This window comes from Suillus fuscotomentosus (genome assembly GCF_016647785.1).
Source record: "Suillus fuscotomentosus strain FC203 chromosome Unknown F5891scaffold_214, whole genome shotgun sequence".
In the NCBI taxonomy this organism is placed as follows: domain Eukaryota; kingdom Fungi; phylum Basidiomycota; class Agaricomycetes; order Boletales; family Suillaceae; genus Suillus; species Suillus fuscotomentosus.
This window is the reverse complement of record NW_024539726.1, coordinates 1-65,044: the sequence shown is the minus strand read 5'-3', so window position 1 is coordinate 65,044 and position 65,044 is coordinate 1. Positions and strand designations below refer to the sequence as shown.

Sequence of the window (65,044 nt, the reverse complement as noted above, 5' to 3'; positions counted from 1 at the left end):
GTTGACATATTGTCTGTGGGAATATGGTTGTGAATATTTTGATATTTTGGATTACACACAAAACACCACCAAAATTTGAAGTCGTGCACCCATCTTTATGTTAGTTTAAATATTAAATTGTCTTCACATTTTGTACAAACTAAACCTCTTTTAAATATCGTTCACCCGATGTGTCAGTCCATTAGCTAAACTATCGTTGAGTCGCAGTTACACTAACTGGTCTCGCTAGAGTTCTACACCTGTAGAAGGTTATTGACTCGGAGCGGATGCTTATCCATCTGCAAGTCGATCTGTTGTAAAAACATCGTCATATCCAGGTTCCGTCTGCTCCGTCACTCTGAGATTCACTCTAGGATTGATCGTAGGAAGTATGAATGGATGCGCTGTCAACTAGAATCTACCAGAGCTCCTTGAATTCTCGGCTCCATTATCATTCAAGTGAATACAAATCATCTGCTGTGACAGCACTCGAAATGTTCGTGCAGGATGCTCCACACAGGCATGATATATCTGGACTTGACTAAAAACGCGTTTCGAATGATGCTCGTCCATGTCACTGCTGTTATTCGCTAGACCAGAGGTGCGGAGTTCCTGTTGATTTGACTGGTTTATGTTGGGCAGGACATTCTATCATTCTATGTCATCCTACGTTGTTCCTTATCAACCCTACGGAACTTCCCGCGAACCTGCTGCACACTTTGACTTATCCTGCGACGCTCACCACTCGTCAGTAGGTGGGCATTTAATTAGATCGGAATTGCGGAAAGTTCGTCACGTCTGACAGGCGGCCTTGCGTTCAATTCGTCACTTGGACCCTTATCTTGCCAGCAGGAAGGTCGTCATCAAGTCTGAATTTGGGAGTGCCACTTCTCGTCTCTGAATTGGTCGCGACTGTGTATGTCCTCCACGTTCTAGAGTCTGATCGCACGCCCTCACGCAACAGCGTCAGGTACTTACTTGAATATCATAATGATGCAAACAAGTCGCATTGTGGATGCCGTCCATGATCTTTGACGGTGGAGGTGCAGTAGTCTGGAGGCCACCTGGATGTGATTACTGTTTTTATGTGACCCTAACCATAGGTATGCTAACGCTTGTTCTCTTGACAAAGGAAGTATGCAGGCGGTAATATCTTGCTGCATGCTCCTGCTCCCAGTTCCTTGGTGATACATTAAAGGTGAAAAACGGGTTTGTTTATCCGGACAATTGTACCTTTATACTACGCTGATTTGCATATGCGGGATTTCAGCGAACAAATATCGTAAGCCATGGTTCCTATTAGGCATGTCAAATAAGGTTTCTGCTGTGCATGGTAGCACTTCGTAAGTGCCGGAAGCACCCCACGACTTCAGTTATACACGGCACAACACCCAATGCAGATGTCGGCCAAGAGGTACATGGTCTGAGGCATCAAGGTACGACTTCGCTGCCAAGATCGCATACCGCATAACGCTGCTACATGGCAAGTGTCTGGATAGACCGGTCGCTAAGTATTGGTCAAACCATTATTTGAAGGTAAGGTCATGATTTGGACAGTTAATGTTCGAAAGTTCTGTCTCTGATATTGTTCTTGGCATGTACGCTGGCGATCCGATCGGATAAATCGATAGTCCTGATAACTCGGTCTGTTTCATTCTGCGTGTTCTTTACGTGTTCCAACGAATGTATCGTGAACTGCCAGCACCAGCCTGAGAACCATCACATTGCAGATAGCAAAGTGTTACTCGCTTTGTGCGCGTGGAATATATACAGTTGCTGTCGGAGTTGATTCAGCCAGCGATATTCATGAATGTCCTCCTCACGCATGTCCCACCGCAACCGATCCGTCCTGACCTCAGGGGCATTTACGCAGCATTTTTTATTGGGTCTATCCTCACAGCATCGTTAGTAAAAATTGTTTGCTTGCTCACTACGCAGATAAGGCTGAACACTTCCCGTTGTCGTACCATACCTCACGGATCAGGCTGTTTGGTCTGACTAGCATTCAAGCTTTTGTCTACTTTCGGACGCATGCTGGTAGATGGACAAAATTTTATAGGCTCATCGTACGTCTGGGTGTGTCTTCTGTTCTGTTCTGTTCTGTCATTGACGCTATATCAGGTCTTGTTTCTTTGGTAGGTGTCCCTTTGAGTTGTATTGGCAAGTACGTCAAGATGGTTTAGGATACTCGATGCTACGCAAACGACGTTGGTCGTCCATTGCGTCTACTTTTATTTGGTCACCAAACTCGCAAATCCCTATACGCTCAAAGAAGTTGTATGGAGTTTTAGAGTGAGTCCTTACTTGGGGCTTTAGTGCAACTCCTGCTATCATAGTGTTGATTGCATTTGTGCAGCTTCAGATTGTGTTCAGCGTAAATCATTTCATAAGCTCTATGATCCGTCTCAGACATGCACCCGCAGATTCTCATCGTCTGTGTGATACATATGTGAATTTGATGCGCACTGTGCATGTAACATTCTACTAAGTCATTCTTGATTTATAGACTGTATGGTCACCGCATATGGATAGGTATTTCTTCGCTACAATGCGTTTGACACGACTGATGCGGCGAATCTAGTTGGCAGAGATCGTGCAAGAGTTTTCCGCATAATACCAGTGCGTTTGCCATCGGAAGTCGCATTCTAGTCTTGTCATCTCAATTTGTCGTTTAGGGCATAGTCATCGTTCTAGGTTCAGGTAAGCTCGATCTGTCAAAGGGAATGCCCTCTTTTAAATTTGAAAAATACTTCAGGTGTTGCCAGCTGTGAGTGTTCCACGGTACTTATTCTTGGCGTTGGCTTATTTAACCCGATCAGTTCTGATTTGGGTAACGTGAGTAGACATAGTTATTCTTAACACAGTGAAGTGAAGTGTTAATGGTGGACAGATATGATCACGATATTTCGAATGGAATGTTTTGACCAGGTGGACCGTTTTCACGGCTTTCGGCGTAGCTACTTTCCTCGATGTGCTCATTACATCATCGCTATGGTATCTCCTCGCTAGCTCCCGCACTGGGTTTTCTAAGTAAGGAGTACTCTGTTTATTCTAAGGATCTGATATTCTACCAGATTATTTTAGCACGGATTGCTTGATCACAAAGCTGATTTTTTATACCATCAATAGTGGTTGTCTGACGAGGTAACGATTCTTCCAGCTCATCCCATACCTTGACTTATCTTTTATCCAGTATATGTGCGTTGACATCTATAATCATAGTAAGGTTCCAATCGTTGTACCCTCCATCTCGGCTCTCAGGTCACCTACAGTGCGCAGTGATACCATACAGCTCCATCTTTTTCAGCCTTCAATTTTTAGTAGCTAAACGTACGAAACAATGCATTCTCCGAGGATCGTGCTGACCAATAGATTCGTCTCAAGTCTACGTCAACTCGTACATCGCACTTCTGAATATGGGATACTACACGCAATCATCCAACGCAAGTCGCATCAATTCTTTCGCACTTCGTGAGCCCCAGAGAGACTCCAATTATTCCAATCCCGGGCTGGACGATCTGTCGCAGGAGAAATTTCCAACATTTCGGAGGAGCATGCTCGCTCATCCCGAAGTTGAAGTGGCGCCTCCCACTCGGCCCTTGAGAACTGCCATGGTCAGTAGTTATGTTACTATAGTGCCATATGAGGAACTAATGACACGCTCCAGTCACACCGGTCTATTTTGGTGACGGTGCAGAAGGAGTCTTTCATAGACATGTAAATGAATTATTTGTCCATCTAGTCATGAGACAGAATCCCAAAATCCTCGCTCCTTTGGGCAGGACGACGTTGGGATCGAGCTGGGAACTTCGGAATCATCGTATAGGCATACATGCGGAAGGGAGATGTCGTATTCTGTTCATATTCCACTTATCATGGTCATTCTTGTCGATGCCCTTTTTGTGAGGCAATCATCCATCATTAGCCTGAAGAAGTCTTCATAAGGATTGCAAAGGGGAGATGCGAAAGGGCACCGGGGGTCCTGTAGATTAGAATGTATTGTCCGACCAGGAGTGTTTGGTCGAGAAATGCTTCAAGCCTCCAGGACTCCTGCGAGAACATGAAATATCAGACCGGACTTGAAATAGAATAATGCCATCATTGCTATCATGATTGACCTGAATTTGGAGGCAGACATCGTCGGTACCAGCCTGGATTGTTTCAAACATTGATATTAAGAGTTGAACGTTTGAACGCCCAGCAGTGTTTGAGCAACCTCGTCGTGTGTTTCCGTTTTCGTGGGAGTGAATGATACTATCGTTTCAGAAAAGTTATCTGAAACAAAACAAAAAATCACTGCATACCGGTTCACATGCTGACTGGCTCCTTGTAGTAGTTTTCTGATCGTGCTAGCTTTTACTCAGTGCCTCGTATGTACAGACTGCCAGCTTGAGCTTCGTGCACCACAACGACTTGGACACGCGACGAGGGCCACCCTAATATTAATGTGGATACTCGATCTCCCTTCGTCCACAAGGTTAATAGTGGACATGTCTATTGTCCCTGTCACAATTGAGTAAGGGGCTTTCCAAACCGGGTAATCTCCAAAAGGCTGTAACAACCCACAGCGCCACAGGCGTGGGCCTGAGGCAGTACGTATTAATATGAAGCGACGGACAAGCTTTAAGGCTGAACTCGACCAATCCACTCGCTTAAATACATACTGTCTGCATTCCCTTCGTTATCTGTGTAGCGAGTAACATCTCGAGCTACATTTCTTCCCTAATAATGTCCGAAGCTGAGGGCCAGTCTCGCCGTTTGCCCACGCTGGTTACCTATTGTCAACGTGGTAAGTTGTCTATCGATCATGTGCGGCCGTATGCTGAAGTGATCGTCTTGTACAGTTCTCTCTACATACACCGATTGTGCGTGCCGAAGATGTCAACCAATATCGTCCGAGACTAATGCAGGTCATTCGTGCAGCCATAAGCAGTTTGGGAGACGAAGCTATACGGTATGATGTGATTAAGCCGGTGTTGGAATGTTGCTCTGCAGATACCCTTCTTCGTCTGGAACAATCATCACCCGTTCGTCCCATCTCCTGCTTATCCTGCGTTCATTCCTGATCCACCTCCTGCAGTATCTTGAGAATGATACCTCTGGTACGTTCAATGGATTCAACGATCTCTCCACTGCTCTCTAACACCACCAAAGAAATATGGCAACGATTATGTTGGAAAACCTTTCCCCTCTTAGCCGAACAGTATTTTCAAGAAGGCTCTGAGGCTCCCGAATCCTGGCGCGAGCAATTTTTCGTAAGCCTCTTCTTCAATTTCTGGATACTTTCTTCACAAAGATTGGAATAGTTATTACGAGAGGCAGAGGCCGAACGGCTTGAACTAGCGGGTTCTCGGCTCCGCAGTCAACGCATGGAAGCAGAAGAACGAAAGAAGGAACGTGAGGTCAAGATTACCGATCGCCTACCTCCTCCAAAACGTGCTCGAGGGTGTATGTTTCCTTTTTTTGAACTCCTCCCAGTGGTTAATTGCTTTGTATCAAGGGGGAGCGCCGAGTCAACCCAAGACACTCTTCCAGAAGACCAAGAATGACGCCACTAAATTCCGCAGCTCCATGTACTCTGCCCGTGTCATTCCTCCTAAGCGACAGCGCACACTGCACAGCTCACCCAGTATAAAGCCCGCAGCACCCAGACCTTCCGAGCCAACCAAGAATATGGTCACCGTCAAGACAGTCACCTACAAACGACCGTCTATCCCACCCGCACTGCTTCAGTCATCTAGCCGACCTACTACGCCGTTGGTCTTAACCCCTGCTACTCCTCCAAATTTGGCTGCTTCTCTTTCTTCTGCTCGCTCATCGAAACCTTCACCGATAGTACAGCCACCATCTACGGGGGAACAGCGGCCGATTAAGCCTTCAATAAACAAGAAGGATCCCATGGCTTCTCTATTCATGCCGAAGCACCGCACCCTTTCCCAACTTCCAGGACAGGCCGGTAATGCACGTATCGTGCCGACCCGATAACCTTCAAATTGAACTATTCGTTCCACTGCACACGTTCTACTCATAGATTCCATTTCGCACTTGCATTTTATTTCTTAGGGTCATCATCTATTATACATCGATTGTACGACTGTCTCAGTAGTGTATGCCTAGTGCAATTGCTTTCCTCTCTATTCCTATTGACCATAATACTGTTGACATTACCATCTGTTAGACGTACATCCCTTCAACCCCGCTCCCTACGCAGAAATGCTCTCCTCGAGTTCTCTCTAGGCGACCGAACCTATCTATCTATCTATGAGACAGGGAATATCAAGAAACTATTGTAGTCTACTCGATGTTTACGGAAGAAAAGCAACTAGGTGACTGTCAACTGATATTCCAGGTGTTGTGTAATCCAACTGTGTCGTCCGCGCCGTTGACTGGAGCACCAGATGCCACTATGTTCACCCGATTGTGAAGTCCATTGGCCCTACTGCCCTCACTTTGGCCTTCCCGTGAGTTCACGGCCACCTTGTTCTTAACGTTATCCGCACGAAGCGACTCCAATCGGTGCAAATACTCTTCACTGACACCACCGGTGACATACTCTCCTGTGAATACGGAGCAATCGAACGTCGAAATAGATGGGTTGAATTGTCGCACAGATGCGATGAGGTCGGGAAGAGTCTGGAACACAACAAGATCTGCCCCAATAGCCGAGGCTATCTCTTCAGTGTTGCGTCCATATGCAACAAGCTCTGTCCTTGAAGGCATATCGATACCATAGACATTCGAGTGCCTGAATTTTTGTCAGCCATCTGGTAAAGGTTTATTGGCATTGGTGGGAGTTACCGTATAGGAGGGGCACAGCTTGCGACGATGACCTTTTTTGCGCCGACATCCTTTGCCATCTGAATGATCTCTTCTGAGGTGGTGCCGCGAACGATGGAATCTAGAACATGTGTTACGAGATGTTAGGGTCCAGCTGTTCTAAATCTTACCATCAACAAGGAGAACATTCTTCCCAGAAAACTCCAGGGCCATTGCGTTTAATTTTCTCCTGACATTCTTCCGTCTGTAAAAAGTCTCGGCATCACTCATCCGTGTTTATGGTAACCCATGCGTATTACCTCATTTGTTGACCTGGCATAATGAATGTCCTGCCGACATAGCGATTCTTAATGAAGCCCTCTCGATAAGGCAACTTGAGCTTCTGAGCGAGATTCAAAGCTGCAACACGAGATGTATCAGGAACCTGCAAAACATCTTAGACCAAACAATCGTAGACAGCGGAGACGACTGACTGGGATGACGACATCCACTGTGATGCCACGTTCCTTCAAAACCTTGTCAACTTCAACAGCAAGTGCGTCGCCCATAGCCATTCGACTGCGGTAAACGCTGATGCCGTCAAGCACAGAATCAGGGCGAGCGAAGTAGACAAATTCAAAAATATCTGGTGCAAAGGTCGCATGAGCTCCAACTTGTTTCCTGGAAACCCCTGACCGAGTGATGATCACTGCTTCGCCTAGTACCGCCAATATAACCCATCAATAGCTGCAGCTGACGATGGGAACAAGGACTTACCGGGCTTCACATCCTCCCATCCACTAAAGCCCAAAGCATCAGCGACGATGCTCTCGCTTGCAAAGAGGTAGTCTCTTCCAGTATCAGTTTTCCTGGAAGCCATCCCGACTGGTCTTATGCCGTTTGGATCTCTGAATGCAATAACCCCGAAGCCAGCGAGCATTGCAACACACGCATATGCTCCCGTGCACTGCCTCATAAGACCTCCTATAGCAGTGAAAATATCATCCTCGTTGATACGAAATTTGCCTGTCTTCTGAAGATTGTCGGCGAAAAGGTTGAGCAAAAGTTCGGAATCAGATGAAGTGTTTATATGTCTATGTGCGGTGGCGTCCATATATTGCAAGAGTGATGGGCTGTCTATGAGGTTTCCGTTCTAAGCATCACCTTCAGTCGACTCTAAGGAAGAACCCTAAAAGACAGACTCACGTGGGCGAATACAATACCATATGGTGAATTGACGTAGAACGGTTGTGCTTCGGCGTGGTCCGAGCTACCAGCAGTCGGATAACGAACTACAGTGTGTTATGATAATCGTTGACAGGATCGCATAACTGGGAAGGCTTACCATGGCCAACACCCATACCTCCGATCAATTTTGCGATAGCTTTCTCATCTAAGACATCCCGGACCATGCCGTTGGCTTTGCACTGGAAGAATCGGCCCTTAGGTCCACATGTTACGATGCCACAGGCATCCTGTCCTCTGTGCTGCAGCAAGGAGAGACCTTCAGAAATCTCTGGGGCTGCATCAACCGATGGATCGTGGAGCAGTAACCCTAGAATACCACACACTAAATCGGAGACCTGTCAGAGGGTCTAGCATCGAAATTCAGCACGATCAAGAAACGAAACTCACTCGCGGACGCGGTCCGGGTGGAGGAAGAGAGAGTAGGAAGACAACGAGCTTGGAGATTGCTACAAGAAGAAAAAAGATTGTTCGCGACGACCCGGTGCACCGTGCACGTGCAACTTGGTCATTGCATTTCAAAGTTTGTATTGACTCCATGTCCTCAGTCTGACAACGGCCTTGGAGCCACAGTTACAAGGCTCAGGTGTTCATGTTGCCCATGTGATATGTCCTGCCTCTATCATACCAGCGTAGTATCGATCACACGTGGTGGTCTAGCCCACAGCTCATCTTCAAGGTCTCTCGGCATTTTCTAAATTTTCTACACAACCAACGGCATCCTTGGATATGTCCAAGACTCCGATCCATGATGAAGGAAACTGTGTTCCTTCAGCCTTAACGGCGGAATCAGCCTGCCTCGAGGGGATAAGTTGAAATTGCGGTTACATGAAATATGCCTACCTGCATCATTTCCCACTCAAGCATCGGGCCATCGGTCCCATCCTGTAGAGGACTGAAAGTTCTGGCCCATCTGCATCAGTACTGATCTTTGTGCGACACATCTCACCTTGTCTCATTGGCACACCAAAAGGTACACTTCGAGATAAGTACTTTTGTTTCATCTATATCTTTTTCTCATCGAGAAGAAAGACAGCGATTCTCTCAAGTTCTATTTTTACTTGATCACACTAGCAGGTACCCCGAATCATTGGGGCGGCGATAGACTCCACACTGCATGGAACAAATCAACCTTGGAAGACACAGGACCTCACAGGACCAGCGCGAGAGCGATTCGCCACCTTCTTAATTTAAAGATTAACCGATATCAGGGGTCACGCTGGGTCATGATACTACCAACAACTTATCATGATAGATAACCGGAGGGTTCGAGCAGTGTGAGACTCGGAGTTCGAGGGATCTGGCTGACATGATGCCAGATGGCGGTGCGAGTTGGACGCCTTGGCATGGATGGATGGATGGATGGATGACAATTAGAGTTGTAGTAGGTCTGGCAACAATCTTCACTGGGTAGATATCATGATATGGCCAATCAAAATAATATTCAATGCCGTACACGATCTGAGGCCGTGTAATGATGGCATCGGTACGCTCGAGGTACAAGGCTTCTATGTACAAAGGCACAGTACTCAAGTGACAGGGTTATGCGACACACCAGGTTGCAACAGGTACGGATGCCTTCATAGCGTTGACATTGTGTCTTAGCGAAACCGCAAGGGTTAGTCGGGACATTCCTGCAGCGTCGTTCCTACCTAACTATACTACATGCATACTAGGATGGTGAGTATCATGGTGTGGGTAAGTGGTAGTAAGTGTTACAAAACAAGAATACAGTACTTGATATAGGGTCAAGATTAGTTAAACAGGTCCACATTGATCGATATATCATATTACCGCCCTATTCGTGTCTGTCATACCAGGGAAGTGTATAACCGAAAATATTACGCTATCGTTGTTGCTTCTGTCCAGCCACCAAGCACAGGAAGTTCGGCCACCCCAAAAACAACGTTTGGGACGCCTTCCTCATCGTTGATCCTCCCTGTGGTTACGCCCAGGTTCGGATCTTTACCGTCACTTAGTTGCGACGTGGCCGACTCTTCCGATGAGTGCTTAAAGCGCATTGGGGAGAAAGGGTCAGGCATGGAGATCAGGACACAGACGGAGGCGGAGTCATCTGAGGAAGCAGAGTGTCGAGGAATTGTGGCTGGATGTGGGTCAGGAGATGTGGAGCGTCGCTTGAAGCGCGCGAGGAATGAGGGTCGCTGTTGCTGTATGGATTCATGAGGTAATTGTGGTTCCGCAGTAGGTTCGACCCTGTGTGTTAGACGAACCGCCACAGGCTGTTGAGGGAAAGTATCAGCCAAGTCCTGCCAAATGACTACATGGCTTCAAACAGACCATGATGGCTTGCCACTGGGATTTATCCCGTGAGACATCCTGTTCAACCCACGCTTCATGCACGCTGGGTTTCTCTCCGATGTACCGTGAAGTAAGACCGAGTGCTGTGGGTTGTAGGTCAATATATATTCCTTGTGCCAAAGCGTCTTCAACACGCCGACGAAAGCGACGGCGCACGAGGAAGGAACGGAATATAATAGAGGCGGAGATGAGCAGGAGGACGAAAAGGGTGGCGAGGAACGTGAAGCTGGTTGTAGAGTTCATCGATATTGTTACAAGGACCCGCACGTAACGTATCGGAGAAATATATGAAAATAAGGAGATCAAAACGAAGAAGGGGAGAGGAACGTTTTGCGAATGCGGGATGAAACGTTCGGAAAGCAGTGCATGGGATGATGGAGCCTGTGTTAGCCTATGACGCTTATGTGGGATCTGGCAACACATACAGATATAGCGTGGTTGATGTAGATGGCGGTTGGTTACCTCCCGTGCTGGAGGTTTGACTAGTCGACTGATCAATTGAGCTAGTAAGGGTAGGCGTCGAGGATGACAGCGACGGTGAAGAAGACATTAAGATTATGCGAGCTCGTCGGATGGAACGGTAAGGTTCGTTACCGTCACTTACGGCCACTTTATAAATTACCGTGGGAGGACCCTGTGCACCGAAATCTTGGGATCAAGATTCTGCTTATATAATGAGTAACTGATGGAACTGCCTCCCTATGCGAATAAAATCGCTGCTATTGAGCCATGTAGATCTAGCGCTCATTGCCTTTCCTTCTTCCCATCTACCATGTCGACGAACACGACAACCCCGACCCTCCCTCCTTCATTGGATCTTCCGCCTCATCTGTCGGCTCAAAAGTATTTCTTCGTCTGCACGCTCACTGTCTTGGCCTGGGATGCCCTCGTTCTCACTCCCAGGTCCTACAGGCTGGGACGTCTGCCAAAATGGCCAGCTCTGAAGTTCATGTATTACTTCATGCAATTTTGGGTCCTAGCGGATTTCGTTGTAACAGGTGCATTTCCCTCTCTAAGCCCGTCTTATCGTGAGACCTCGGGCGTTAACCTGAAACGCGGTTACAGGTGTAATGTTCTTTAGTACGACAGTCATACAAGACACGGACTGCGTCGCCTTCTGGCCTTACGAGCCAATTTGTACGGCAGTTCTCATGGCTGTTGCATCCGCTGTACATGTCATGCGCATATCGGCTATCTATGACCACGTCCCAAATGTTCGCGCAACTATGTGGGGATTATATGCTGTGCAGATTGTCGTCACTGCCCTTTGCTGCGGTTTCTACCGCTCTGTCCATCTTGAAGATGGCCAGGGATGCATCGCTGGGCCCTTGAATAACGCAAGCTGGGTTGGAATTTACTGGCTAGCTCCAACCCTGCTCTACGCTACCAGCTTCGTCCTCGCTTCTCTACGCAGTATTAGAACGCTCGAAACCAGGCGTGTATCTTACTGGCGTCTCATGCTTCGTGATGGCTTGAACCTGTACGGTGCCATTCTCCTGTAAACCTCATCAACGTCTTCTTCTACTTCATCATGACACCCACGGGTCCAACCGACCCCATCAAGACGATTGTCACTAGCATGGCGGCTGTGCTGACAACAACAATGTCTATGCGTATCATCCTATCTGTTAGAGGGGACCTTACCAACGGAGGCACCTTCTCTATTTCTTCCCACGCTGCTTCCTCATCGGGAGCCAATACCCACTCGCTATCTGGCTCAGGGAATAGACCAAGAGGGGTTAACCACACTTTCACACTCGGTGATATGCGTGATGCCACCGTGGCCGTGGCCGCTCGTAAAGAGGGAGGAGAATGGGATGCTGACAAAAGCAGTGTCACCCCTCGCGAGGAAACCAAGGCTGTACTTCCAATCATTGGAGAGGATGTTGATAGTGGTATTCCCCGTGCGCGCACTGGGTTGGGCGTACAAATCACAGTCGATCAGCAAGTCGAATATGATGATGGATTCCCCACGCGGAAGTAGTTTTGGGAATCTGAAGGAGCAGGCGCGCTTGCTGTCAATACACGTTTGTTTGGCCCTTGTCTATGATTGTTGACATGCTATATCCTGCGCTCGTATTTTTTTGGTGTTCTGCTCGTATTTATACCGCCTGTTTACTCACAGTATTCCCTACGTACCTCAGCGTTCTGCACGATGCCGCTATTATTGCCCAGGATTTCATGGATACATTGTATACCAGATGTACTGCTTGAATATAAATAAAATTTAGCGCCTAGTTATTTCTCTAGTTGCCACAATCACAGTCTATCTGATGATCATCAACTGTACGCACTGGTCCATAGACAACATGGCTTCGATGCAACGGAGAGATATTCAGAACGTTCATCATTGATACGATGGAACGATGGAAAGGTACGTAAATCCGGTCATCGGACACCGAAATTTAATGAAGCCATCTTTCCGTGGACAATTGATAGCTGGCCGGTGCTTGGGACCTCTTTTTGTCTCCATCTTTCCAAAAAAAATCGGATCAGGAAGGCTATATACGGGCGGTGTACGCTAGCAGTACTAGTGCTCGAGATAAGACGCATCTTGTATGCTTGTATTCATGAGATGCGGTCAAATGTCGGACTTCCTGGCTATGTCTCTGATCGTCGCATGTATGAATATCCGGGTTCCTGGTGCGTTCGTTCGTACCGACCTCAGTATGTGTTCGAGGTCCGACCTCATCAATTCGCAATTATTTATAAGGTTGGAGCGCCCGCGCCGCGCTGTGGAGATATCATTTTACAAATTTGATAGACTAGTCTGCTTAAGTTGATCACGCCAACGTTGATTGTGGGCGCACTAAGAAATAGTCGCGGCAAGAATGGGAGTGGACATTACCAAGAAGTTCGAGTCATTAGCCGGCCCCACTCATCTCGCAAGATATGGAAACAACGGTCCACGCAATCGATCCGAATCATGCTGAAGAGAGAGAATTCATCTCAATCGGCCGCCACGGCTAAAGCAAATTATCAGTCCTATTCTGTCAACAGTGGTGCAAGCACTGACCATGACAGTCTGAACAGGTCGAGTGATATGCAACACTTCATCTGGATGATTGAACATGCTCTTCTGGGATGCCTGTTCCTCGTCCTGCAACGTTCCGACGCGCAATCTCGGGCGGTAGATGTCACGAGGCATATGGCATTGGGAGGAATGCATTGCATCTACGTTGGGCTGTGCGTAGTATCCCACGTTCATAAGTATGATGAACGAGTTAACATATACTATGATACCATGAGTCAGTATGATCCTCGTCGAGGAATTCTTTGACCATACGTTTAAACATTAAAACCTCGACAGTTTCAAATACGAAGTTCTCCGGCATCACTGCACACTATAGACAATCAGAGAGAAGATAGGTAGAACAGGAGGTGAGCTCACCGTAATGATAGCTGCCATTGAACACATACTGAATGAAATATGAGTCAAAGTATGGGGTAGGCTGGAATGAGGAATACCTCGTCAGACAGCCTGTATTGATGATATAGACCATGAGCTTTGATAAAAATGAGTCCGTTCTAAGTACTACATGTCAGTATTTCAGACCTGATATGTATGGACTGTAACTCGCCTTGGGAACCCAGTACGGGACGTAGCGAGGAGATAATACAATGATGATGCGATGAGGATATCGACAACGGCAACAGGGCCCAGATAAACGTATATTGCCCATTCTATTTTGACCAACTCGGCGGTTGCGTGGACTTCCAGATACCTACTCACTATCAGCACTTAGGAACGGTTGGGGAGTCCGATGTCTCACTCACATGAACCAAATAATGACTTCCTCATGTTAAAATGATGAAGCAACAACAGTACCAAATAACTCTCACCGATGGCAGGACCTTAAAAAATACTCAGAGATTGAGCGAAGAGCATTACCAGGTAACAGGACTCACCTAAAGTTAGGACGACGGCGATGCCCTAGTGGCGGACCAACAGAACGAAACATAAGTCTTGATTATGGACATCAATAGCAAACCTACCACTATGATCGCCAGAGCTTTCGATCGACCCTTGCTGACTAGATCCACTGCATAAGTCATAACAAATCTGTTGATAGAGAGGAAATACCTGTCCATATGCGATGAACATATAGACTATGGATCCATAAAGCATTGAGCGAATACTGCATATCATAAACACTGTACAGCGAACTCACAGACGCACCGCAAAGATGCTGAAAGCCTGTGGAGTGCATGTGTGAGGCGAAGCATAGGACTTAGGACGTATGACTTACAACGACTACCACCTGGAGCTGCAGAAGCATATCAACATGATACATAGTAGAGGCTCAGGGAGGAAGTAGTAACTCACTTTGGCACTCCATACGATTTCTGTGAGCGCACTGATGTTCGCGTAGTTGATCACTAAATAAAAATATATGCAATGGACGATCAGGGCCAGATGCAGAGCATCGGATATCCTAAAAGTTTGGGGTGTGGTGTTATCTCGACGTGCTGGACAATCGCAACTCGAAAAGATGCTTACCAGAGGCATATGACCTAAAATAGCATCAAGTATCAATAACAGAAACCGACAGGGAGGCAGCATAGACGTACGACTAGCTTGTAAAATGTTATCCCTGTACCACCGTGGCTATGCGTCTGAAAGTAGATGAAAGCTTGGACATTGGTGACACCAAAGAGACTGTTTCGTGAGAGGAAACATTCGACTTTGACTGAATAGTGAATGAATAATTTACTTACATTGCTGCGAGGATAATCCCGATAAACAGCACCCCGAACGTGCTCGCGAGTTGATGTGGGATGAGGTCTTGCGAAGCCATTGGTATTTTCGACTAGGCCAAGTCAACCAGCAACACAGTCGTTCCACCATGTTATATATTCCGCAGCACGGGAATTGTAGTTAGTATTTTTTTTGTGATGAATGCCGGGTTTTGGTGCTGATGAACCATGGTGGAGGTACATCTTCTACGATGAGGATGAAACAGTGTATCATGACGGACGCTCTCAAGTTCATCAAAAAGGATTACCCACTTTGAGTTGGTATCACGCTGCTGCCATTGCATTGAACATTGATTGAACATAGAATATGTTTCATTGATTGATCCGGTTGCTCGAATTCAATTTCCGCAGAAATATTTACGATTGTCCTCATGCACATTGCACACGGAACAGGTCGAAAAGTGCCGTTGAACGGTTTCCTCCAAGGACCCCGAAACGCGGCGAGAAAATCGACGGGCTCTGATCCATTCGTGCTTTATCTTCACGGATATAGTATCGGCCTGTTTCTTGTCGATTTCCACTGGGACTGATGCTTCATGCTAACAATGATCAATATTATGAGCTGTGCTGCTATAGGTTTTTGGTGGTGACGTTGTGTCGTGAGTCCTCCCGTCGCAATTTTTGTTTGGTCGCGGCGTCGGGCGACTAAGCATATAACTGCCTACACAATACTTGTGCCCGGTCTTAATTGTTTTGCCGCTCTTGACATCCCACACTCTTGCCCTCCCATCGTAGGATCAGCTCCCAACTCGATTACCATCCACACTCCAGCACGCTGACAACATACGTTCAGCGTGTCTTCTCCATTTTGCAACGACCTTGCCTGTCCCAACATCCCACAACTTCATTTTCCCATCGTAACTTCCACTGGTAACTGTCTTGCTGTTGGGAGGCAATACCATTTTGCACCCTCCTGCTTCCTTATCCCCCCTCATTTCGTCAGTTGCACCGTCTTCCAAGTCTTGTATCCGGAGTGAGCCATCCACCGAATTTGTGAGGATGTGTCGTCCGTCAGGCAGGTGCACAACACCTTGTACCTGTGCGGTATGACCTTGCACCGTCCTGCTGGGCATGGTATCTTGCATCTTACTGGTCTGGGAAGACAAGTCGGCCCTGGGCGTCTCAAGTATACAGATCGCACAATATGTATACGAGAGAACTTCCGAAATGTATAAGTTGCGCGCATGATTCGAACATATGCAAGAGATCCTTGGGGGTATATAATGTCGCTGGTGAGCATGTGAATATGTTGCAGAAAATCCAGTATCACCCACGACAAACCTAACGCTCAAATCACTAGCAATCAGCTGGCGTTAGGATCGGAGTCGAGGAAGTTAGCTATCTATCCGTTCGGTTCATCCCATATGACATCTTCGTGTTCCCTTTATGCTGAGTGCTGTATAGATGAAGCACTCGGGTTTGCGATTGGCGCCATGTGCATCTTGCTATACCATAGACTATCTCGATGGTGGCACTCGACGGGGAGCAGCACCTGCTTTCAACTTCAGACGTTTCTCTTGGTCTATGTTCGATCTCGATGTCGTCAAATCTTCAAAGCGGGGGGGCCCTTGACTCTGTACCACCACCATGGTCAGAACTCCCACGCTGAAAAACGCGGGCAAGGACGAGCCGTCGCAGCTCACAGAAAAAACTGGCCTTTTAAAAAACCCATAACATCAACAAAATAATATGTATATGTACGAACACCCTCCTCCTCATCACCCAAATAAAACAACCCAACAACAACAGAACAACTGACACACCCGAAACACACCCCACACGCAACACCTATCGACGAACTTTCAACCGAATCATCTTAGGATAACTGACTACCAACACCCGCCAAGAATACAAAGATAACGCCAACCACAACCAGACGTAAAGATACACCCCCGCACCATGCCCAGTGCTAACACACAACACCGCCTAAATTGCCCCCCTTGAGAAATCACAGCGACAATAAGTCTTATTAGACCACTGCCTCAATTGAAATTGAACTCATCCCGGCCACGATGCCCTCGCCGAACTAGTCAACCTCCTCAATCTCAGCCAGCTGCGCTAGAAACAGAAGTATAAAAACCTGCAGACCCCACTCACAATCCTCGTCCCAGCAGACATGAAAGACAAGGAACCCTCTTCTATTAAGGCAGTATCTCAAGCCTCCCGCCCCTACCCCACCACTCCTCGTCCTAATCCACAACCCCCTCGCTCGGGACCAAAATACTTTCCTCCTGAAGCTCTACAGGAAGACGTCGACTTAGAACAAGCTATGGACATGATACCGTATAAACCTGACCCACCCTCACCACCCTCCCCCCCAAGCCCACACTCCCCCCCTGACACACCCACCCCCACACCTCAGGGGAACCATGTGCACCCACTCCAACCCGACCTCCTCGTATACCAGGATTTTAAAGTAACAACGTCCCATGTCGACGATGACAAACCGCCGAGCAGTGACCTCGCTAACTCAATTCATGCGCCGAACAACTCCAAAGGTGATCACCAAATGAGCGCCCCGCCAAGCCCCAAAGCCAGACATGAACCCACCGCTGAGGAACAAGCCATCCTAGATCATCTAGCTCTGGCTGACGCGAACAGGTCTGTTCTCAGCCAGAACGGCCTGAATACTCGCACTACCCTACCCCAATTCACGCCGACTCCAAATGGGGGATTCCCAGTAGTACATATGTCCCACTCAGCTCAGATATTTGACCACCTCGATAACAGAGTCCTCCTCGCCTGGTTCCAAGTTGAACACCCGAAATTCCTAGTAAGGGTGTTCGACCACACAGGAAAAGACGTCGCAGAACGCGCTGCCATCCTCGCAGAGCGCATCCGCGCTAGCATTGCCACCATCGCAGAGTTCGTCCAACAAGACCCCCCGCAGGTACGCGTCTCCCCCCCACAACCCCAGGGCGGTAGAGAAGTGAAACTCCTCCCAACGGGCTTCCTGGTCCACAAAGTAACAGAAGAGACCAAAAACCTGATCCTAAGCCAACGCATCTGGTCCAACACGGACCTCACGTTCGAAGCTCTCCCATTCAACTGCAACCACCCCCCAGAACTCTTGTTCTGTCTATCCGGCTACACGACCTTAGACACCCAGACCATCCTTCAGACCGTCCGCGACACTTGGTCTTGTGAAGAAAACCACACCCGCATCGAAGGGTTCTTCTCCCATTGCGGCCTCCCAGCGGGAGTGCCCACCTACATGGTTACTCACGACTTCATCGAGTCCGCTCGTGTCGAACTCCTCGACTTCAAGATAACGGGGGGACTGTCCGTACCGCGCTTTAACGTCCTCGCCACCAGTCCAACAAATGACGCCAAGACCTGGACTAACCTGCGCAGCTTCCTAAGCGCCCTTAACTACCCAACCAGCCTCGATGGCTGTGGGACATCGACAGCCCTCTCCGCATGCCAAATATGCCACTCGCTAGCCCATCCAAGAGGATTATGTCCATTCCCACTCGTCACACTCTGGAACGGCCCCCGAGTGGGCAATAGGAACACGGGGAACGGACAACGTCAACCTGGGAAAACCAGAGGCGGAAATGGGAGATTCAATCGCACTGTCTGATACCTCGTACAATCACACTCTATGCCGAATTCCATTCCTTCCTACCTACAGCTAGATGTACTAAAACCTAACCCCCTCTCAGCCCATACGTGTCCCCATCTCACATACATAGCCTAGAAACACACCTCACCCTACGTACATCAATTTCAGTCCTTTCTAAACCGTACAAACCCCCCCCCCCCCCCCATCATATAATAAGCGCCACAACGGTTCTGTCTTAGGCCCGGCTCCGAAAGATCAAAAGAACCGCTGCGAACGTAAGACAGGTTTGAATGAGACACAAACCATCGAATTAAAGACACCTTGCCCAAATATACTGGTCGCGGAAGCGGGACAGGAAAGCAGGAGTCGTCTCAAAACAGCATGGTGCACACCAGACCACGGAAACCTATTTAGGTTCGGACAAGCCGTGCCGAGAGGCTTAAGTTTTCACTAGTAGATGATTCCAATGTCCTGGGCACTGATAATCATTGAAAACGCTAACATAGTCCACTGCTAATGGGCCAGACATGTCGATTCTAAGGCTACATAATGATCGTAACGTAGTCTTAGTAGTACGATCACCCCAAACACTCACATAAACTCCCCAAATCACGGTCGTTTTGTCGGTAACGGTGCAGGCATCCCAAGTAGCGGAGGAGGACCTCCTCGAACCACTGGGAGACCCTCCGATGACCGCTCTCGGGATTTCGGAAGTGGACATGCCAATCAAAGGCACACCCAACCCCAACATCAACCCCAGCCTCAAATGAGGGACCCACCAACACAAAGTATGGCCACACACGCCCTCCGAAACCAGACACAGGAACCTATCAGACACCCCAACCAACACCAACCAACGCGCCAAGTCATCACAACCTCCAACGAACACAAAAAAACCAGAGCGAACATCAAAATAGCCACTCTCAATATGAAAGGACGGACCTCGACAAATCTCGCGCAAAACCAAACATCTAAATGGACAAATGTAAATCAAACTGTGAGAGACGAAAAGATTGGCATATTGTGCCTTCAAGAGACGCACCTGACTACAGACCACAAAAATCAAATTGACAATCTATTCTCCCGGCGCCTGCGAGTCCTAAGCACGAGCGACCCAACCAGACCAGGAAACTCTGCAGGAATTGCATTCGTTCTAAATAAAGAAATATTAAATACCGCAGACGCCAAAATGAAAATCCTGGTACCAGGACGAGCAGCAGTCTTATCTGTGAAATGGCACAAAAATGAGACAATCAACATTCTAAACATATACGCACCGAATAACATGAACGAACACCGAAGCTTCTGGGAGAAAATAAGTTCAGAATGGACAGCGGCACACGCGGGCGACATTGACTTCATGATGGGTGATTTTAATATCACCGAAGAACCGATTGACCGCGCCCCCGCAAGGCACGATCACGAATCAGCCACCGAAGCTCTAAGAGACCTAAGATCAACGCTCAACCTACAAGACACCTGGCGCCTCGAAAACCCAAACACACGCACCTTCACATTCAGTAGTAACCGCAATACATTATCGCGCCTAGACAGAATCTACACCTCAACACGCCACTTAAACAGCATGACAGATTGGAACTCACAAATCAGCCACATCCCGACGGATCACCACATGGTGTTGACAAGGTTCGCACCACCCGGACTACCACACATAGGGAGAGGAAGATGGTCATGGCCAATAGGAATAATGAAAGATGAAAGCCTAATTAAACAAATTATAAAACTAGGGATTAATAAGCAACAACAAATGGAAGAGATAAACGTACGAGACGGCACCACCAACCCGCAAAAGTTATGGATTACTTTTAAAAAAGAAATAACCGACTTAGCAAAAGAAATGTTGAAAATACACCTAGGAAGAGTCAACCAACGAATACGAGCATTAACGAAAGACCTACGCAAGACAACGAACCTAAAAGACATAGACTTCTCTGAAAACACTAGAATAAATCGCATTATCATCGAAAAAGAAATAGAACACTTACAAAAGAAGAAAAACAAAAAAGCCCAACTAAAAGCACAATCACAATGGGCGTCACAAGGCGAAAAGATAAGCAAATACTGGTCAAAAATAAACAGTCAGAAAAAGCCAAGAGACATTATATATCGACTACACATACCAGAAACCAACAACTTCACCACAAAGTCAGAAGAAATGGCAGAAATAGCAAAAACATACCATGAAAAACTACAAACAGCCGACAATCACCAACACCACGACCAAGCTCGACAAAATGCGAGAAAAGTATCACTAGAAGAGATACCAGCAAATCAGAAAATCGAAGCACAAACAAGCCAACTGAACGAACTCTTACAAGAAGAGCACATTCTAAACGCGCTGATGTCATCGAAATCGGGAAGCGCCACCGGGATAGACGGTATCCCATACGAACTATGGAAACATATCCACGAAACATACACAGAAGCAAGTAAGAAAGAGCAACCAGGTCTGAATATAATCAAGATGCTTACCATCGTCATGAACGATATCCAACTCTACGGAGTCAACCAGGATTCGGACTTCACCCTAGGATGGATGTGCCCGTTATATAAAAAAAAGGACCGCACAAAAATAGAGAATTACCGACCCATAACACTCCTAAACACAGACTATAAAATACTCACCAAAGCTCTCGCTATACAACTAACGAAAAACATACACCAACTAATCCACCCGAATCAGAGCGGATTCGTGAAAGGACGGTCCATTTTTGACCCGATTCGTTTAGCCCAAACAATGACCGCATATGCGGACCTAATGGAAGAAAATGGTGCGATCATAGCCCTAGATCAAGAAAAAGCATACGACAAAATTCAACACCCTTACCTGTTCGAAACATTAGAAGCCTTTAACCTCCCACCGATGTTTATAAATACTGTTAAAACACTATATCAGTCAGCATATACACGAGTAGCAATAAATGGCTTTTTGAGCTCACCATTCCAAGTAACACGCGGTGTGAGACAAGGCGACCCATTATCCTGCCTTCTATTCGACCTGGCAATAGAACCACTGGCCTGCGCACTGCGCAACTCCCCAAGAGTGAAAGGATACCAAATCCCTGGAATACCGGAACGAATAAAAGTCAACATGTACGCAGACGATACTACGATATACTTATCAAAAGAAGATAAATACTCAGATTTAGAAACCATACTACAAACCTGGTGCATGGCATCAGGCGCGAAATTTAACATGGAAAAAACCGAAATATTGCCTATCGGAACGAAAGAACATCGCGCATCAGTAATACGAAACAGGAAAGTAAATGACCTGGACGCACCTTGGCAAGAACAAGTCAGAGTAGCCGAAGACGGCAGCCCTATAAGATCACTCGGAGCCTGGATAGGCAACGAGACAGAACAAACAGCATCCTGGGAATCGACTCTAACAAAAATCGAAGACAACCTCAACAGATGGAACATGGGACACCCCTCCCTCGATGGAAAGAAACTGATTGTACAAATGGTAGTTGGAGGAATGACGCAATTCCTCGCAAAGGCACAAGGGATGCCTAGAAACATCGAGAACGCCGTCACAAAGTTAATCAGGAACTTCATATGGGACGGGAAAACAACCCCACCAATAAGCACAGGGCGACTGGAAAGACCCATCGCCGAAGGAGGCCTTGGTCTCCTAAACATCAAAGTAAGGAATGAAGCAATAGACATAACATGGCTAAGAACCTACATGGACATAACAAATCACAGACCAACATGGGCGTTTGTTGCTGACGCCATAATCAACACACTGAAACCAGAAGGAATCACTAATGACACTGACCTGCGCATGTTCCTGACATCCTGGAACCCCCCCACAAAGGGCAAACAAGCAAGCAAACTGCCATATATAATCACAAACATGTTGAAAACAGCCAAAAAACACCATGTGAGCTTCGCACCTTTAAAGATCTCCGACAGCCTCAAAAACCAACTCCCAGCCTGGTTACATCTAGGCGCCCCACCAAGAACATACCATAGGACCAAAAATAATTGCCTAAAGCAAACACACCGAGTAATATCAGTGAAACATCTAAAAGACACTGCCAAACGAATAAAAGACCAAAGATCTCACCAATCGAAAGCCACATGTACATGCTCCAAATGCATCAACGACAGACTAGCAGGATGTAAGAACCCCCACCAATGCGCAAAGACCGCACAACACATACTAGATAGCCTCCTCCCAAAATATAACCCTAACACGACACCTAGAAAAGATCACTTAACGCTAACACATAGACGCCTCGAGAAAAACGTACGAGCTCGTACACAACCGCGGGGAGAAATCCTATTCAACCCTTCTATCACAATACGGAATAGTCTGACGGACTGCTTCCGCATCTTTGTAGACCCATCAAGACCGGTTGAAATACCTGCATACAGACTACGTGTCCCTCTCAACGGAAGACAGACAATCGACGACACTCTCACCATATTCACGGATGGCTCCTGCATCAACAACGGCAAATACAACGCAAAGTGCGGAGGAGGAATCTGGATTGAAGAACATCACCCAATGAACCGAGAAATCAGCATGCCTGGAACGCACCACTCAAATCAAATAGGTGAACTTGTGGCAGTACTAGTAGCCCTGCAAAACGCAAACCCAATAACACCTGTCAAAATAATAACAGACTCTAAATATGTAATAAACGGACTAAACACCCACCTTGACGAGTGGGAGAACGCCGGGTGGATCAACGTGGCAAACGCCCAAATATTCAAAGCTATAGCATATCAACTACGCCGACGATCGGCGCCAACTAGCTTCCAATGGGTCAAGGGACATAGTCAAGTGACAGGAAACGAGAAAGCAGATCACCTTGCTCAAAACGGCGCATCAAAAATAACCACCGACATCATAGATACATACGTCCCTCGGAACTTCGACCTCCAGGGTGCAAAACTGTCAAAAGTAGACCAAAAGACTGCTTATAGAGCGTTAATGACGAAGAAACACATAGATTACAAAAGACCAACCTTAGGCATGCTGGATATCACTAGATACGCCATTGAAACATTAACGACCACACTAGAGACGGATGAAACGATATGGCGAGGATGCAGGAACAACGACATCTCCAAGAAAATACAAATCTTCCTATATAAAACGTTAAATAATGCATTCCGAATTGGAGATTTCTGGACACATTTACCCAATCTCGGACACAGAGCGCGATGCCAATCATGCGGAGAAGAACCAGAATCGATGGAGCATATATTAATTCAATGCACAAACCCAATAAGAAAGAGTATATGGCACCTAGCGAAAAACCTTTGGCCGGAGAAACATGGCCCGTGGCCTGAACCGTCCCTAGGACTCATCTTAGGATGTGGCAACCTATCACTCCCGAAAAACGCACCAAACAGAGATGACAATGACAAGAAATGCGCCGCGATAATAAAAGGGGCATCACGCCTCCTAAGAATCTTGATATCAGAGTCGGCCTATCTTATATGGGTAATAAGGTGTGAGCGCGTCATCCGAGAACAAGCACATACCGATGAACATACCATAACACGGTGGACGAATACTATAAACAATAGGCTACAACTAGACAGAGTGGTAGCGTGCAAAACGAAACGATCAACCAAGACGACATCACAAGTATACCATACATGGGCTGATGTAATCACAACAAACAACGACAAATATAGTACAGGAAAAGATTGGGTAACCGCCCTAGAGGTTTTAGTGGGTATTAAACTACCCCGGCCCCCGCAGACCGAGGTGTCCAGGTAGTATACGGAGCCCCACACTACTCCCAGGAATGGAGTGTGCATAAGTAGCATTTTTCCTCGGACGGCGCCAGTGCGCCGCTATAAGCGTTTATTTAGAGCTAGACAGCGTCAGTTGCTAAATAATAGACCCGCTTTTCCAAAAAAAAAAAAAAAATCTTCAAAGCGTTTGTGCCCGTGTTCAGAAGCCTGCTAGCTATGTTACTCATATTCTTCGTTCTGTTGAAGATCCCTCCATTATCATCTTCGTTATCAGCACTTTGCAATCCCAGGATGTACCAATCATGTCACGATGACCATCTCAGACACATTCACTAAAGTACATGTTTCGCGGCTTGCGTTTCAACCATCTGAGCAAAGTAACTTTACTTCGCGCGCGAAAGAGATTTACAATTTACTTTAATGTGGGTCTAGTCATTCCCCGTTTGATCTCTCTCGGATTGGAGAGGTCCAGGGCCAGGAATTCAGTAAACACTCCAACATCTCTTTATTGTTTCTCTAACTCCAAGTAGATCATCGAGCATCAGGAGAAGTGTCTGCTCCCCATGGCTTCCTTTTACCAGATCTTCGTCTTGCAGGTGTACGTCTTATCTGCGGGATGAAGATCTGAATGGAGGACCAGCAAACAGTTGACTGTCAAGATCCTATGATAGTTTTCTATGAAGTATACGTCACGATCGTACGTACTACTACCACTGATCATCCTCGTTGATCGAATTTCATAATCGAAAGAATCCGTTTTCTGCAAAATCAATCTCGACCATCTTTTGAGGTTCTTGATTCTTCCGGGGGATCGTCACATAGGAAGGATCATACCACGCTAAGGTATCTGATAGGTACTGAGCTGGATCTGCTATGTTGCAAAGCTAGGATGGAATCCTGAAGACCATTAACGCCGCTTGGCAGACTTCGTCCCATAGATTTGCAGTCGCAACGCTACAACTGCACGACTCAGATCAATATATTTGTGTATGTACATTGCGATGGATGCCTTACTGGTACGTCACAGGTGCACTTGATAACTTAAAGCTCTGTTTCACTTTCTCTACTCTTCCCTCATCTTTACCAAGAGTCGGCCACACAAGCATAGCTTCGACGGGACGTCGATGCTTCTCAATCTATGGGAAAGGACGGGATTTATTGTAGAGTCTAGATCATGCGTCTAGAGCAGTGGGGCTGCCGTAGCGTTGAGAAGGCAATGTGATGCAATTTATACACTGTTGCAAGATAAAAACTAGTGGCACGAGGAAGTGGACTCAAGAAAGTAGGAAGCGACGAGCAAGCTAGATCGATGAATGTTAGCCCGAGGAAGATACTGGTTTGAACATGGATGTTTTAAACCTGAGATGTATTGGAAGAATTGAATGAACGACTTCCATCAAACTACATAATATTACACCCGCCACTCCCTGCCATGAAGAGTCGCTAGTAGAACAACTGTTTCTGCTTAGAGACCTGATAGATATACTCTAAGCTGGTAGTAATGAATCCAACCTGCAGATACTGATATAGTGGACTACATCCCTCGAGTTCCTCGCCACTGTGTATCGTTTATAAGAGCTCGCAATATCCAGGCTATGACCCCTATCTCGTGCAGAGGCGGATAGACTATACTACATCTCATCCATCACACAGACGAGAAGGTATTCACATTCGTTGACATCGTAGTCGACTGCTGTGGCTAAAGCGTGTCATTAAGTTTTCAATGACACGAGGACTAGCACCGACCTTGACAAATCGAGAGGGATGCACAATTTCATCGTCGGGATGTTTAAACATGTTTTTTCGGGATGCCTGGAGCTCCTCATCTTCCAACGCCCTGATGTGCAGATCCGGGCGGTAGACCTCGTGGGGGTTGGGGAATGGGTAAGGATTGTTCGCGTCTGCGTTGACCTGCGTATAGTATCGTGCATTCAGGAGTGCGAGGAACGAGTTGATATATACTTGAAACAGGACTGCCGGTCAACACAATTCTAGGAAAAGGTTTTGATCATACCGTCAGCCAATAAAATTTCAATAGCGAGGAAGATGAAGTTGCGCGGCATGACTGCGCACTGTAGACACCCTCAGAGAAGAGATGGACGACGCAATTTCTCGAAGCTTACTGTAATCATAGCTGCCATTGAACACATGCTGCATGAAATATGAGTCAAGATATGGGATGGTCTGGAAGGAGGAATACCTCGTCAGACTGCCGGTATTAATAATGTAAACCATGAGCTTCGTTACGAAGGAATCGGTGCTATGTATTTCGCGTTAGTAATATCTCAGGGCCGGGTGATGAATGGATTGTTCTTTACCTAGAAAATCCAGTACGAGAGGTAGCCAGGAGGTAACATAGTGATGATGCGATAACGAAGTCGACAAAAGTAATCGTGCCCAAAGTCATGAATGTCCACCACTCGATTTTAACCAGATCCGAGAATACGTGACACTGGTATCTACCCACTATCAGCACTCCGTGTAGCTAGGGAGTGCACAGTTTCACTCACAAGGCCCATATAAGGGCTGACATTGGGTTAAAATGATGAGCTAACTTGAACAACAAGAGCATCGTTTAAACAATTACCGATAGCAACGCCTGGAGGGATTTTAGAGATCGAACAAAAAGCATTTCCAGCTAACAGACTTACCTGAGAGTAATATTTCGATTAGGCCCTGACGACAAATCAACAGACTGAAATGCTGTAGAACCTTTAACAAATGCAAACTTACTACTGTGATAGGGAGGGTTCTTGATCGGTCCTTGCTGACTAGGTATATTGCATCAGTCGTAGAAATCCATTGATAGGGAGACACATACATATCCATATGCGATAAACATACATGCTATGTTGCGGGAATGTATGGATTATAATTTGCACATCACATTCTGCACATAAAACTTACAGATGTACCCCATAGACAATCACAATCTATAAAGTGCATGACTGAGGTGCACCGCAGAGCTTAACAAATACAACACACCTCAATTATTATCTGAAGCTGCATAAGCCCATCAATATCATAGTACTAGTACGGAACTGCACGGAGGACTACAATAAGAACTCACTTTAAAACTCCATATAATTTCCGTAAGCGCACTGACGTTTGCATAGTTGATTACTAGATAGTAGTAGACGCAATGGCCGATCAACATCAGGTGCAGAGCATCGAGTATCCTAAGGTTTCAAAGAACTCCACAATCTTGACCCGCTCGATAATGGCAACTCGAATGAATGCCTACCAGAGCCAGATGACCTGACATGAAGTTTAGAGCAGAACTAATAGAAAAGTGGTATAAACGTACAGCCAGCTTATAAAATGTCATCCCTGTGCCCGCATGCGTCAGAAAGTAGATGAAAGCTTGAACGTTGCTTAAACCAAAGAGACTGCCGCAAAATAAGTCAGGACGGCAGGAAACGCACAGCTTTGACTGCATAATGAGCAAATCGTTTACGAACACTGCTGCAATGGTAACCCCAATAAAAAGTGCCCCGAACGTTTTCCCGATGTTAATCTGTGGTGTGAGGTCCTGCCCCGAGAAAGACATTGTGAGTCGTAATCTGCAGACTGCAAAGCGTCTAAACTTCACGAGTAGGTTACGGTATTAAGTATAATCATGAAGCTAATGCATTGCCACCTGAGGTCTTACGAATGTGGCGAATCCCGCGCAGATGTCTTGATCATTTCTCTGATGGACAACTGGATTTAAAAAAAGACTTGCGATGCGCACTGGCATGGTTCCATTTGATGCAGATCGTAAGCCGAGGGTACGCGTTTGGTTGAAGCACATGTTATATCGGCCATCGGGCTAGCGTGACATCACGGCCCTGTGATTCTAAGTCCGACACTAGCACTGAAAAGATTCTGAGATCAGGCCACATTGCACAGGTCGCAACGAACATTGGAGCAGATAGGAGCAGTCACATCAAAGTATAATTTGTGGCGCCCCACGAGCTCTCTGACAGCTGGGTTGGGCAACAGCCACAAGATGTAGTATGGTCACTGTGAGTCAATTAGAGTCCTTCATCAACATTCATCGGTCAAGTATAAACGCGAGCGACCTACATCCTGGTAGGTAGTACTAGCAAGTACCCCGTGGTAAAAACACGGCAGGTCCAACTACGTACCATTTAAAGTCACATTGGACAACGAGACCCAGTGACTGATTCGATCTTTGTCGCGCCCGAGGAGCCAGGCTTGACTGTGGGTTTTCCTGATGGCCGATCGTCATGGTTTGTTAATAATTACAATTACCTGTGCGCGTAACGCCGGTGGTGTCAAGGTATCTATCTGACATTATTAGGTACTATAGGGTTAAATTTGCTCGAAGGATAAACCAGGTGCTACGCTGGCCAGCTGGCCTGGTGTTGGGTGATTGCAAACTTAGCGATTTGGATGGAGAAGACAGAATTTAAAGTATGACATAGATGAGAGGGATCGCTGCAGTATCAATTGAGTATCACACTGTATAGTGTGTCTCCAGTTGACACCGCCATCGGGAAACCCCCCCGCTATTACAAATTTAGAATATGTCACAAAATGTAATGGCCATTCGAATATTGGACGTTACTAATTCGAGGGGACCCTGGATGTGAAAAACAATGCACACTGGATATAGAACACCAATGAGATCACGCGAACACGTCAACCACGATACATACGATGATAGTAACAATCCAATCACAGCTTCGACTTCGGTCGTACCAAGTCACGCGCCCGATCGCGCAGGACACGACGCAGCAGCTTCCCACTCGGGTTTTTTGGAATTACATCCACAAACTCCACCCCGCCAGCAAGGTGTTTATACGCGACCTTGTTGTCTGCCACATGCTTTAAAAAGTTAACAGTCAGGTCTGGTTCAAATGATAAAGTTGGTAAGTACGAGCTAACCTTTGTAATGGATACTTTAACCCTCCGGGCTTCAGCAGGATCCAAGGCGATCCTCTTAACTGCGTTGGGACTAAGTACTACAAACGCCATAGGAAGCTCCCCGCTGTAGCTATCGAGAATTGGCACTACACACGTATCTGAAACATCAGGATGATCGTGAAGACAGCCCTCCAGCTCTGCAGGAGCCACTTGGAATCCTTTGACTTTCATGATTTCCTGCAAAGAAAGTTGAATTTTTCGAAAATCGATACAAGGATGGGAGTATGACAGCATACCTTCAGGCGATCAACAATGAACACTTCAAGGTCCTCACGTATAATAACCTCATCACCAGTACGCAACCAACCATTAACAAAGGTCTCTTTCGTGCTGTTGAGCAGCAACTAAGCTCAAGCAATATATGCCATAGATGATTACTTACGCTTCATCATTGTTCAGATATCCTAGCGCCATAGACGGAATTTTCACTTGTAGTTCTCCAGGTTCGTTGAATCCCGCTAGGGTGCCATCGTCCTTGACAACTTTGGCAACGACGCCAGGTGACAGGCGCCCGGCACCGCCAGGAACCCCAAGTTTTTCGTCCGCGGAAAACATTGCGATAGTAGCGGCGGACTCGGTCATGCCTTAAAAATGATGAGACAGACGATATGTTGGTCGAAAAGCTGCCCTACCATAACCTTGACCTATCTGCGCGTTCGGCATAATATTCACTATCTGGTCAACAAGAGAGGCGGAGAGAGGGGCAGCTCCACACATCAGGAGCCTGACACCATTCAGGTTGTAATTTTTCACAGCAGGGTGCTGCCAGGAGTATCAGGCCGAGTAATCAGTTATCGCAAACGTCGACGCTAACCTTGCAAAACAATACAACTTGAGGTGGTACAAGTCTGTGTGTAAATTAGGATTACTATGATAAGTCATGGTAATGGTGGCGACTCACAGCAGATGGCTTATACGATGTCTCACAATACTCTCTAGAAACTCCGTGAAGTTGAACTTGGGTATTACTACAACTGATAACTGCACGGAGTTGAGAAAGAGAAATGGTAAGGAATCAAGGAAACTCACACCACAAAACGTCATGAAGTTAATCTAAGGTAACCGCGTTTAAGCTATATGATCGGGTTGTAGAAATCCAACTTACTACCACCACCAGGCCATAAATATCTAGAAAAGTTTACATACTTCAGTTTGTTGGACGATATACAATGGAAAGAGGTCACGTACGGAAGAAAGGTAGAACTTTACAAGAGAGGGTCAGCGACGTCACATCATGCCTATAAAGGCGCACCTCCCGCGACTACATCCCCTGGCCGATACCTCCGTTCTTCCCAAGGGGCATAGTTCTCATTGACCTTCTGTTGCTGGGCCATCTGAATCACGTTCACGATTGGAGCATAGTGTGGTATTGCAACGGCCTATCGCGATCATAGGTATGAGGCTTCATCCATCAACCCAAGACTTGACACACCTTTGGTTTTCCCGTTGTGCCACTCGAAAAACTGAGGAATGCAACTTTCGTTTTTGCCTCTCCTTTCTGCAACCTCCGCTCGACGAAATTGGGCTCACTCCGCAGCCCTTGCTGAATAAGAGCATCTACCGATATATGATTCGACTCGTCGAAAGTGATGACGCGCTCGGATGGCAAACCGGCAGCCTGAGCAGCACCCAGAGCAGTGTGCAAAGAAGAGGAATGCGCGATAATTAAAGACGCGTTGACCACCTTGAGCTGATACAGCAATTCGCCGGTGTTATTCGCTGGATTTGCGCATCTGCGATAGAAGTCCGGTTGTGATCAGATGGGAGGTTCGAAGAAAGCGTGCATAACATACGACACGACACCACCTAGCCGATGTGTTGCCCATATGGCCGCCGCATAGTCTATGTCCAATAAGCGGTGAGTATATGTCTAGAAACGACTAGCACTGAAATACCAATGTGGTTTGGGCTGAAAATGAGTACTAAGGCACAGCCAACATGAGTCTCGACGTTATATGGTATGGCCCGGGGCGCCTAAGTACGCGTTGCAAGCACACACCTAGATCATTCTCCTCTAAAATGAAATTATCAAAAGAAGCGCTTACGGATCATGACCCTTTTGACGGAACTCACTGACACGAAACCGCAGACTCAGGCCATTCGCGAGTCCATAAGTTCTTGCACGGACCTTGAGCGTACAGTCAATATTGTTGACGTCATGGCTGTGAACTACGCAACACACCTCTTCATGTCCGACACCTCTGCCACCGGCATCCTCAATGAACCATGGCACATGGCTCGGTCGGATGGGCCTCAATGGATGGGACGAGTCGAGGATGAACTGAGGTAAAGTAAGGTCATCGGGAACAGACGTCTCGAGACTCGGACCATAAATTTCAGACATGGAAGGGCTTGCAGAATATGGGTATGCAGAGAGTAGGAAGGAAGACGGGTGCTGACGGTTTATGGCTTACGGGATGCCAAGTAACTTCGCGTGACCTGTCCGGCAGGATCTCAATTTTTTCAGTGTCAGTTGGATTAGGAACGGTGTCCGAACTGTCACCCCAGCCAGCTGGCCAAAGAACAAGCACGTTGACTAGTTGCAACGCATTCAAATTTGACTCACAATCGTACTACTTTTTCCCTGTTTCATGAAAAAACAAAGAAAGAAGTACTGGGTAGGCGAAAGTTTCATGCGAGCGAGAAACGAATGTTTAGCGAGCAAGTTCAGTCCTTGAAGTACGGATGGGTGTAAGTTAACTGCGCCCGACAAGCTATATATATAGCCTCTGGCAGCTCTTAGATTGACCGTCATTGTATAAAACATATCACAGCTTGGCCTTGAGCTCTCCTGCCTTCAATTGCCTAGCTCGGTCACGAAGCACCCGTCGTAGTAACTTTCCGCTCGGATTCTTTGGTATAACATCTATGAATTCCACGCCTCCCGCTAGGTGCTTATATGCGACCTTGTTGTCTGAGACGTGCTAAATAACGACGTCAGCCCGACTGCCATCGCTTTGACATGAGATGGCCGAACCTTCATTATGGACGCTTTTACTTTGTCTACTTCACGGGAGTCTTTGCCCACACGATTCGCAGCAGACGCACGAAGTACGACGAACGCCAACGGGATTTCTCCGCTGTAGTCGTCAGGTATAGGCACGACACACGTGTCTGCCACATCAGGGTGATCTAGAATACAACCTTCTAGCTCGGCAGGAGCTACTTGGAATCCTTTGACTTTCATAATTTCCTGATAGACGGATCAGCCATTGCAACAGAGATTCGAAGTAGAATACCTTCAATCGATCGACGATGAAAACTTCCTTGTCTTCACGTATAATAACTTCGTCTCCGGTGCAAAGCCACCCTTCAACAAATGTCTCATTTGTTGCTTTTTCATCGTTCCAATATCCCAATGCCAAGGAAGGCGTCTTCACTCTCAATTCGCCTGGTTCATCGAAGCCAGCCAGAGAACCATCAGGCCTGACTACTCGGGCAACTATACCTGGGAGAAACCGTCCAGCACCACCTGGGATACCTATTTTCTCATCCACCGAGAACATTGTGAGCGATGTAGAAGATTCGGTCAGCCCTAGATTCCGGGTGCAGTAAATGTCAGCGTCAAGGGAACAAGAAGTAGCGGACTTACCGTAACCTTGGCCAATTTGGGCATTGGGGATTACTTTCATGAGCTGGTTCACCAACTCAGCTGAAAGAGGTGCAGCTCCGGAGATCAAAAATCGAATGGCACTTAGGTCATAGTTATTGACTGCCGGATGCTGGGTTCACGTTCCTCAGTACACAAGAATCAATGTCCTATCAATTTACGTTTACTGACCTTGCAAAGCAATACAATTTGAGGCGGAACGAGTCTGGGTAGCCAATACGTCAATAATCAACGCGCTTTTCGACCACAGGAAGACAGATTCTCACGTCAGGTGAGTGATATTGTGCCTCTCTATGCTCCTTAAGAAATCTGTGAAGCTGAATTTTGGGGTGACCACCAGCGACATCTAGTGAGCAACCCTAGCATTAACCCTGGAAATTACACGGCGCGATGGACTTACTCCAAAAAATGGCACCGCATAAACCTTCTTCGGAGGTCAACGGCAGATTCTCAGAACGTTGTGGGAAGCTTGCACTCACGGAGAATACAAGGCCATATATATCTGTACAAGGCATGTGTGTAACGTCACATACAATACATGTAATGAACAGACGTACGGAAGAAGGGAAGCACTGAGCAATAGTGAGTCAGACGTAATCTCAAAAAACTAGGATGAATGCACACCTCCAGCGGCTATGTCACCTGGTCTGAACCGCTGCTCCTCCCAAGGAGTATAGGTTTCGTTGACTTTTGTGTATTGGGCTATTTGGATGACGTTGACGATGGGTGCATAATGGGCAATGGCTACCGCCTATTTATTGGTTTATGCAGCTACTCGGTATCGATACTTTTAGACAACAGCGCACCTTAGGTTTACCTGTTGTACCGCTAGAAAAGTTTAAAAATGCGATCTTGGTCTTGCCCTCGCCCTTCTTCAATCTTCGCTCGACAAAGGCAGCTTCGTTACTGAGTCCAAGCTGGATGATACTCTCTACAGTTGGCTGAGTCGATTCGCCGAAAGTGAGGATTCTATCAGAAGGTATGTGGGCTGCGCGTGCAGCATCGAGGGCCGTATGGAGGGAGGACGGATGTGCAATTATCAGCGTTGCTTTCACAGCCTGGATCTGATGTGAGAGTTCTTCCGCTGTATATGTCGGATTCGCGCCGCTTTAATGTTTCGGTCGGATCAGCCTGAGAGGGTAAGAATGTCATCATTTGCTGGGCTCACGAAACAATTCCACCCAGTCGGTGCGTGGCCCATATTGCAGGTGGATAATCTACGGGCGACGGTTAACTGAAGCCGATGGGGGAGTGGAGAGAAAACCTTACCAACATGATTAGGACTAAAGATAAGGACTGTAGACCAATCATAAAAAAGATGTAGTCGGGCTGGATTGCCAACACCTACCGACGTCTTCTTCTTCTGCATGTATGCTGTTAGGACACACAGTTACTACTGAGGAACGTTAAACAGCGCGTACTAATACTATAGCGCAACGCAAGCCCGTTTGCAAATCCAAAGGTTCGTGCACGGATCTTCAAGTTGCCAGATGGGCAGGCGCCTAGTAAGAATCGCTACTGTAATATAATTAACGATTTCCACGCACCTCCTCATATCCAATGCGCCTCCCAGTCTCGTCCTCAATTAACCATGGTGCATCGGTTCGGACCGGCCTACGTGGGTGGTGGGAGTCAAGGAAGAACTGGGTTAGCGTCACGTCGTCAGGGATTACTGAGTCAAGCGGTTCAGTGAATATTTCAGGCATTTCTAATGCAGGAGGACGGGATCTGAAATGTGGGGTATTCGATAAGAGGACTCGAGGAAGTCATTAGTGAATGGTAGACTATTATAATTGTTGAAGTATTGATAGATGCGGGTTAACGGACTTCAGCACGGTGGATTCTCACGGTCTGGAGGGGTAAAGCCGCGGCATCTAGTACACGTGCTATGTACACATCATCAAAGTACTGTTTGTATCATGCAAGGTACCGTTATTTCTCGAAGTACTAAGATTTGAAATTTAATCACCGATGCTTGTGTAGTCATACAATAAGGGTCATCTTGATTGGTGGTGGACATCACTAGATGCGGCCGCCGTGATACCAATCCTTGGCAGTACGCCTCGTCCATCCCCAAGTCAAAGCCACCCACCATCCTGATCATACCACATGATCTTGAGCTTGGAGGAGACACTGTTCAAGTTGCACTTAGACGCCCCTGCCCATTTCCCTGCCCTCATTTACACGCCGCTCTCTAGGTCCCACTGTAATCGGAGCTAGCTGTCATCCAAACATGTAATGATGCGTTTTCCGACAAGCAAGTTGACAGCATTTTGTACCTGGCCTCGTATCGTCTGTCAGGGCTTGAAAGATTGACCGGCGACCGCTGGCGTCTTTGTATTTCTGTTATCTCAGCGATGGGGGAAGACTGGTCGACGCTCGGGGTATCGACCACGGCAGATGGTGGCTAACATAAGTGAGTGCAACTTCCCGGGATGTTGGGATTAAAATGGGTTGTCTGGCAATGACAAAGATTGCTGGTGAGTCAAGAGGCTTGTTTTATTATTGTCAATACAGGTGCACACTTGCAAAAGATCTGCTTACTGAAACGAATTCAGTCCTGAAACACAAGATGGCTTGTGTGTGCAGACATTGCTGTAGTGCGGTGCGAGAATGTGCAATGAAACTTTGCGGGACGTAGAAGAAGTCACTGGTAATCAAGCAGTTAGCTTCGTCGTATAGAAGAGGGTCACTTACGTGAAGTACCGTTCAGACCAATTCAGTGCTCTAATCATCAGCGAGAGGCGCGGGCGCCGGGCTGTAAGGTAAGATAGTGGACGTTTGGATTAAGAAAGTTAGAAACACGTCCATTTAAGTTTTGTCTTGTAGGGTAGTACGCAGCCTATGTGTTGTCCTCGTGCTCACTTCAAAGGTCACCTGCTCTCAGGCCTGTCATCTCGCGAGTATCTGAAGGTCATGCCAATTTTGCACTCCGCATCAACAGGCACTCCCACCCACCGCATACCTACCTGTAGTCTCCCGCAGGCAGAACCTATTAGAAGTGAGACAGCCTCTCCTTTTGTATAAGGACCAACCTCCATCTGAACAGATATCATAATACCCAAACTTGCCGATTCGCGCCCACATGTGGGAACCGATTTGTATTCGTTTACAAGGCTTGGTACGAACAGTGCACCTGCATGAAGTTAAAGATTCGCTCAGTCGAAGGTAGAACCAAACATAGAACGGGAAAATGACGACGTGTTCTGCGGTGATGGAGTGGGGTACCCTCCACTGTCCAGCAGTGGCTTTGGGCGTTATCGCAGGTATCGTTTATCATCAGATTGAGGCCACACCAGCTTCTGTTTGCAAGAGCCAGATTGCCACGCCAGACGTCCAGTGGCGCATCTGAGTCGTTACTATTCGCAGCGTTTACGAAGCCCGCAACGACTCCTGAAGCGCTGATCGATGATCCCGCTTAACCTCCGAGTCTCACGTCAGCCAAAGGATATGAACGCCAGGAGATACCACGAACACCGGCCTGAGTTGATAGTGCCACAGAGAGGATCCCATCTGATTGTCGTCTCCCGCTTGCTAACATCGAATGAGTATTGAGAATGGACATACATAGTTTAATGAAATCAGTTTGGCAGCACAAGAAGGCACGGGGATACCGACACAAGTCATGAGCGACACGCGCAACACAGTAGGGGACTGATCGAGGTACTAGGCTAAGTACGACCACCGCCTGCTAACTACATCACAATAACGATCAGATTCCAGATTATCAATATGATGGTACTTCTCGACTTGATGTTGCCAATCGTCTGGGACAATTATATCCTCCTCCTCCTCCTCCTCCTCCTCCTCCTCCTCCTCTGGTACCGGTCGGCTGTCAGGCTCTTGATAATAAAGCTCCTCCAACGGACCAACGAGCGAAAGTCGTTCTAGAACGATGCGCCGCACGAAGCTTATTGGAATATCAAAAACGATCAAGGTCCGAAGTCCCGGGAAAGGGAAATCCGCAAGTTCGCGAGACGTGGGGAGTAGTCCCATTGCAAACGCATTATTCCCATAGAACCCTCCTGGCCCCAGTGTCAATACCTTGACACTAGTCATTTGTTTACACAGGCGATGAAGGAGCTGAGGATCTGCACGATGCGCGAAATTAACGAGATGGTGTTCATCCAGCTCTAGAAGAGAGCTAGAAGAATTTTTGTCGGTAAGCCTGATCAACCCTTGGAGGATACCTTCGAATTGAATCTCGACCAGCACGAACTGACCCAGAGCGCCATCCAGGGTCAATATCCGAAGATTGGGCATATGAACATAGTGGAGAAAATCTGCAATCCAACAGTCCATCTTCCTCGATTTCATAGCTAGGTAGTGCAAGCGGGGTAGTGCAATGGGAGACATGATGTCTTCAGGTGGATCCATATCCAATTCGAGTGCGAGGGTCTGCAGATTGACGAGTGCACCAAGGAGTTGCAACAAAACATCTACTGTAGTGGCTATATTTATGTTACCGCCACTTGTGCAGTAGTGTATTCGCAAATTGACGAGATGTGGTGAAAATATGGAGGGTGAGAGCCAGGACCAACTTGTGCCAAAAAGGATAAGATCATTGATGGGAGGTGCTGAACCAGGAAAAATCAACGGTTCATGATGGTCGGGGTCTACATTCAATTGGTCGTGTACGAGTTGAACATGCTGTTTTTCTAGCATATGGGCTGGATGAACGGAGGAACGCGACATAAGTACAAGCGCTTGACGGATGTGCATTTTTGAGGTTGTCCTCAGCGTAAACTCGCGCCAACGGTGCACATGAGCATGTAACTCCAGGATGATCAGGACGAGGTAAGCACCAGCTACGCCTTCGTCGACCGGTTCGGGGAGATACGGATTAAGAAGGGAGGCCCGCCTGGGGGCTCCGCTGAAGGGATTGTGGGGGTCATTCCAAAGTAGCGTGATTTTGAGAGGATGTGTTCCACTAAGTTTTAGGAAAGTGCGCACTTTTTCAAGAGACGCAGCACAGTCGCCAAAGGAGATTTGTAACACAGTCCACAGTGTTGGAATCTGTGACATGAGCCAACGCCAACGTTTGCACACACACATTGCTGCAATGAGAGCCGATGGTGGAGGGCCATTGGATTCTTTTTCCGACTCATCGTACCAACACTGATTTTGGTGCCAATCATCCCAATACCTGCCTTTCTGTACTTCATTTTGCATAGAATAATCATGGAAGGCGGCTTGGTCTTTTTCACAGACCGACTCGAAAACCATGCGGAGCGCGTCGTCCGGCAGGCGATCGATATAACAGTTGGAGTTGGTCATCCCACTTGTTGACTTTTTCAGAAAAAGGAAAGTGAGGGTAGTTAATACTGAGAATGGTGGATAATTCTGAAGAGACATACTGCTCAAGGTCAGCCCCCGCGGCTGCACCAACTTAACGCGAGTCCTGGATTGTGAACCGTGTTCGGAGTGTTCAATCTACGAACAATTGTCGACCCTCGCTATCCACAGAAAGATGCACGTATTACGAGGCTAAAAATTCGTTACTCGAACTACAGCTAACTGAAATTTTGTGAACCATGATTCAATTTGCAAATCAGAAGCACTCTCCTTCGGCGGAGTCCGGATTTGCTTCGCACCCGCAACTTCAAGCTCAAGGATCTGGGGTGTTGGAGTCTGTACACGTCAGATTCTGGGGAGCTCTTCGGAAGAATACCCAGACTCCAAACCATCGGCAGGTGTGAGAGAGTCTTCATACTGTTACCTTAGCCGAAAACCAAATATGTACAACATAATTTCAAACACCGCAACTTTGAGACTCTACACACCAAGCCGACTGGCAAAACTTGTAGTGGCGCGAGGTTTGGATGTATTTGTCCCACCGAAAAAGCCTTCCGAGCGCGCTGACATATCCCAAAAGAAATGGGAGCAATCGAATATTATTGTCAAAAATCTTTAGCGTGACGTGCCTTTAGTGACATGATGGATAATCCCTTTCTGAGACTTAACATCTTCTAAGTCACGTATCTTGATGTCATCGCCAGCTGGCCGGTTCGAAGTACCGAGCTTTGCAGAAATGAAACGCATTGCAGAAATGAAACTGGGTCTTACTCCTTGTACTTGGCAACTCCAGTCCGCTCACAACCAGCTTGAGAACAAAGATGTCTTCACCATCTCACCCACCGGCTCAGGAAAGACTCTTACCTTCTGGATTCCCCTGTTATTCAACAATGGTGGAATAACCATTATTATTACCCCGCTTAATATCCTCAGCGAGAAGAACCGAGATGAAGCAAATGCTTATGGGTTTCCCGCCCTTGATATATGTGCAGAGACAGCAACAGACGAGGCGTTTAAAGTGAGTCGTTATTCAGTGACATGAATACTACACGAGTCTGAGCATATATTCATCAGGACATAGAGAAATTGAAGTATCGAGTTCTTGTTGTTAGCCCGGAACATGTACTTCAAGACGCTCGATTCAAAAAACTTTGGAAGTGTCGAACGTTTACAGATAATCTCTTCAGTATCGTGTTTGACGAGGGTCATTGTATTAGCGAATGGGGCAAAGACTTTCGACCGCTGTATAGTGAGCTGGGGAATCTTCGATGGTACCTTCCAGCTCACGTTCGATTTCACGCCGTGTCTGCGACCATGCCGCCGCACATCCTCCTAGACGTCCAATCGAAACTTCGCATTCGGTCATACAACCTTGCTAAAGTTGTCCGGTCAAACGACCGTGCAAATATTCATTTCATGGTCCAGGAGATGAAGTACCCACGAAACACGTACTACGACCTTGGCCGAATCTTGCCACTCAAGGAGGGCACACCGCCCGAGAAGTTCATGCTGTTCGTAAATGCTCGAGATCAAGCAGAAGCAGTTTGCAATAGCTTATGCAAAGACTTGCCTGCGCATCTTCGCCATAACATCGTATGGTTCCATTCGGGCATGTCAATGCAGTTCCGGCTGGACGCAATGGAAAAGCTGTCAAAGGGTGAGATTTGGGGGATCTGCTGTACTGATGCAGCGGGAATGGTGAGTAACTCACAGTCATATCAAGAGTCCCTCACGTATATATTGATGTTGTTATTGCTGTTATTGCAGGGCCTTGATCTTCGAGACGTCAGATTGGTCATTCAATGGGGATATATAGACTCACTTTGCATTTTGATGCAACGCCTAGGACGCGCTGCGCGAGACCACGCCTTAACGGCACTTGCAGTGTACTTCGTGGAGCCGCTGTACTTTGATACATACAGTGGCAAGCGCAAACGGCCTGAACTTGATGAGGGACAGCATCACACGAAGAAGAAGAAGGTCACGAACGTGGACGCTGAGAGCACAGTGGTGCGCGACGAGGAGAACAGTCAATGTAGGACTGATGGTGGTACCCTCAATGGGGGGGACAATGACGGGCGAACGGACAGCGTCAGCATGGTGGTAGATCAGCGCAACAGACACACCATTCCAGAGGTTGCTGGCACTTCTACTCCTATGAGGATCCTTCCGGTAAACGCTGATAGTGATGTTATCGAACGAGCTGCTATGTATGCATTTATCAATGCTCACCTTCGAGGATTCTGCCGTCGCCGAGTTACAAATGAATATTTCAATAATCCAAACCTAATAGGTAAGAATTTTGAGGCTGGATAGAGTTGATTTAGCTGACATTGAGGTTATCGAGAACAAGGGAATACATGCTGTGAGAGATGCGCTGCAAGGGTGTCACACATTTGCTGTGACGTGTGTAACAAGATGGAATTACATTCACGGCTCTTCCCTCTGCAACAAATCACGTCAACACGCGCCAAACCAAAGTACAAGATCAAGCCATACAAAATGACCGACACCGAACGCCGGCTTCAGCAGGAGCTCATCAAATGGAGGGACTCGAAGATAATCGAGGAGAATCTCGATGCTGATGACTTTTTTGGTCCCCAGATGATCATGTCGAACAAGATCCTGAACCGTATTGTCGACCTCGCGCACTATCACAAAATCTTATCAACAACTTCTCTCTTCGAGCAGACATCATGGTGCTACTCCTCTGAATATGGGCAAAGCGTCCTCGATATCATTCTTACTTGCATCCCTTTGCCCATTGTCCAACCTCCCGCACCACCTGCTGTGATCATTCCACCTCCACTTGGCTTATCGTCGTCAACAAACCAACAACCGACCGCCAGCACCTCCGCCACAAATGGCGTCATGTTGCCATCGAAACGTTCACGAAAGTGTCGTGCTTGTGGTAGCACTGATCATATAGGTACGCACTGCTCACTATGTCCACTGTCTTATCGTACTCATTGTTCTTCGCAGCGTCCAACAAACTTTGTCCAAGATATATTTCCAAGCCCCGCAAGTCAAGATCTAATATAGAAAATGCACCGGCCATGGTGGCACCTGCTCCAGGCGCTTCTGAGCAAGGTTTCCATCCAGTGCAAGGACAACAACAGTTTGTTGGTCCGCAGAACAATCGAGTCGGTTAAGGTTAGTCAATAAAGTCATCTCCGTCGACATCGAAAACGCCCGTCTCTTCCTTGCTAACTATCTTCTGCTCTTGCATCAGCACCATCCCTTCGTTGATCTGATCGGGAATCGACCACAGGGCCTTCCGACCCTCCTTCTTTATATGTGCGTAGTTCTCCTTTATTTTCGTTGACAACTTACGGATTGTATTCATCATTTCAGGTTGTGCATGACGAATTGTTTGATGCTGAAGGTGGAATCCGTTTTTGATGACGACGTGACAGTTACGGTAGACCTCGATCAGAGGGGATTCTTTAATAATATGTTCTAATGTACCATTCGGACCTCCGCCTCTGTATATGACCTGATGCCATATTAACATTCCAACCCTAAGCAGCTAGGAACTAACCTTGGTGTACAGATTGTTCCTCTCGACAACCCAATCTACAGCGCAAAACGCTAGCGCATGCCCGGAGGGGTTGCAAAGTAAGTTCATTCGAATGATATCACTGACATATTTTCAGATGATGCGCAGTCAATACGAGCAACTCCTACTCACCTCAGTTTTTCAGGCCAGTTAAACTGAAGGTTTACGAGAAACCTCGTCATCTGGGAAGCATACTTGTGCTTTCCTGTGGCTTTGAATATGTAGATCCACGGTAAGAACGACGCTTCCACTCTCCCTATGTCACCAGTATTCATAGCTTGACACACGTCAATGTACATCAGCTCGTCCCTGTTTCGCAGCGTTTGATTTTCGAATCGCTTGTCGCGGATAGTCGATGGTCGTGCTCGTGCTTCGTCAAGGCCTGGCGTTGTTGCAACGTACTTCCGCACAATGGTATGTGACATTGCCACCACGTCATCCCATGTTGGCTCAGAGGCCGCGAAAGTCTCCAGCGTGTTCCATTCCCGATTCTCGTTCTCTGCTTCGATCCGCCAACAGTCCATCATCGATGCCCAGATGTCATGGTGAATGACATCGTGCACTCGCCGAAAGCCAGGTTTACTGACCATTTTACCAGTTTCCTCTGGCCGAAGGACTGCAGTGTGTTGGTACAGGCTGTTCTCATCATCACGGCCCTCCTTTGGCTGAATATACGTTCTCCAGATGGCATCTGCGCAAGCCATCTTATAGTGGAACAACCCAGGTAAGAAAATCACGTATTGGAAGCGGTTCTTTGGTGTATGCTCAATGCACTGGCTGTTACGGACAGTATCCAGTCGCTCCTTCGTCAAAAGGTCACCATGGATCAGCATGATGTGCTCCGACATGTCCACGTCATGCTCCACATCAAACCCGCTATCGCGAGGATCGCCAATACCTCCTTGTCTAAACAGGTTGTCGAGAACTTCAACATTCCCGTCTGTCGTGGACTGCTTGATATCCATTGCCCGACAAGGTATTTGATTTGTTTTGTGCACAGGGATTCTTTTGACTGTATCAGGCTCATCTAGCTCTTTTTTGAAATGCTTGAATTCTTTGACCTGGTTGACCAGAATGGCATGAACGTGCCAAGAAAATGCTTCCTGGTGAGGGCTCAGTCTAACGGGATGCGTTTGACGACTGTAAGCATCGTTTTTGTGCAATTGAAGGAAGCTTCTCCACTCCGTCATCACAGGTAGTACTGATGGCGATGGATTGTGTGAATCCCGATCCCAGAGCTGCGCCGAGGATCGTAGAGCATCGACGTTATCGTCGTTGATGCCATATAGAGGAATGACGGTTGCTGACGTCGCGCTCACGAAGGACCCTCGATGTTCCAGCGTAGGCTGGGCAGCTTTGAATTGTATGTCAAAATTGTCGTATGCGAATCCAGCTTGTAATGTCCTAACCTCGCGCTTGATTTTGCTGCTAATCTCTCTAGATATTGACGAGACAGCATTGTGTATCGACGTCAAGCTAATTGACAAACCCGCATGGGCGAACACTTCAACAACTTTCTCGGGGACACACGCTGACCTCATGAAGAACCCCAGCCATCCTTGTAGTAGGTTGCACTGTGAATTTGACGTCTGAAGGCATATGCTAATCATTACAACAGTTCTCTGCAGTTTTCGTCAGCGATGCAGCGTTTGATTTGCAAATATCAACTCACAATGACTAACAGCGCAGCGTTTCTTTCAGCTGCACGACGTTGGCGTTTTCCTGATTGCTCGTCATCAGCTTCTTCATTCACGTCGTCTTCTTTGCGCATCATTCCTCCAATGTCGTCACCTCCAAATTCTCCAAGGTCCCTCTCTTCAACATAAATATCCATGTCCTCATTGCCCACCTTCACATTCCCACCCATAGCTCGCCGCTGCTGAAGTGTGCTGTCGAGCAGCGCGAAGAATAGATGCCACAGGTTAGGTGCCACCTCCTGCATTTTTTCTGCGAGCTGATGCATGAATGCACTCTCCAGTTGTTCGACAGTTGCAGACGTGGCTTTGAAACGAAGTCCGTGCTTTTCGAGTGACAAATCTGTCACCTCAGTGCGCAGCATGTCCCGCACGATTGTTATTGCCCACTGTGTTACATGTGAGTGCGCATGTTCTTCTCTGTACAGGGCAGCACATATTCTAACTGCCTTCGTTGTTAGCGAGTTTCTTGCGCTCTCGTGTTCTGTGCTTCCGAGAATGTGGTTGATGAAGTCTGCTGGAGTGAGAAAATTTTCTTCCATACATGCAAGCACGTTGTCCAGTCGGTCTGCGAGACTTGTATCCATCACGAGCGCAACAGCATGAAAGCTAGGACTCTGTCTTTTGTTTTATGCATTTTCTGCCATTGTTCTCTGCACTGTTAATATTTAATTATTATTATTTCCGTCACATAATTAAACAATACCATTTGTCTTTTTATAAACAATGTGACATCAGTTAATATTCGATTGCTCCCATTTCTTTTGGGATATGTCAGCGCGCTCGGAAGGCTTTTTCGGTGGGACAAATACATCCAAACCTCGCGCCACTACAAGTTTTGCCAGTCGGCTTGGTGTGTAGAGTCTCAAAGTTGCGGTGTTTGAAATTATGTTGTACATATTTGGTTTTCGGCTAAGGTAACAGTATGAAGACTCTCTCACACCTGCCGATGGTTTGGAGTCTGAAGAATACCGTGTAGATTCTATCTGAGTCCCACGGGCCGCGAGCCGGGCCCAGGCAGTTCGTATGTTTCTTTAGTCACAGTAGCATGCCTATTTGTCCAACACGATTGATGGTAGAACCCTGGGATGAGTCTCTGATTCTGGCGCGATGGATCAGTTTTATTGGAATTTGAAACAATTCATCAATTAGTAATAAACAAGGTGTACATATGCTGGACTCGTAAAGAGGATCACCATGTCACAGCTTCGCTTTGGGCTTCGTTCGCATCTCCCGAGCCTTGTCTCTTAACACCCTCCTCAACAGTTTACCACTCGGGTTTTTCGGGACAACATCAATAAACTCAACACCCCCAGCGAGCTTTTTGTAGCCAACTTTGTTATCAACAACGTGCTGTAAAGTTGAAGTATGAGTACAACGCGTTCACTGGAGTTTTGAAGCACCAACCTTCATAATCGACGCTTTGATCTCGTTCGCGGCCTGAGGGCTTTCTTCGACACGTTTGGTGGCGTCAGGGTGGAGAACGACGAACGCCAGTGGTAATTCTCCACTATATTCATCTTGTATTCCAACCACGCACGTATCAGTTACGTCGGGGTGGTCCAGAATACATCCTTCAAGCTCAGCAGGTGCAACCTGGAATCCACGGACTTTCAACATTTCCTGTAGGGCTGCTCAATCAGGTGAGACCAAGGCCTAAGGCCAATCATCCAACCTTTAAACGGTCGAGGACTACAATTTCTCCCTCGCGGTTCATCTTCACCTCATCACCTGTACGGAGCCATCTGAAAGCGGAACATCAGTCACCAGCCGATTGAACGCCTGCCTACTCACCCATTTACGAAAGTTTCCTTCGTTCTGATCACGTTGCGATAAATATATGAATGATACAAGAAAGATGACCTCATACGCTTCAAGGTTGTTTGCATAACCAAGCGCAAGCGCCTGCGTCTTTACAACAAGTTCGCCAGGTTCGTCAAAGTCCGCAAGAGTACCATCTGGTTTCTCCACGCGGCCGATAATACCAGGGAGGAGTTGGCCAGCACCACCACTCAAGTCACATCTCTTATTCACCGCCCAAGTACTTATAACAGTACATGATTCGGTAAGGCCTATTGGCCGCTGGGATGAGATGTGGACGCGCACCCTCTGAAGATGGACTTACCGTAGCTCTGCCCTAGGTCGGCATTTGGAAATACCTCAACAAGCTGCTCCATCACCTCACGAGACAATGGCGCAGCACCCGAGGTGACGTATCGAACGTGACTGAAATCGTAACTCTTGGCGGCTGGATGCTAAGTGGTAGACGTAGATAGGTAAGGGACGCGATCATTCCAGGACGACTCGCTGACCTTGCACAGTTGTACGATGTGTGGGGGAACTAACCTAAAGTCTTGTTCAGATGGGGTCAAATAAAGTCGGACGACCTACATAAGATGGGTAATACGGTGCCTGATTATGCTCTTCAAAAACTGTAGAAAGTTGTATTTCGCTGTTAAAACAACCGTCATCTGTATGCACTTCAGTCAGTGTACATCTGCAGATTCGGAGTGTGTCGACGTACTCCGCAGAAAAAGGCATAATGGGCCTACAAGATATTCAGCAATGAGATAACTGAAGTCAAACGAGGTCGTACATTGAAGACCAGTCCATAAATATCTGGCAACGATCAGTCTCACAACAACATCATGATGTTGCAAGTGTGGTAATAGCTCACGATATAAAGGAAGCACTGCGCAGGTAATCGAACCGAACCCTTTGGATAAACGACAACGCACGCACCAGCACAACATACGTCACCAGGTTTGAATCTTTGTCCAGCATAATCCTCACCGACCTTGTGGTGCGTGGCAAGCTGAATGACATTTGCAATCGGCGCGTAGTGAGGTATTGCAACAGCCTGATATACAGCATGTAAAAGTTACATCCAATTGTCCTCGCGAAATATGCGCTCACCTTGGGGCGACCAGTCGTCCCGCTGGAGAAATTCAGGAAGGCCACCTTGGTCTTCCCTTCAGCAGGAGCAAGTTTCCGTTCCGTGAAGTTCGGAGCACTTGCAAGACCTTGCGAAACCAAAACTTGCACAGTCGCTCTCTGCGTAGTATCAGCACCCTCGACGTCAAAAAGAATCACACGATCCGCAGATACACCAGTAGCATATGCAGATGCCAAGGCCACATTGAGGGAGTCTGGGTGCGTGATGATGACGGCTGCTTTCACTGTATTTATTTGATACACGAGCTCGTCAACTGTGAATAGCGGGTTGGCACCGCTTGGGGGCGCATTTCAAAATGTTTTAGGCAACTTAGAGAAAGTGGGCATACGACACGGCAGCACCAAGTCTATGAGCCGCCCAAGCAGCCACAAGATAATCTGCAGAATTCATTCTGTCAACCCAAACATACACCACATGCATCAAAGCTATTCGCATACCAACATGATTTGGACTGTAGATCAACACTATCAGGGGTGCAGGATGGGGGATCATCAATACCTGCAAGTTATTAAAATTATAGCATTACCAACATGATCCTCCTCTGTGCGGAACAAGAGGAGTCAATATGTGGCACTCGGTGCCATGAAATCATAGAGAACGCACGGATGTTGTAGCGGATACTCAACGCGTTAGCAAGACCGTACGTCCGAGTCCTGAGCTGTGAAGTATATGATCAGCCACTGTAACCATTGGCCGAAATAGCAATCCATGTCAACTACACCAACTTTGCGTGTGACCCCGCAGAGAGTTGCTCAATTTCACTGGCAGGCAGACTCACCTCCTCAAGCCCAATCTTCCTACCACTCTGATCATCAACAATCCAAGCACCACTCTTACGAACAGGTTTTCTGACATGGTCCGTATCCAATATAAACTGCGCGAGCGTGAGGTCGTCGGGTATGTGAGGGAGAATGCCTGCAGGTGAGACGACTTCAGCCATCTCTATCTAGTAACCACCGTCCAGAAAAGTAAGAATGATGAGAAAAAGTCAGGAATCCTCTGTAAATGTAAACTCTCATGGTTGTTTTCATATATACGTTACAGCTGATTCCATATCTTCTATGCGGAATCACAAAGTCACTTGAGTGACAATATTCCCACACTTATTAGTCACGCACAGTCGACGTGCGTTCGCAAAATCCCGAACATAGGGCTCAACTTTACCTAAGCAAAAAACCTTAAATCACAGCCACCTCACACTTCTCAAGCACTGTTTCTGAGCTTCTCAATACCAACTTCAAATCTACGTAAAATCATTCGTTTTATACTGGAAGGGGGGTGTTTGTACTACACAAGAATATGTTTAGATAGTCTGTTCAATTGAAAATGTGTGTCAAAAAAAGTTATCCACTAAATCAGTGAAGACATGCAAAAAAAGTAAAGCACATGATACTGTCGTGTCACATCATGTAGTCACGAGTCTCAAGTCTCAGATACTGACATGTCTCAACCCACCACAAGTAAAGTTTCACAATGTACCCCCCTCAATATGCCTCACGGTTTGCATCAGAAGATGAGAGTTCATCACATGAAGGACATTCACACAGCCCCGACCTGGACTTTCAAGTACCCCTAGCATCAGACAATCAACATCAGCCCAATTGTTCACCTGATTCTCCCAACTCTGGCTTCTCAGTTCCAGGCCCATCTGAAGCTTCTGGTTCCCATATTACAATCACATGTTCCAAAATTGATGCAACTGAACTACTCAGATTAAATACTCCCAACTCTCTATTTCTATTGTTCAAGGCCCAACAGCTGGAAGTTAGCATTAGTCTGTAACACAGATGGAGACTTCGATGTCCTGATTACAATGAGTGGTCCCAAATGAGCATCCTGTCTAATGTTCCCCTGTGGTCTGAAGGACAATTCAAGTCCTTGAGCACTCACTGAGGCAGTAAAAAGTGCACACAGGCACTAATGAAAAAAAAAACAGCCTGCAGGTGGGAACATGTTTGATGGGCCAGTCTCCTGGTCCTGTAGTATTACATCAGATCAAAGGTGTGTTTCTTATTAATTGTTTATCCATTGACAACATTATGCTACTAATATCAGATATCCAATATCTCTGACTCTTGATGAGCACACTTGCACTGGTATTCCCATCAACTGGCCAGATGATGTGTGGCCATTCTTTATGATGTTTCCTTGGGAGAGTTATCACAGTGGACCAAACACTCTACCTTTTACTGTCGACATCACACATCCATCTGGACCTCATACTTGTTCAAAGCATTGCGACCCTACTGCATTTGAGAGTTCCCCTTGCAGTGAATGTGCTATTATACATACACATATCTCTTGGCTGGTCAAAATCGCACTTGACCTGAAAGCCCACATCAGGAAAAATGGGAACTGCGACATAGCACTACAGAGGCTATATAGCCCTTATGGCCTGGTTGCATCTCCCCCCCCCCCCCCCCCCATATAGTACCATGTATCCCGGACTATATATTTATTTGCACAACATAGCATCTGGTATCTTGTACCTTGGCAATGTAGTGATATATTGTTTACCATTGTAGTAAGCACACATCCAGTGGTATATTATAGCACTCAAGCACTTGTGTGCTTGCAAATAACAGGGAGATCAATGGCATGCATTCATGGTTTCATACTAGTCAGCAGTCACTATTCTACTCGTTCACCAACTTCAAATTGACCACCCTCAGACTCCAAGTCAGACTCCACCTCGTCACTGTCATCTGTGCCACCAACCTGCTGGTATTCCCGGATTGCATTGTTGATCTCATTGTCTGAGAGGCAGTCTCCATCTCCAATGTTAATCGGATCCACCTTTGCATGCAACCTGGGCAATGATTGTAAAATTTCCAAGTTCAAATCCTTGAAATGCTCTTACCTGCCATTGTTGTTGAGTTCCGTCAGGATGCCATCAAGGATTCCATGAACCTTTGTTTGAGTATGAAACTTCTCGAGGTTTGTGAGATGCTTATCATAAACTTCCCTATAATCACCGCTTGAAAAACTGATATCTACCTGTTCACCATCATACCATTCATCAATGCAGCATTCAGCTTGCAGCCAACAATATCACCATCTGAAGCCAACAGACAATAGTATGACTCACTGTGGTGTACACCAAGGCCAAGGTAGGAATTGGAAATGGTGAAAAAAATTTCTCAAATATAATCCCTTCGTTGTTCTTGTTGCGGTACCAGAGTAAATTTGCCACTTGCTGATTTAACCTCGACTGAAAGAGGCCACTGTGAGGGACATTGTTCTTTTTGTCCCCAAGGTCCTTCCAAACAAACATAAGTACAAAACATGACTTGAGATATCATTAACGTACTCGATAACACAACCCAAATTTATCTTTGAGCTCATGGGCAAGTTTGCGATTCCTGCACTTGATGGACTCCAAATTGGTGGACTCGAAACCATAAATATTCTCGACAAGTGGGCGAACCTTCCCTTTCACCTCACTTGTGAGATGTGATGTGCGCCAGGTAATCTTCAACAAGACATTAGGCAGATAAAATAATAGAACTCAATCACATACCATCTGTATGATTTCACCATTGAACCCCATCTCAAACTCATAAGAGTTACATGCCTCCTTCCAGGCCTCCTTCACCCACAAGACTTGAGTCATGCAATCTGGATAGGCACACTCAGATGCAAGCCAGACACAAAAATGGCTGATCACAAACTTGATGAGTTGCTGCACCGCTACTTCATAATCATGGACTGCTACACGGCCCTTACTCGGATGAATCTTGTGTGGAAGCTGCTGTTCACATTGCTGCAGGGAGGGTGAATCTTTGGACTTGCACATCCATTTATGACTCTGTGTGTTGTCACCCTCATCATCTGAGGGTGGTGGCCACACGCGCTTCAAGTGGTGCAAATCTGCAAGATCATTCAGTTGCCATTCGAATGTATGATACAGCACCACTCACCCTCATAGTTGTTACCCTCACCATAGTATATCTCTCCACTGGTGAACACATCACTGTTATCCACATCATGATCAATAGGGTCTTTGTCTTTGTCATTGGACTACTTGCTCACTGTCAGTCAAGTCCATGTTGTTATCTAAGTTGCCTTTGGACTGTACACATCAGAGTTGGATGAGCTCGTTGGCCCATTGTAGAGACTCGCACTTCTCAATGCTGGATATACAGCCTTATTACCCACTTAATTCCCTACATGTACCAGCTCTTATCCAAAGGACCAGTCGTTTGTGCTCTCGCATGCGCGCGCCCTACATACACGCCTCACTCGCGCATCTTGCATGCACTCACGCCTTTCGCATGCATCCCTTTAGGTCTTCGCGCTCTTACTGTCTGTCCATCTGTCCCATGTCCTTGCTGATTTACTGGTGCATTATTCTTATCTCTTTCATTGAATTAATGAGTCTTTGGTCTGACTTCCGCACTTACATACAGAGAGTCTATTTGAACTTAGAATATATTTAGAGTTGATATGGTTACTTGGTTTGGGACTGCGCTCGGAAGTGCGCTGCATACCGTAATCTCCCTTCTTAAATAGAGAGAGGGTTCTTTTGGTTCTGGTACTTACCCCCCCATATATCTGTCTACTGCAAAAGTGTATAGTGCACCTTAGTACCTGAAAGCAGATCTTATTTCTCTACCAAATATCGCTTGCGCTTCATCTATACTTGAAAGCTCTTCCCTTATTGCTTGTAGTGCACATCTGCATACATGGGTGCCCCTCGCATCTCTCGCTCATGCGCGCCTTCACATCACTTACACACACCTTCACACATGTTATCTTCTCGCACCTTTGCACACCTGTCATCACCCATCTAGTTGACAGAGTCTTCCTCTCCTTTATTAATGAGCAACTTCTCTCAGTAGCTGTCCTTTGGGTTGAGCCTTATTCTCATATCCTGGTCTTGCTGTAGAGCCCCTTAGTTTAAGTGTTTTTACCTATCGTCAAGATTCCTCACCTTCACCGTGCTGCTGTCAGCTTCTGTGGGGCAGGCAGTGGCTTCAACATAATTATGAGTGCCCCAACATTGAGGTAAAGGCAATGAGACTTATATTGAGATCATTGGACCTATGTTCATGATTCACAAAACTAGACTCCTTACAAACAAGGCATCAACATCCAAGTTAAAGTTATATCGTGCAGCTGACTCACCTTTGTAAGAGAGTCTTCCTGCCAGCCCCCAGACACAGATGTTCTTGATGGAGCTGGTGTATGTTGCTTCATGTTTGATCAGATATCAGATATTAAGAGTCAAAGATATTCTGAGCTTACCTGTGTGATGCATTTTGGCCATGGGATGTGCTTATCCTGTGGGGGGACCTTGCTGTACCAGGGCCGCAGATCTAGTGGACCATTGTCTGGTACACTACTGTTGGACAGGCTGATAGCCTGCAATGAAAACTATGTGCCGTCATGTGTACCTGAAGATAGTTAGGTGGTAGGCAACTGATGCAACAGTCAACAACACACCTTTGTCCACTCAATTTTTACAGGTGGCCTTGATTTTATCTTGACTGCTTGGGTAGTGGCGTGCCTCACAGCGTTCTTGGTCTTCCTCAACTGTGTACAATATAGTTAGTGGTAGAACTGGTAGTACATCAACAATGGCATACCTTGGTACAGAGCCTTCTTTGATGGGCAGTGTAGAGACTCATGCCTCTCATGGTGTGATATGGCACTTTTCACTAGGGAGTTCATTGCATGAACTTGCAGTACCACTCTGTGTGCTGTCTGCAGCTATCTCTATATGAGGTGCAGCTTTCCTGCGCACACTTCCTGCACTTCACAATGTATATGCGCACGCACTTTCCCGCGCTTGAGCACCCTATAGCACCAGCCATCCAGACACATCCATCCACTGTCCACCAAGCCCTCTAGTGCATATATTTCCATTTGCCCTTATTTGCATATTATTCCACCTTATTTTTATCATGGACCCTTACTTATATATATCTTCACATACCTTACTCGGTAGCACTTCGGCTCCACATGACAGCGCTTAGGCGGCACATATAAGCGCCAGCAGTACATACTATGACTTACTTTTCACCACCTCACTTTTCCACTCACCTAACTTCCACCCACTATCTACCTAGCAGAACATAGTAGAAATCTATTTGTTTACACCTCACATCTCGCTTCTCTTGTCTTGCATCTAATCATCACTTAAGCAAACTCACTCTTACACTCACTCATTTCCGCATACACATGCACACTTTCCCATGCTTCGCACAGCATGCGCACATAGGGATCCGCACGGGTGTACCCCCGGGTGTCGGCAGGTCAACCCGCACCCGCACCCCAAGGTAAACCCACACCTGCAGCAAGGGTACGGGTTGCGCAGTGGGTAGCGAAATAAGGACCCGGGGTACAACCCATAAGGGTGTACCTGCGGGTCATAGATATTATATGGTAAATTTATGACACAGTGTACAATAGCTACTCAATGATAATATCATCCCACCCATTCTCGAGCTCCTCTTCATCACCTTCAACATCAGGCAAAGAACTGACATTGAGAACATCGTCGGTCTTGACCAGGTTAAGTTTGCTCCAAAAACTGAGGCACAGCAGTGCGCATGTCGATTGTGCAGATAAGCGTGAGCGAACATGTGAGAGAAAGAGCCGTCCTTGGCTGAATAGTTGTTCAACGTCGACTGATGTGGCTGTTGACGTTATTAGCTGTAGTATATGCAAGTTCAATTTATAAAAAAATTCACCAGGAATGGTGAGGTAGTCCAATGCCATCCGCGATAGATGAGGGTAGGTGGTATGACATTTGTGCCACCATGAAAGTGCATCATGAACATTTTCAATGTCAGAGGTGAGATAGCGCTCGAGCTCATCACGGAGATCAGTCGATTTTGGCAGAGCAAGGGCGGGCATGTCATCAAATATGTTTTTCATCTAGAATAGAATCAGTAGTCAGTAGTTGCAGTTAAAAAAAAGATGCACCTTATGTGATTCCTCCTCTAAAGTCTCCATGTCCAAGTCGTTGTCTTGAAGGTTGGCATCCAAGGCTGAATAGAGAGTAAATCAGTCACGGACAAGCTCTTCAGCTGTGGTGACCCAGTCGTCCTCCCATCAAGCGTTCCTGAAGTATACGAGCTTGTGATGTGGGTGTAATACTATATATGTATGAATGTGAGCCGTCAGAACAGAGACAAGAAAGAACAAACCCATGGCAATGCGATAGACTTCAGATTGATCTGTAAGTTGATAGTACCGGTTAAGTGTTGCCTTTGCCAGCTGAACAGCTGAGTGGATTGAAGAGTGATACTGTCTGTTACAGGAGTATGTAGTGAGCTTTTCGTCAATGAGATCCATGGCCGGAATCACAGTGGCTAGATTGGGTGTTGAGCGGGAGAAAAATAGTGTTGTGTCCTTTAGAATCTACATAGATCAAAATTAGTGAATGTGTCGTTCGGATGTATCCGGTACTTACCTTGAGAACACCCCTCAGCTGTTTGGCAATTGCCCACTCCTCATCATTCAGCTCAAATTTCCGCAGACCGAGATCTCGACGTTGAGTCACAATATCAACAGCCTCCTGATGCTCAATCGCATAATCCAACATATCAAATGTGGAGTTCCAGCAGGTCGAAACATTGCATGGCATGAGAGTAATGGGCACCTGCAAGTCTTCAAGAATCTTATGCCACACTGGGAGGACTATAGTCGTCGAATGTATAACTTTGTATGCGAGTCTACGGAGCTGGAAGAGATATTAGACTTGAAGGTGCGTGTTGGTTTTTTTTGTTCTTACCTTCACAAGGGCTAACTTCACAGGAAGAATACTCTTTTACAGCGTGAGTCGCTCATCAGGATCGAGCTCTTCAACTTCATCAACCCAACCATCATCATTGTCCCTACCGTCATCATCCCCAACACCATATTCAGCGATCATCACTGCATCCTCCCCATCAATCCCCTCGCTCAATACCTCGAGCTCTGTTCTGTCATCACTATTCTCAGGCTTACCCAAGGCTTTGTGGGCCTCTTTCTTGGTTACATCAAACTCGCAAATGAGCGATTTTGCTACAAGGTTTACTGTATGAAGAAAACACTGTGTATGGCTTGCGGCCCCCCTAAATGCTGGTACCTCAGCCGCAAGGTTCTCAACCATGACATTGTTGTTGGAGGCGTTATCGCATGTCACGCTCAAAATCTGGCCCACACAATATCAATTTGTAAGTCATCATGTCTCTTTTGAAATTTACCATGTCTGAAATGCCAAATTCCTCTAGCATCTTCACAAACACGTTTGCCAGCTCTTTGCCTGTGTGTGACTAACATAGTATTAGCCGCTGTGGATCTATCAAGGTAAGTTTCTCACCTTAGCTACTTCAATGATATCTAATGGTAGGCTTAGTGGTATGCCATTGTGCTCGAGGTGCACTGAGAATGCAACGAACGCTCGATGATTTGGTGAACTCCAAGCATCTGTTGTAAAATTTATCTTGCCATCATATTCCTGGTGAGGTTTTTTCATGTGAATAATTCAAAGTGCATGATTTGAACTAACTTGTAACATTTTAGCAACTCATTGACAAGTCCGAGCGAACACAAGTCGAACATCACGTGAAATTGTGGATGGCGAAGGTATGTAATACTCTGACCTTCCAGTCTTCATCAACAACTGAAATCCTCGATCCTTGAATATCTCAAACAGACGCAGACTCTCTGATACCCAACACACTATTTCTGCCCTGGAAGAAGACACTTTAGGTTTAGGTGTCAACGACAACATCAAGACCTCACCTTGTTTCTCCATGCGTGTGTTGACAGTGCGAGTAAGTTACTTTTCCCTTTCCCTTACATTCGAAGGATGCCATGATTGACCCATTCTTTAGGATACCTCTGACAATTTTTGTTTGCACTTCATTTGCATCTTTGGCGCTGTCAGCAGCATTGAGCGTATCTTCCCCCCAACAAGATTTGACATGTTTGCGCATGTTCCCTGTCGATCAGGCATCCTTTTTGTCCAAGAACCATCAGATTGTGGCCTTACACCCCTTTGCATGGCATTTGAATTCGTGTGCACGTCGACCACCAACTTCAGTGATGCAGGGTGTTGGGTCAAAGAATGCATAAACAGGTGATACCCATTCTTTCATGAGCCTCTCTGTTGCTAATTAGTGGTGCTATATTTTTATAGCAGGAACATACTTCGCTCGTCCTCCGCACTCTCTGGACTTGAAGCCTCATTACCAGCCTCGCTTCCACTTTTTCGCTCTCATTGTCATACATTGCTTCTTCCTCTTCCTCGGTGCGAACAATGGCACGGCAAATTTTACTAGGCTCTGCCACTGTTCCCACATCAGGTGGAGATGAAGAGGCCTCAGCGACTGGCCTATCTTTGGATGTACCAACAACCAGTTTATCTTTGGATGTATTGGTGGGAAGGTTTTGTTTTGCCTTCTTCGAGCTGTTGGAGACCGCACTTGCGCCCTTCACATCAATCTTTCGCTTCCTTGATGGGCCAGTAGCTTCAAGTCTCTCTTCAAGTGCCGCTTTGGCCTTGTCTGTCAGCTTTGTGACCCATTTTGCAGCTGCGGTGAATATATTTGGTTGCATGGTTGGATGCGAGGTATGAGTCTGGGACAGGTTTGCTTAGGACGATGGGATGGGAGATTTTTTGACAGTTGTGGCTTCTTTAAGGTTTTGTTTTGGCATAGGTACTAGTACAGAGTTGTCAATTACGTAGCAATATATTGTGTTTGGATGGTCTAACCCGTGCATGGGTATGGGTAAGGGTACGGGTGCCGTGAAAGGTAACCTCCACCCATACCCCAGGTGTACCCTTACCTGATCTAAATTTTATATGAGGGCACAGCACACCTTTTTTCTATCATAGCGTCCTTTATAGTGTTGTGTCGCATCCACATGCAGTCATAATAAACAAACCAGACACAATCAACAATCAATGAATTGTAGAGACTCATGCCTCTCATGGTGTGATATGGCACTTTTCACTAGGGAGTTCATTGCACGAACTTGCAGCACCACTCAATGTGCTGTCTGCAGCTATCCCTATATGAGGCGCAGCTTTCCTGCGCAGCACGCGCCATGCGCGCACACTTCCCATGCTTCGTGATGTATATGCACGTGTGCTTTCCTGCGCTTGAGCGCCCTATAGCGCCAGCCATCCAGAAGCATCCATCCACTGTCCACCAAGTTCTCTAGTGTGTATATTTCCATCTCTCTCATTTGCATATCGTTCCACCTTTATTTTTATCATGGACCCTTACTTATAGATATCTTTACATACCTTACTCAGAAGCGCTTCGGCTCCGCATGACAGCGCTTAGGCACCATACTTAAGCGCCAGCAGTAGATACCATTACACACCACCTTACCACCTTACCTTACTTGACTTCCCAACCTTTGGACTGGTAACTACCCACTTTTTACCTAGCAGAACATAGTAGAAATCTATTTGTTTACATCTCGCATCTCTCATCTCTTATCTTGCATCTAATCATCACTTAAGCAAACTCACTCTTCCACTCTCTCATTTCCACATACACGTGCACACTTTCCCGCGCTTCGCGCAGTACATGCGCGTGTTCCTGCACCTTTGTGGCTTGTGCACACCTGCGCTTTCTCATGCTTCACTTCAGTGCATACTTCTAGATCCTTGCTGCACTTGCTTCCCCTTTAGGGTCGAATGCACTTGTTGTCTCAAGTATAGCAGACTAGGCAACACATGATCTTACAACATTTTTAGATACAGTCAGGAGCCTCTTTTGCGCCTTGCTGTATTGTTGTTTCTACAGCGTTGATGTTGTGACATCAACAACATGCTCACATCAAGTCATGTGCAACCTGCAATCTTGAGAGATGGCACTGATCTTGAGGAAAAAAGTTTTGATGTCTGATGGGTGACAAGTCAGCCAGGTGAGACTCGATTGAACTGTCACTTATGGGTCAGCCTTTTCGGCTTGTCAATCTCCTGCTCAACCATCATGCACTGCTGCAATTTTTGCCTCAAAGGCAACTTCCAAAGTACAAGAGCTGTTAGCATTCATATCAGCCAGTGTAGCACTTGAGCTAGTGCTGGGCTCATATTCAGCTATTTCACACATTGTGTCAAAAGCCCATCGCACAAGAATCACTTCCCAATGTTATCTGACACTCACCCACTCAATCTGACATTTATCTGCTAACCCGATGCAAACCCAATTTTCCCATGCATCGGCCGCTTCAGATATGATATTTTCCCATGCATTTGTTCTCCCTATGTCCTGTCCTGTCATATCTATCCCCACTAGGTGTGCAGTTATCAGTTTTCACATCGCTAACATTGTAGAATGCGTTATTACATGTCCACAGTACCACATGTCTTATTACATAGGACATCGGACCCGAAAATTAGCGCTACTACTTTCACCTATAGCACTACGAAATTCTACATAGACACTATATATTTTGCATACCTCCTTACTTATCATACCTTTCTACCTCTGAGTAGGAGGAGGTCATTAGATATCTGTGGTTCTTCACTGAATTCCGCACATATCATCCATTCTTTATCTGAAACATTCTGAAACACTGTCAGTAACCTGCCATTCACTATTACCGATATTCCCTTCCTAATCTGACACTAACCTGACAATATCTGACGAAACCTGCTGAAACCTGCCAACCCGAAACCTGAAAAACATCAGACCCGACATTTTACCTTCAGACTCATAATTATACCTTCAGACTTTGTTTCCTGCACTTCGGACTATCTTCCTTTCAGTATAACTAATTATTCTACTACCAACAGTTAACCCCTCAGGTCAAATGCACTTGTTCTGCAAGTATAGCAGACTATGCTGTGCTAGACCACAACTATTATATTTTGCTAGACATTCATTTCATGTAGTCTCCAGCAAAAGTTGTTTACCTACACCAGACTGCAGCCTGTAAGCAACATGTGGACCAGCTGTGCAACCATGAGCAAGCCACATAAGAGGCCATCAATGACCAACCTGAAGATCATAACCATGAAATGGACATCAATGTGGACATTGACAGAGACATACCTTGGGAGTTTGATGGCCAGGGGGATGGCATACAGGAAGGGCCACAAATAACTGACATGCCAGATCAGCAATCTGGTGTCTAAGTCAAAGAAGTAGAGGATGAGGAAAGGATGTGGATGCAATTCATCCAGACATACCCAGGGCAAGTAGCACAAATGCTCAGCCACACAGAAACCATGTTCCATGACATCAGAGCGCAACAAGAAGCCCAAGGTCTAGACCCATGGGCTCCATTTGTGGATGTAGAGGAATGGGGACTTATGAAATGGAAGGTATCGTGGGTGGGCCAAAATGTGATAGATGAGTTCATGAAACTGCCAATTGTGAGTCAGCAACTCAGCTCTGCAGCCTTAATTTATAACATACTCACCAATGCCCAGATGAGCTGCCTTAATATGTTGTTCAGGAGCAAGTACACTCTGATGAAAGCAATAGATCAGCTTCCCCATAGCACGGAATGGCAGTTGAAGAGAATAAATGTAGATAGGGAATGATGTGGGTATACCCATGGGTATCTGTGGTGATACCCCCACCCACACTCACCAAAAACCCACACCCACACTGGTGGGTGTGGGTTTATTCATGTTAAGAGAGATAAAGCTAAATAAAAACCCAACACCAGTAAGTCTCTGAAAAATGCAAAAATAAAAGTTGACATTATCCTTGTAATACTTGTTGGACAACACGACTCAGATACGTACGCATGATACCAGCCTCGGAGGATTAACCTCCAAGACATCAGGTATTTGGCTCCAGTCTGACAAAGGTTTAGCTAGCCTTATTTAGTGTATAATATGGAAAATATATATCACAATTGTAGATCACATGATAAAGGAATAGATAGGCAGCCTACATTGGTGGAATCTTCCAAAGCTACAATATTGATAGGCCTATGGTACAAAGTTATAATTCACTAGCACATTGGTGTTTTATTGACAGATGCATCCTATCATTGCATGGCCATATGCTGATGACAGAATGTGTAATCACTAACACTGTGCTTGGCAATGATATTGATGAATCATAACTTATCAAGATGCTGGTTTTCAATCAGGTATGTCTGGCTTTAGATAGGCAGCTTTGGATTGCAGAAGCCACCATCAATGACATTGTGACCTAGCATGATATTAGGTTGTCAAGCATATCTGCTGTCACCGAGATAGATTGTAATGTTAAGAAGTCACCACTGATAACAAAGTGTTAGGTCACGATATTGATATATAATAACCTATCAAGATGCTGGTTTTCAACCAGTTATGTCTGGCTTTAGATAGGCAGCTTTGGATTGCAGAAGCCACCATCAATGACATTGTGACCTAGCATGATATTAGGTTGTCAAGCATATCTGCTGTTACCGAGATAGATTGTGATGTTCAGAAGTCACCACTGATAACAAAGTGTCAGGTCACGATATTGATATATAATAACCTATCAAGATGCTGGTTTTCAACCAGTTATGTCTGGCTTTAGATAGGCAGCTTTGGATTGCAGAAGCCACCATCAATGACATTGTGACCTAGCATGATATTAGGTTGTCAAGCATATCTGCTGTTACCGAGATAGATTGTAATATTCAGAAGCCACCACTGATAACAAAGTGTCAGGTCATGATATTGATATATAATATCTTATCAGGATGCTGGTTTTCAACTAGGTATGTCTGGCTTTAGATAGGTAGCTTTGAATTGCAGAAGCCACCATTCATGTCAGTATGACCTAGCATTTATATTAGATTATCATATTGTAGCAAGGTGCTAATTATCTATCTATTATATCTGGCTTTACAATCACTGACAGTATGCCACCATATGATATTGAGTTATCATGCTATATAAAGCTGTTGGTCTTCTATCAGATGCAACTACTGTTGCATGAGTGGCTTCCAGTGGCAGTTTCTGTAATCACTGGCAGTGCGTCAGGACATGATATTGAGTTATATAACCTATCAAGTTGCTGGTTTTCTACCAAGCATATCTGCTCTTACAGGGGTAGCTTCCGATGGGGGAAACCACCATTACTGACTGCGAGTCAAGTTCTGGCACTGCATCGTCAAGTCATAACAAGGTGTTCTCTGTCAAAAGAGCATATCTGCCATTACAGGGGCAGCTTCCGACGCCAGAAACTGCCATGAATGACAATAAATCAAGCTTCTAATATTCAGATTTCTCGCCACATCAATTTGAGGTGATTTGGTCACATATATATGTTCACATAGGAAATTGACATTGATTGGATAATATATTTACAAAAACAGTAAATAACTAATGTGTGTTGGCAATGGTTAGTTCTCGCAAGGCAGCACGTTTTTCCCGAATCTTAGCTAGCGCGCTGTTTTTGCTGATACTGCGCTGAGAGGAAGAAGAATTAGGAAATATTCGACTATGCAAGGTGTGAGTTTAGACCCCATAGAGCTGACAATATAAGTTACGAACCGTGTCCACCATGTCATCAGGTCATCAACTTCCTCAATTTCGTCAGGATCCTCTAGTAAGTCGAGAATGCTGTGATAGAAATTGTCGGAGTCTGTGACCGTGTCGGTACGTGAAAATACTGACGACGAACTTAAGGCAAACCGAATCTAAAGGGAAAAAATCAGCAGTAGAAGGCGTATATAATAAATTTGCATGCCTGTGTAGCAATGTAAGCTAGAGAGCCTTTAGTCACAGACTTCATACCATGCAGGTAAGCGTTGCCGGAGCGCGTAGCCTTCGGCTCCTTATCCACCGAGCTTGGAGATGTAAAAACATGTTTGAAACCCTACATAGCTCGGAGTAAGGACTTTATCAGCAATGAAATCGAGCTTACGAAAGTTAGTATCTCGCTCCTGAGTAAGCCCTTCCATGGATCATCGGGATCATAGTGGTACCCAGCATATAAGAATACAGGCCATTGATCACCACTGACTGCGGTTTCACCGCTCTTCAGAGCCTGTTTGGTTCTGTGTAATGTTATAATAGACAGTTAATACGATAGGGGAAAGACTTACTCTACGTCTGACCAGTCAAGACCGGCGGGGCAGAGCAACCTACCGGTAACTTCATGATTGAACCCGCGGTCCGATTTGATATTCCGGGAGAGGGGCGGTATGAGTGGCTGTCCTCTGGGCATAAGCCATTCCAGGACAGCAGACTTGAGGGTCTTGGTATCGTCGCCTCGCGCACCAGAGGCTCCTTTACCTAACTGCAAACGATAAGTACGATGATATTGCAAAATAAAAACTTACTAATTCTCCAACGTGAATAATATCCTCCTCCTCGCCGTCCGTCAGACGAGCTAAAAGACCAGGGTAGGAATCTATCAGTTCCATGAAAACCCTATGTTCGCGTCGAACACTGCGTTGAAAAATATTCAAGTCCTTGCAACAGTTAATGGTCAAATTGGACGCACTCTGCTGGATAATCCTCGATGGATGTATCCTGTAGTTCTTCAAGTCGCAGTATACTGGAAGTCAGAAGAGCAGGGAAATTACAAAGGGCAAACACTGTCCGACCAAAATGTCGGCCGTGAAGTACCAGGGGATTTGATGAAGTGCTGATGAAGACTGAGTCAGGATGGGATTACCAATTAAAGAACACTTACGCCTTTTTACGCGGGCCCGTGTGTAGCGCTGAAGCACTACGCTTTCGCGAGGAATCATTGGGAGAGTTATTCTCGTCACCACTCATGGATTAAAGGTAGGCGAGCTGTAAAATCGGTAGTAAACGAGGGGGGCTTTATATACCTAAACATTCATGCCATTAATAGGTATGTGTAAACCTCGCCATTCTTTTTAAAAAAAAATCAATGGCCTCGCCATCAGAGCGCCATAGATGTCGTGATCTAAATCAAGCGCGACTTATTTAGCTTGAATGCACCATCGAAGTACGTAAAATAAAGAGGATGGCGCATTAATTTCGTGCGCCATCGTAGTAAATTTAGATATATAGAACTGCAACTGCTATCGCAGCATTTGTGACCTCTTCCTTCGATGCCCAATTCACCCCTTCAAGAGACTTTGCGGCGATGTGTCCATCTTGGAAGCGATGTCACACTAAGGTAAGTGTTTCAGTATACGCATGAGACGCAAACCCACAAAGTTACCTCGAGCTTCCAATTTTCTTCATTGAACACGCTGCGAAGTACAGAGGGAGATGAGCTTCGCGATACCGAGTGAGTAATGAAGCGGTTCAGAAAATAACTCACGACCAACATGACTACAGGCAGCTCCTTCGAATAAAGAGATTGGAGCATTCAGGAACTCAGACGCCACGTGAGATTTCACGATTCAACTTGGAACCGTATGGTGTATCTGAAAAATATGACCTAGGCACCGACGAAGAATCCAAAAGCGAAATAGAATCGGAGCTACGTCACGTCAAGGAACAGCTGAAAGGCGCGGAAATTTATATTGCTTACCTTCTGGAACGGGTAGCGACATACAGGCATAGATGGCTGGAAGATTACCACCTGCGCTGAGAACCTCGAGCGCTGTATGCCTGATTTCGTCTATGTGCCCCACCTAGATCAGATTCCACCGAATGCCCCTTCTCCTACCTTTGGTCCAGAGTTATTTAGCTGGGAAGATGAAGGCTCGGAACCGAAAGCGTAGCTGTGATCTACGAGGGCCATCCGCACGGGTATATACATGATATCTATGTCTGAATTAAAATTTTGTTGAATAATGAAGTATATGCTTACAATTTTTGTCAAGCGGGTGATGAGCTCAGGGGCCAAAAGCAACACGCCGAGTGTGCTTGTTTATCGTACTCTATTCCCTACCTATACGAACCATCATAGTTTCCGAACGTTAGATCTCGAAGGCAAGTATTAACATAAGACGAAGTGCGTCGACTTAAGGACAATATATTAAGATATCAACGTATAGTAATATTAAGGTAATTAACTGGACAAGACAGTATTGTGAAGCTCAAGACATTATGGTAAGGAATAACGAATTTGTAATAAAATCAAGACGGACGCTCGGAAAGAAGTTCAGTTCAAGCAAGGAACACCCTGATATAGTGAACAACTATGTTCAAACTCAGCTGGCAATGCCCGCTCACAACTCTTCGGGAATTACCAGCTGGGTTTGAATAGCGAGTCATTCACTTTATGTACCGTGTCTTCGTCACCAATTGTCTTCTTCCCGATCATTGTCTTACATTAGGCTACATAGCATTAAGTCCTGAAGTAGCTCATATTTAGCTGAAATGTAGAGTAGACTTGTGATTCGTTCGGGCAGCCCTTTAAACTTTAACTTTAGCGTTGCACCTCACATACTATTAGCTAGGTAGCGAGCGGGAGGGAGTAGGACTGAAACTTTAATTCACTGCCGCCTACTATCTACGTCACTAGGGCAGGATTATTTCATTTCAGTAGAAAAATATTCTCACATGACAATCGCTGATGCTTGCGCCCACCGGTCTACAATGCCGAGCAGTCAGCATCTCCACAAAACAATGCACGGTCCACAACCGTCTCTGTAAGAGACAATACACGATACACAACCACACCGAGACGTCCCTGTAGTAAGTATTAGCTAATCCAAATAGTCATTCACTATATATACTGAGCTTGCGCGTTAGTAACAGGTTTTCTTTCTCTCATCGCATCCTCAAATACATCTACTAGTACGATACGTCGTACATATAGATAACGTAGAATACCGAATAGACTAACGAATAACAGTATGTCCGAGTCAGAGTCCATATTGCTGTAACATCTAAGTTGATATATCTCATAGATTCATGTTTAAACGCGCTAGATCCGGCGGTGATGAACCGCCCTCGAAGCGGCAGTGCACGATTGACGTTCAAGGTAAGTTGGTTGTTATTCGTTATAGTTAACATCCAGTCATTCACGAGTACGATACAGCGAACCAGGCAGTACCACCGGCGCTGTACGATAATGGTGCATGGGTGATCCTGTCCAAATTCCTCACAACATCGATGTCTCTATCCGAGGTAGACGACGCGCACATAGCGTACCTGGGCGATCGATACTTAGTAGACGACTGGGTGGAACCTCGACGTCTCCTCTTCTCCGGCGACGAGGATAACGCCAAATCCTTGGAGAACTTTACCAAGCTTTGGAAGACTTACATACCCTCTTCACCAGAAGAGTCTTCCGTTTGTATACCTACACCGAGGTCGAACGTCTACTCGTCAAGATCACGTACTCAAAAATCACACAAATTATCCAAGGTCAGTGAATGTCATGACTGAGATATGTATAAACTAAACGACAAATGTAGGCAGCCTCCAAGTTCATTGCTGATAAGGCCGATGTCGGTGACGACGATGAAGACGAAGACGAAGACGAGTATGGTGAAGATTCGGATGGACCTTCTACACAGTCGCCAATGGTTACAAGCTTGCCAGGAATGTCGGCGAAACGAAGACTGGCAGCGACCTTTGACGATATGGCAACTCGGTTCGAACAGCTGTTTGCCTCGTCAAGATCTCGCCCATAGAACTCCTGAAAACAGGATGTATCTACTTCGCGTTCAAAGTAGGTTCATTTTTAACAAAAACGATGTCGTATATATCACTGATTATATTGTAGGAACTATCACCGAATATATTGCTGAACACCTTCGGAAGAAGGCATTTCCCGTTACTGTATCAGCCTGGTCAGCAGGCCAG

General features: G+C 46.3%; 7 protein-coding genes across 7 annotated transcripts; 3 read left to right on the top strand and 4 right to left on the bottom strand.

Moving 5' to 3' along the window:
- Positions 1–38,958: 38,958 nt before the first annotated feature.
- F5891DRAFT_967236 (P-loop containing nucleoside triphosphate hydrolase protein) lies at positions 38,959–41,246 on the top strand (the record flags this gene model as incomplete). Its single annotated transcript, XM_041376263.1, has 5 exons — positions 38,959–39,222; positions 39,279–39,797; positions 39,861–39,902; positions 39,972–40,414; positions 40,589–41,246. The coding sequence occupies 5 exons, from the start codon at positions 38,959–38,961 to the stop codon at positions 41,244–41,246; spliced, it is 1,926 nt and encodes a 641-aa protein (XP_041216825.1).
- Positions 41,247–41,358: 112 nt separating this feature from the next.
- On the bottom strand, positions 41,359–42,188 carry F5891DRAFT_967226 (uncharacterized protein; the record flags this gene model as incomplete). Its single annotated transcript, XM_041376261.1, has 3 exons — positions 41,359–41,631; positions 41,746–41,845; positions 41,896–42,188. 3 exons carry the CDS (start codon positions 42,186–42,188, stop codon positions 41,359–41,361), a joined length of 666 nt encoding a protein of 221 aa, XP_041216824.1.
- A 258-nt stretch (positions 42,189–42,446) lies between these two features.
- On the bottom strand, positions 42,447–44,044 carry F5891DRAFT_967233 (uncharacterized protein; the record flags this gene model as incomplete). Its single annotated transcript, XM_041376262.1, has 3 exons — positions 42,447–43,385; positions 43,436–43,576; positions 43,808–44,044. Coding segments are annotated over 3 exons (1,317 nt in total), but the record flags the coding sequence as incomplete, so codon positions are not given.
- A 9,428-nt stretch (positions 44,045–53,472) lies between these two features.
- On the bottom strand, positions 53,473–54,103 carry F5891DRAFT_967254 (uncharacterized protein; the record flags this gene model as incomplete). The annotated part of the gene is made up of 2 exons (XM_041376264.1): positions 53,473–53,772; positions 53,834–54,103. Coding segments are annotated over 2 exons (570 nt in total), but the record flags the coding sequence as incomplete, so codon positions are not given.
- Positions 54,104–60,682: 6,579 nt separating this feature from the next.
- Positions 60,683–62,086, bottom strand: F5891DRAFT_1132216 (uncharacterized protein; the record flags this gene model as incomplete). Its single annotated transcript, XM_041364727.1, has 8 exons — positions 60,683–60,800; positions 60,854–60,999; positions 61,050–61,178; positions 61,227–61,359; positions 61,408–61,601; positions 61,645–61,753; positions 61,809–61,952; positions 62,001–62,086. The coding sequence occupies 8 exons, from the start codon at positions 62,084–62,086 to the stop codon at positions 60,683–60,685; spliced, it is 1,059 nt and encodes a 352-aa protein (XP_041216821.1).
- Positions 62,087–62,388: 302 nt separating this feature from the next.
- Positions 62,389–62,876, top strand: F5891DRAFT_988345 (uncharacterized protein; the record flags this gene model as incomplete). The annotated part of the gene is made up of 3 exons (XM_041378005.1): positions 62,389–62,456; positions 62,541–62,570; positions 62,621–62,876. 3 exons carry the CDS (start codon positions 62,389–62,391, stop codon positions 62,874–62,876), a joined length of 354 nt encoding a protein of 117 aa, XP_041216820.1.
- A 1,271-nt stretch (positions 62,877–64,147) lies between these two features.
- F5891DRAFT_988344 (uncharacterized protein) lies at positions 64,148–64,872 on the top strand (the record flags this gene model as incomplete). The annotated part of the gene is made up of 3 exons (XM_041378004.1): positions 64,148–64,217; positions 64,275–64,603; positions 64,654–64,872. 3 exons carry the CDS (start codon positions 64,148–64,150, stop codon positions 64,870–64,872), a joined length of 618 nt encoding a protein of 205 aa, XP_041216819.1.
- Between the last annotated feature and the right edge of the window lie 172 nt (positions 64,873–65,044).